This window comes from Leucopleurus acutus (genome assembly GCF_964270905.1).
Source record: "Leucopleurus acutus genome assembly, chromosome: X".
Lineage (NCBI taxonomy): Eukaryota > Metazoa > Chordata > Mammalia > Artiodactyla > Delphinidae > Leucopleurus > Leucopleurus acutus.
In genome coordinates this window covers 111,554,822-111,626,515 of record NC_139148.1, presented here as the reverse complement: position 1 = coordinate 111,626,515, position 71,694 = coordinate 111,554,822, and the positions used below count along the sequence as shown (strand labels likewise).

Genomic DNA, 71,694 nt, shown 5'->3' with positions numbered 1-71,694 from the left:
GATCCATGAATCTCGAGCTCTTCAATCTAGCTGGTGAGAACAGGCAACTTTCCTGGTCTTGTTAGAGTACCAGCCACTGTTACCTCTAATCCTTTTGGATGGTTTTTTCCCCAGCCTTGGGTAGTTTCCTCATACGCATGTGCTGGTCCATCTGGTCAGTACTCAGATGGATCCTTGAGGAGGACCCTCTGAAGATTTCTGAAATTCTCTTTCTATGCAGCTTTCTTCTCTCTGGTCCTCTATTCTGACAACTTTAGCCACCATATTGTCTCTAGACTCTCAGCTCCATCTCAACTTTGGGAGTCTGCTGCCATCAACCTGGCTTCCTCCTTCGTGTGCCACAGCCTAGAATCTCTCTCCAGGCAGTAAGATGGACAAATTGTAAGGCTACCCTCATTTGTTCCCCACCTATCAGAGATCATTGTACTTTGTTATCTGATGTCCAGTGTCTTGACAACCATTTCATATATATTGTCTAGTTTCTTTGGTTGTTTCAGATGGGAGGGTAAATCCGGTATCTGTTAATCTTTCCTGTCTAGAAGCAGAAACAATCATTTGGGGGATTTTCTAGGTATCTTATTGCTGATTTCTAATTTAATTACTTTGTTGTTAGAGAATATACACTCTAAGATTTTAAGTCTTTTAACTTTATTGACATATTTTATGGCCCAGCATATAGTCTATCTTGGTTAATGTTCCATGTATTCTAGAGAAGAGTATGCATTCTGCAGGTGCTGGGTATAGCATTCTAGAAATATAAATCAGTTAGGTCAAATTAGTTGATAATGTTCAAATCTTCCATAGCTTTACTGATTTTTTTGTATACTTGTATCAATACCCATGGAGGGATATTAAAATCTTTGCCTGTGATTATGGATTTGTCTATCTTCATAATTCTGTCCATTTTTGCTCATGTATTTTAAAGCTCTGTTATTAACTTCATTCATATTTTGGATTGTTATGTCTTCTTGATGAGTTGACTCTTCTGTCATTATGAAATGATACTCATTATTTCTGATCTCTGGTAATACTCGTTGTCTCAAAGTGCATTGTGCCTTGCCTTATATTAATGGAGGTGTACCATCTTTGTTTTATTGTTTTTAATAAATTTATTTATTTATTTATTTTTGGCTGCGTTGGGTCTTCGTTGCTGCATTCCAGCTTTCTCTAGTTGTGGTGAGTGAGGGCTACTCTTCGTTGCGGTGCGCAAGCTTCTCATTGCAGTGGCTTCTCTTGTTGCAGAGCATGGGCTCTAGGCACATGGGCTTCAGTAGTTGTGGTGTGTGGGCTCAGTAGCTGTGGCACGCGGGATCTAGAGCTCAGGCTCAGTAGATGTGGCGCACGGGCTTAGTTGCCCCATGGCATGTGGGATCTTCCCGGACCAGGACTCGAACCCGTGTCCCCTGCATTGGCAGGCGGATTCTTAACCACTGCACCACCAGGGAAGTCCCCCATCTTTGTTATACATAGTGTTTGCATGGGGTATTTTTTTCCATCATTTTACTTTCAACCTATCTTCCTTTCTATTTAAAGTATATTTCTTGTAAGCGTCATATAGTTGAGTCATACTTTTTTCAGATACAGTCTGACAATCTTTGCCTTTTAATTGGTATTTATAGTTAATATAATTATTGATACAGTTGACTTTTAGACTAGCATCTTGTTCTTTGTTTTCTATTTATCCCCTCTGTTTTTATTTCTTTTTTCCTCCTTTCTTATCTTCTTTTGGATTGATTAATATATTTTAGTATTCCATTATACTTGGCTTTAGCTATAACTAGTAATATAATATAATACATATAATATAAATATTTGGCTGTAGCTATAAATCTTTGTATAATTTTTTTAGTGGTTCCTGTAGGGATTATAATAGGTATCCTTAATTTATCACAGATTACCTGAATTAAACTTGTACAATTGCACATATTATATAACAATGTTACAACTACATAAGTCTATTTTCACTTCTTCTTGTCCTTTGTGTTACTGTTGTCATATATCTGACTTCTTCCTGTATTATAAACCTCACAATTCATGTTTTTTTTGCTTTAAACAATTAGTTGGCTTTTAAAGAATTAAGGAAAGAAAAATAGATTTTTAAAATATTTACTTTACATATTTTCATTTTCAGTAGTCTTTCTTTCTGAATATCTAAATTTCTATCTGGTATTATTTCTTTTCCACCTGAAGAACTCGCTTTAGCATTTCTCACAGTATGGATCTCTTTCTGATGAATTCTCTCACCTATCTTTAACCTGAAAATGTCTTTAACCTTTCTTTTCCTTCTATTGGACATATCTTGCACCTCTCTTCATATATGTCTGCCCACTTTTTTATTCCAGTTGTCGCTGAGGCATCCAGCTGTGTACAGGTGTAAAATGACAGTAGTTCACCTCATCTGGAGTACTTATTTTTTGCTTTTGGTTCTAGGGTTACTCTGGGGCCACATTTTGGGATGCTTGCTAGAATTCACTTAGCTGTTATGATGCATATGTAATTTGGAAGTGGAAGGGTATTAACTCCCCATAGGACAATTCTCTCCCTTGGAGGTGAGTCTGTGGATAAATTCTTCTCTCTTCTTTTCCTTCCATGGACAATTCTGTTATGTTCCACATGTTTCCTCACAGGTTCCCTGGTGAGATCGAACCCCACTTGGCCATGGTGGTGATCAGATTGGTAACCTCGTACCCTTGGGTTAGCTTTCTCTTCTTCCCTTTTCCACCCATCCAAGTCCCCCACTCCTATTCCTTGATATCACTTTCCAAAATAAACTATCTGCATTCAAAGTCTTAAGTGAGGTTCTTTCATGGGGAACTGTGGCTAAAACACTGCCTTTCTAGTATTTGCCTTTTATGTTTTAAATTTCCTCACTGTTTTAAGAGGATCCCATAAATTTTTGTATGACTTACCTTTTCATTATTGTTTATTTCTCCTTTGATCCCTGAGTTATTTGGAAATGTATTATATAATCTTCAAATAAAGATTTTCCTATATTTTTGTTATTGATTCCTAGCTTAATTCTACTGTGGTCAGACAAAATACTCTATATGATTTCAGTCCTTTGAAATTAAAAAAAAATATTTATTTTCTCTATTATTTTTTGGCTGCATCGGGTCTTAGTTGTGGCACGTGGGGTCTTCATCGAGGCGTGTGGGATCTTCCGTTGTGGTGCAGGCTCTTCATTGTGGCACGCAGGCTCTTCGTTTTGGCGCACAGGCTTCTCTCTAGTTGTGGCGTGCGGGTTTTCTCTCTTTAGTTGTGGTGCGCGGGCTCCAGAGCGCGTGGGCTCTGTAGTTTGCTGCATGCGTGCTCTCTCGTTGAGGCGCTCAAGCTTAGTTGCCCCATGGCATGTGGGATCTTAGTTCCCTGACCAGGGATTGAACCCACGTCCCCTAAATTGGAAGGCGAATTCTTTACCACTGGACCACCAGGGAAGTCCCTGAAATTTGTTAAGACTTGCTTTATGGCCCATAGTATGGTCAATTTTGATGAATGTTTCATTTACACTTGAATAGAATACGTATTCTTTAGTTGTTGGGTATAGTGTTTTGTATTTGTCAGGTCAAGTTGGTTGATCATGTTGTTCAACTCTTCTATATGCTTAATGGTTTTTTATCTGCATTTTCTGCCAATTACTGGGGGAGATGTGTATGAATCTCCTAATTTGATTGTGAATTTTAAAAATTTCTTCTCTTAGTTCTGTCACTTTTTATATATTTTCTGACTGTGTTATTAGGTATATACAAGTTTAAGATTGTTATCATTTCCTGTTGAATCAAATCTTTTGTCATTATGAAAAGACCCTCTGTATCTCTATAATGCCAGTTCCTTTAAAGTCTATTCTGTCTGATTTTCATATAGTTATCCTGATTCACTGCTTGCATGATATGTTGTTTTGCTATTTGTTTATTTTTGACCATTTTGTATCCTGACATTTAAAATGTGTTTCCTGGGACTTCCCTGGTGGTCCAGTGGTTAGACTCCGTGCTTCCAGGGAGATCAGCTCGGTGCTTTGTGACCACCTAGAGGAGTGGGATAGGGAGGGTGGGAGGGAGACGCAAGAGGGAGGGGATATGGGGATATATGTATACATATTGCTGATTCACTTTGTTATACAGCAGCAACTAACACCACAATGTAAAGCAATTATACTCCAGTAAAGATGTTAAAAAAAAAACAACCTGATGCAGCCAAATAAATAAATATTAAAAAAAAAAAAAGAAAAAGACTCCGTGCTTCCACTGCAGGGGACATGGATTCGATCCCTGGTAGAGGAACTAATATCCTGCATGCCACGTGGCCAAAAATACATATATAACTAAAAAATAAAAAGTGTAAACTGTGAACATCCAAACATTAAAAAATGTGTTTCTTGCAAATAAAATAAAATAAAATGTGTTTCTTGCAAGCAGCATGTGGTTGATTTTTTCATAGAATTGGACCGTATCTTTAATTGGAATATTAATCCAATTACTATATTTAATGTAATTTTTGACACATTTAAGTTTATGTCTGCCATCCTTCTGTTTGTTTCCTATCTGTCATATCTGTTGTTTCCTCTTTTCCTTTTCTTGTCTACTTTTGGATTTATGAAGTTTGTTTTAAATAAACTTTAAATTTTGGAATAATTTTAGATTTACAGAAAAGTGGCAAAGATAATACAGAAAGTTCCCATATACTCCTCACTCAGTTTCAGATTCCTCTAATGTTATCATCTGTTGAAATAAAAAATATATATTATTAACTAAACTTCAGATTTTGTTTGAATTTCACTAGTTTTTCTTTTGATGTTCTTCAGGATCCTGCTTCAGGATCCAATCATCACTACCACATTGCATCTAGTTGTCATGTCTTCTTCTTTTTTTTTTTTTTGCGGTACGCGGGCCTCTCACTGCTATGGCCTCTCCCGTTGCGGAGCACAGGCTCCGGACGCGCAGGCTCAGCAGCCATGGCTCACGGGCCCAGCCGCTCCACGGCATGTGGGATCTTCCCAGACCAGGGCACGAACCCGTGTCCCCTGCATCGGCAGGCGGACTCTCAACCACTGCGCCACCAGGGAAGCCCATGTCATGTCTTCTTATTCTCCTCTGATTTGTGACAGTTCCTCAGTCTTTGTGTTTCATGACCTTAACATTTTTGAGCAGAATTTGTCAGGTATTTAGTAGAATATCCTTCAATTTGGGTTTCTTTGATGTTTTCCTCATGATTAGATTGGGATATTGGGTTTGAGAAAGAATACCACAGAGATAAAGTGCCTTTCTCATCACATCATATCAAAGGGTACATGCTATCAACATGACTTATCACTGGTCATATTAACCTTGACCAACGTGGTGCCTTCCAGGTTACTCCACAGTAAAGACACTATTTTTTTGCCTTTCCCATACTCTATTATTTGGAAGTGAGTCACTAAGTATGATGTGTTTTTTATTATTCTATTTTCCATCTTTTAGTTTACTAGTAACACATCCTTTTTCTAACCATTAAATATTTTTCTTCCAGTTTTATTGAGATATAATTGACATATAGCACTGTATAAGTTTAAGGTGTACAGCATAATGGTTTGACTTACATGCATCATGAAAAGATTATCACAATAAATTTAGTGAACATCAATCATCTCATATAGATACAAAATTAAAGAAATAGAAAAAAACACTTTTTTGTGTGTATGATGAGAACTCTTAGGATTTACTGTCTTAACAACTTTCCTATGTAACATACAGCAGTGCTAATTATATTTACCACATTCTACATCACATCCCTAGTACTTATTTATCTTATAACTGCAAGCTTGTACCTTTTGACTGCCTTCATCCAATTCCTTCTCCCCCCCACCCCTCACCTCTGGTAACAACAAATCTGATCTCTTTTTCTATGAGTTTATGTTTGTTTGTTTTTGAAACATAATTGGCCTACTACACTATGTTAGTTCCTATTATACAACATAGTGATTCGCTATTTCTGTGCATTTCAAATGATCACCAAGATAACTCCAGTTATGATATGTCACCAAAGATATTACATAGTTATTGACTATGTTCCCCACACTGTACATTTCATAACCATGACTCATTTATTTTGCAGCTGGAAGATTGTACCTCTTAATTTCCATCACCTATTTCTTTTCTCCTCCCACCCCTCTCCCCTCTGGCAAGTACCTGTTCTCTGTATCTATAACTCTGTTTCTCTTTTGTTATGTTGTTCATGTATTTTGTCTTTTAGATTTAACATATAAGTGAAATCATACAATATTTGTCAGTCTTTCTCTGTCTGACTTATTTCACTTAGCGTAATACCCTTTAGGCCCATCCATATTGTCATAAATGGCAAGATTTCATTCTTTGCTATGGCTGAGTAATATTACATTGTGGGTATATATATACCACATCTTCTTTATCCATTCATCTATTGATGAACAATTAGCTTGCTTCCATATCTTGGCTATTTTAAATAATCCGCAATGAACATAGGGGTGCATATATCTTTTCTAATTGTTTTTGTTTTCATGTGACAAATACCCAGAAGTGGAATTGCTAGGTTGTATGGTAGTTCTGTTTTTAATTTTTTGAGGAATCTCCAAACTGTCTTCTATAGTGGCTTAACCAATTTACGTTCCCATCAACAGTACAGGAGGGTTCCCTTTTCTCCATGGCCTTGCCAACTTTTGTTATTTGTTGTCTTTGTGATAAAAGCCATTCTGAAAGGTATGAGGTGATAACTCATTGTGGCTTCATTTGCATTTCCCTGATGATTAGTGATGTTGAGCATCTTTTCATATATCTGCTGGCCATGTGTATGTCTTCTTTGGAAAAATGTCTATTCAGATCCTCTGCCCATTTTTTAATCAGGTTTCTTTTTTTGATGTTGAGATGTATGAGTTTTTTGTATATTTTGGATATTAACCCCTTTTCGGATATATTGTTTGAAAATATTTTCTCCCATTCAGTAGGTAGCCTTTTCTTCTTGTTGATAGTTTCCTTCACTACGCAAAAGCTTTTTAGTTTGATGTAGTTCCATTTGTTTATTTTTGCTTTTCTTCCCTTGCCTGAGGAGACATATGCAAAAAAATATTGCTAAGACTGATGTCAAAGAGCTTACTGCCTGTTTTTTCCTGCAAGTTTTATGGTTTCAGGTCTTACATTTAAGTCTTTAATCCATTTTGAATTAATTTTTTTCTATGATGTGAGAAAGTAGTCCAGTTTGATTCCTTAGCATGTAGTTGCCCAGTTTTCCCAACCAGCTACTGAAGAGGCTTTTTTCCCCATTGTATATTCTTTTTTTTTTTCTTTGCGGTACGCGGGCCTCTCACTGTTGTGGCCTCTCCCGTTGCGGAGCACAGGCTCCAGGCGCGCAGGCTCAGCGGTCATGGCTCACGGGCCCAGCTGCTCCGCGGCATGGGGGATCCTTCCGGAACGGGGCACGAACCCGTGTCCCCTGCATCGGCAGGCGGACTCCCAACCACTGCGCCACCAGGGGAGCCCCCCCATTGTGTATTCTTGCCTCCTATGTTGTACATTAGTTGCCCATATAAGTGTGGGTTCTTTCTGGGTGCTCTATTCTGTTCCATTGATCTATGTGTCTGTTTTTGTGCCAGCACCAACCACACTGTTTTTTTTTTTTTTCCCTACATGTAGGCCTTTTATTTCTTTTTTTAAAATTTAATTTAATTTATTTTTTTATACAGCAGGTTCTTATTAGTCATCCATTTTATACACATCAGTGTATACATGTCAATCCCAATCTTCCAATTTATCACACACACCTCACCCACCGCTTTCCCCACTTGGTGTCCATACTTTTTTTCTCTACTTCTGTATCTCTATTTCTGCCTTGCACACTGGTTCATCTGTACCGTTTTCTAGGTTCCACATATATGCATTAATATACTATATCTGTTTTTCTCTTTCTGACTTACTTGACTCTGTATGACAGTCTCTAGATGCATCCACATCTCTACAAATGACCCAATTTCATTCCTTTTTATGGCTGAGTAATATTCCATTGTATATATGTGCCACATCTTCTTTATCCATTCGTCTCTCAATAGGCAATCAGGTTGCTTCCATGACCTGGCTATTGTAAATAGAGCTGCAATAAACATTGGGGTGCATGTGTCTTTTTGAATTATGCTTTTCTCTGGGTATATGCCCAGGAGTGGGATTGCTGGGTCATATGGTAATTCTATTTTTAGTTTTTTAAGGAAGTTACTGTTCTCCATAATGGCTGTATCAATTTACATTCCCACCAACAGTGCAAGAAGGTACCCTTTTCTCCACACTCTTTCTAGCATTTGTTGTTGGTAGATTTTCTGATGATGCCCATTCAAACTGGTGTGAGGTGATACCTCATTGTAGTTTTGATTTGCATTTCTGTAATAATTAGTGATGTTGAGCAGATTTTCATGTGCTTCTTGGTCATCTGTATTTCTTTGGAGAAATGTCTATTTAGGTCTTCAGCCCATTTTTGGATTGGGTTGTTTGTTTTTTTAATATTGAGCTGCATGAGCTGTTTATATATTTTGAAGATTAATCCTTTGTCCAATGCTTCGTTTGCAAATATTTCTCCCATTCTGAGGGTTGTCTTTTCGTCTTGTTTATGGTTTCCTTCGCTGTGCAAAAGCTTTTAAGTTTCATTAGGTCCCATTTGTTTATTTTTGTTTTTATTTCCATTACTCTAGGAGGTGGATCAAAAAATATCTTGCTGTGATTTATGTCAAAGAGTGTTCTTCCTATGTTTTCCTCTAAGAGTTTTATAGTGCCTGGTCTTACATTTAGGTTTTTAATCCATTTTGAGTTCATTTTTGTGTATGGTGTTAGGGAGTGTTCTAATTTCATTCTTTTACATGTAGCTGTCCAGTTTTCCCAGTACCACTTATAGAAGAGACTGTCTTTTCTCCATAGTATATCCTTGCCTCCTTTGTCATAGATTAGTTGACCATAGGTGCGTGGGTTTATCTCTGGGCTTTCTGTCCTGTTCCATTGATCTATATTTCTGTTTTTGTGCCAGTACCATATTGTCTTGATTACTGTGGCTTTGTAGTATAGTCTGAAGTCAGAGAGTCTGATTCCTCCAGCTCCGTTTTTTTCCCTCAAGACTGCTTTGGCTATTCAGGGTCTTTTGTGTCTCCATACAAATTTTAAGATTTTTTGTTCTAGTTCTGTAAAAAATGCCATTGGTAATTTGATAGGGATTGCATTGAATCTGTAGATTGCTTTGGGTAGTATAGTCATTTTCACAGTATTGATTCTTCCAATCCAAGAACATGGTATATCTCTCCATCTGTTGGTATCATCTTTAATTTCTTTCATCAGTGTCTTATAGTTTTCTGCATACAGGTCTTTTGTCTCCCTAGGTAGGTTTATTCCTGGGTATTTTATTCTTTTTGTTGCAGTAGTAAATGGGAGGGTTTCCTTAATTTCTCTTTCAGATTTTTCATCATTAGTGTATAGGAATGCAAGTTAGTGTATAGGAATGTGCATTAATTTTGTATCCTGCAACTTTACCAAATTCATTGATTAGCTCTAGTAGTTTTCTGGTGGCATCTTTAGGATTCTCTATGTATAGTATCATGTCATCTGCAAACAGTGACAGTTTTACTTCTTCTTTTCCAATTTGTATTCCTTTTATTTCTTTATCTTCTCTGATTGCCGTGGCTAGGACTTCCAAAACTATGTTGAATAATAGTGGTGAGAGTGGACATCCTTGTCTTGTTCCTGATCTTAGAGGAAATGCTTTCAGTTTTTCACCATTGAGAATAATGTTTGCTGTGGGTTTGTCATATAAGGCTTTTATTATGTTGAAGTAGTTTCCTTCTATGCCCTCTATATGACTATTGAGATAATCATATAGTTTTTATCCTTCAGTTGTTAATATGGTGTATCATATTGATTGATTTGTGTATATTGAAGAATCCTTGCATCTCTGGGATAAATCCCACTTGATCATGGTATATGATCCTTTTAGTGTGTTGTTGGATTCTGTTTGCTAGTATTTTGTTGAGGAGTTTTGCATCTATATTCATCAGTGATATTGGTCTGTAATTTTCTTTTTTTGTAGGATCTTTGTCTGGTTTTGGTATCACGGTGATGGTGGCCTCATAGAATGAGTTTGGGAGTGTTCCTTCCTCTGCAACTTTTTGTAAGAGTTTGAGAAGGATGGGTGTTAGCTCTTCTCTAAATGTTTGATAGAATTCACCTGTGAAGCCATCTGGTCCTGGACTTTTGTTTGCTGGAAGATTTTTAATCACAGTTTCAATTTCGTTACTTGTGATTGGCCTGTTCATATTTTCTATTTCTTCCTGGATCAGTCTTGGAAGGTGATACCTTTCTAAGAATTTGTCCATTTCTTCCAGGTTGTCCATTTTATTGGCATAGAGTTGCTTGTAGTAGTCTCTTAGGATGCTTTGTATTTCTGCAGTGTCTGTTGTAACTTCTCCTTTTTCATTTCTAATTTTATTGATTTGAGTCCTCTCCCTCTTTTTCTTGATGAGTCTGGCTAATGGTTTATCAATTTTGTTTATCTTCTCAAAGAACCAGCTTTTAGTTTATTGATCTTTGCTATTGTTTTCTTTGTTTCTATTTCATTTATTTCTGCTCTGATCTTGATGATTTCTTTCCTTCTGCTAACTTTGTTCTTCTTTCTCTAGTTCCTTTAGGTGTAACATTAGATTGCTTATTTGAGATTTTTCTTGTTTCTTGATGTAGGCTTGTATAGCTATAAACTTCCTTCTTAGAACTGCTTTTGCTGCATCCCATAGGTTTTGGATCATCGTGTTTTCATTGTCATTTGTCTCTAGGTATTTTTTGATTTCCTCTGTGATTTCTTCAACAATCTCTTGGTTATTTAGTAGCGTGTTGTTTAGCCTCCATGTGTTTGTGTTTTTTACGTTTTTTTCCCCTGAAATTGATTTCAAGTCTCATAGCATTGTCATCAGAAAAGATGTTTGATATTATTTCAATTTTCTTAATTTACCGAGGCTTGATTTGTGACCCAAGATATGATCTGTCCTGGAGAATGTTCTGTGCACACTTGAGAAGAAAGTATTATCTGCTGTTTTTGGATGGAATGTCCTATAAATATCAATTAAATCTCTCTGGTCTATTGTGTCATTTAAAGCTTGTGTTTCCTTATTAATTTTCTGTCTGGATGATCTGTCCATTGGTGTAAGTGAGGTATTAAAGTCCCCCGCTATTATTGTGTTACTGTCGATTTCCTCTTTTAGAGCTGTTAGCAGTTGTCTTATGTATTGAGGTGCTCCTATCTTGGGTGTATATGTATTTATAATTGTTATATCTTCTTGGATTGATCCCTTGATCATTATGTAGTGTCCTTCCTTGTCTCTTGTAACATTCTTTATTTTAAAGTCTATTTTATCTGATATGAGTATTGCTACTCCAGCTTTCTTTTGATTTCCATTTGCATGGGATATCTTTTTCCATCCCCTCACTTGCAGTCTGTATGTGTCCCTAGGTATGAAGTGGGTCTCTTGTAGACAGCATATATATGGGTCTTGTTTTTGTATCCATCCAGAAAGCCTGTGTCTTTTGGTTGGAGCATTTCATCCATTCACGTTTAAGATAATTATCAATATGTATGTTCCTATTACCATTTTCTTAATTGTTTTGGGTTTGTTTTTGTAGGTCCTTTTCTTCTCTTGTGTTTCCCACTTAGAGAAGTTCCTTTAGCATTTGTTGTAGAGCTGGTTTGGTGGTGCTGAATTCTCTTAGCTTTTGCTTGTCTGTAAAGCTTTTGATTTCTCCATCGAATTTGAATGAGATCCTTCTGCATTCTTGACTAAAACCTACCTGCAATTAGTACTTGTATTACTGCTTAATGTAAGGACCTTTCAACACTTTAACTCACTTTATTCCCTTTTGAGTTGTTGTCATGTGCTGTTAACGTCATGAATTTTAATTCATCGTGTTTTTTTTAACCCACAAGACATTTTTTTAAAAAAAACTTTGAAACAATCTCAAACCTACAGAAAATTTTAAGTACACTACAAAAAAGGTTTTTCTCCGAACCTTTTATGTGTAAGTCACTGACATGATGCTCTATCACTTCAAAATATTTCCATGTGGGGCTTCCCTGGTGGCGCAGTGGTTGAGAGTCTGGCTGCCGATTCAGGGGACACGGGTTCGTGTCCTGGTCCGGGAAGATCCCACATACCGCGGAGCGGCTGGGCCCGTGAGCCATGGCCGCAGAGCCTGTGCGTCCGGAGCCAGTGCTCCACAACGGGAGAGGCCACAACAGTGAGAGGCCCGCGTACAGCAAAAAGAAAAAAAAAAAAAATTTCCATGTGTATTTCCTAGAAAGCAAAGACCATTCTCTTACAAAACTAAATACAACCATCAAATAAGAAAATTAACACTGATACATCACTATTATCCAGTACTCAAATCCCATTCAAGTTTTGCCAATTTTGCCAATAATATCCTTTATAGCCAAAGAATCCAATTCAGAACCAAGCATTGCATTTGGTTGGCATGTCTATTTAATGTTCTTCAATCTGCAACGGTTCCTCTCTCTTTCCTTGACTTCCATGACCTTGACACTTGAGGATTATTATTTTGTAAATGTCCCAGTTATTTCATAAAATGTCCCACAACTTGGGTTTATCTCATGTTTCCTCATGATCATATTCAGTTTATAATTTTTTGGCAGGAATATCACTGAAGTGATGCTTTGATCTTTTATTACATTAAGGTGGTATCTTCCAGGCTATATACATATATATCTCCCCAGTTCCTAATCAAACTACTTATTCATTCATTCATTCATATCAGTATGGACTCATGACTTCTTACTTTATTCAATGGGTTTTAATCTAATACTATCATTATTTACTGTGATTTTCAGATTAGCCAGTGGGAGCCCTTTTAGGCTGCCTCCTGTGTCCTTTTGACATTTCCCCATCATTCTCTGAGCACTTCTTTACTTTTAGGGACAAAAATAAGCTTCAAGCTGCTCATTCTTTCTGTGCCCCAGTTATAGAATTAGCTTTTTCTCCAAGAAGCCTGGTTCCTTTTTAACGGAGAATGGTATTTAGAAACCAAGATCTAGGAGCTAGGCCTTTTCATTCTTGTTAGGGTTGTTATGGACTGAATGTGTCCCTACAAAATTCATATGTTAAAGCCCTAATCCCCAATGTGATAGTATTTGGAGATGAGGCCTTTGAGAGATAATTAGGTTTAGATGAGGTCATGAGGATGGGGCCCCCATGGTGAGATTGGTCCCCTTACAAGAAGAAGAAGATACCAGAGCTCTCTCCACCATGTGAGGATACAGTGAGAAGGTGGGAACTAGGAAGAGGTCTGCAAACCAGGAAGAGGCCCATCACTAGAACCCAACCCTGCTGGCCCCCTGATCTCAGATTCACAGTCTTCAGACCTATAAGAAATAAATTTCTGTTGCTTAAGCCACTCAGTCTATGGCATTTTGTTATAGCAAGCTGACTAAGATAAGGGTGTTGTTGCTCCCAGGCCCTCTCAGTGGATTAATAGTGAGAAATATGGTACCTATTTTCTTATTATAATCCTCCTACATGTAATCAATCTTCTGCAGCTATAATTCTCCATATGTCATTTAATTTCATGAGTATATTAATTATAATTATTTTCAAGCCTGTGTCTGAGAACTCTAATATCTGGATCTTCTGTGGGTCTGTATCTATTGCCTATTTTCTCTTGATTTTTCAGTCTCTTGATTTTTTAACATGCTTCATTATTAGTGATTAAATGTTGGACACAACATAAAAAGTTGAAGAGATAATTTGAGGTGATGGATGGCTGATGCTATCTTACTCCAGAGGGGATTTATTTAGTTTTATTAAAAAAATTTTGTTGTTGATAAGACTCTATTTTTTAAGGGGACTTTTAGGTTCATAGCGATATTGAGGGGAACATACAGAGATTTCCCATATACTCCTGCTCCCACACATGCACTGCCTCCTGCATTATTAACCTCTCACACCAGAGTGGTCCATTTGTCACAGTTGATGAGCCTACATTGACACATCATAATCACTGTTAGCCCATAGTTTACCCTGGGCTTCACTCTTGATGTTGTACACAGGGGATTTATTTTTTCACTCTGGCAAGCACTCAAGGTAGGGATAGATCATCTTAATCTGATCAGAGATTAAGACTGGGCTTCAGTCTTTATGAGTGCTGATCTGTTTCCCATTCCCTTTTACCCTAGGTAATGGCTGTTTGGTGGATTCAGCTGGAATTCTGTGGTGTTTATCAGGGCTCCTCCTCCTTCATGGGCACTCAACTCCATTTTACCACTTTCAGCTCCATGAGACTTCTGAAATCTCTGCTCAGCTTCTCAGACTCCCAGCCACTATTTTCTGCACTGTTTTCTCCTTGGGTTCTTAGCTTCTCAATTCACAGCTTTCAGACTGGCAAATGCCTTAAAAGCAAAAATGCAGCCAGATGTCTGGCTCATTTCTCTCTCTCTCTTTCTAGATTCTCTAGAATCTTGGCCTCTCAAGTCCTTGCTGCCTTGAGGACCCTTCAATGTGACCAAAATATGTCTTTTCATGTGTTGATCAGCGATTATAGTTGTTCTCAGTGGGATGGTTAGTCTGAAACAAGTTAGTCCACCACTGACAGAAGCAGAAATTGCTTTAGACTCACGAAAGATAACTCTGGCTATTGTGTGGAGAGTTAAGAGGGAGCAAGAATGGAAATAAGGGTACCAGGTAGGAGGCTTGATAAGATGATGGCTTGGACAAGTGTGAAAATAGAGGCGTATGGAAATGGACATAGGTTGAGAGATAGGGGCGAGAAGTAGAGAGAAATATAGGAGACTTATCTCTTCATCTTACAAAGAGGGGGGAAATACCTCTGGTTGGGTTGAACAGGAAACATAAGTTTAAGCATACTATTTAAAGTAAAAAAGATAACCATTAGAGGAAATAATGCTAATGTGAAAATTATATTGGAAGGGATGGATGGGAGGTGCGAGTGCTCGAAGTGAGCTTAATCCTCGTCTCTCATCACATTATTTAATAGGTAATGTCAAAGAAGAAAGAGGAGGGGACAAATTTGAAGAATTTTTAGGAGGTAAAATTTTCAGGGCTTGGTGATTGATTTAATTTAGTGAGTAAGGGAGAGGGGGAAGGCAAAGGTAATTTACAGATTTCTAGCTTGAGTGGTTGGATGCATGTGGCATTACAATGGAGATAAAGAAAATAGAGGAGTATCTAGTTCAAGGGAGAAAATGATAAACTCAGTTTTAGTTGTATGTGGCACATTGTGGTTGAGAATGTATAGTAGGTAAACATACACACATGGGCAAAAGTTCTTACCACAATAAAATTAAAAAAGATAAATTAACAATAAAACCATAGCAAAAAAATATCTGGCCACTTAGAAATTTTAAATGACTTTGTCTAAAAACTCTTGGGTTAAAGTGGAAAAGAAACAAATTACAAATTGTTTATAAATACATGATAAAGCAAAAAAAGAGAAGAACCCATGCTACTGTTGTTATAGACAAATATCTTTGCTTTGTAGACCTCTGCTGTAGACTGAATGTTCGTGTCTGCCAAAAATGCATATGTTGAAACCGAACCCCCAAAGTGATGATATTAGGAGATGGGACCTTTGGGAGGTGCTTAGGTCATCAGGGTGGAGCCCTCATGAATAAGATTAGTGCCCTAGGGAATTCCCTGGCGGTCCAGTGGTTAGGACTTTGTGCTTTCGCTGTCATGGCCTGGGTTCCATCCCTGTTTGACTGCTGGTCAGGGAGCTAAGATCCCGCAAGTCGCACGGTGAGACCAAAAAAACCACAAAAGTATTAGTGCCCTTATGAAAGACACCCCAGAAAGCTCCCTTGCCCCTTCCACCATGTGAGAACACAGTGAAAAGACGTCAGCTGTCTAGGAAGCAGTTTCTCACCAGACACCGGATATGCTGCCTCCCTATCTTGGACTTCCCAGCCTCCAGAACTGTGAGAAATAAGTGTTTGTTGTTTATAAGCCCCTCAGTTTATGGTATTTTGTTATAGCAATACCAATGGACCAACACGACCTCCCTGTTAACTACAGTCAGAATTCTGTACACAGAGTGGGCAGATGAGATGAGCCTCATCCCTTCTGTGATGCTAAGTGAGGCCCATGTTTGCCTGGCAGTGCCATACATTTCATCTTGTCTTGCATTCATTTATAACCCTCAGCAGCAACTCCTCTCCTGAGGATAACCTTGATATAAATTGGCTTCATACTCTAATAGAACTTGGGAATGTTGATATGCTCAAACTATGGTATCCCAATGTTTCCATAGTAACTAATGCACACCCGGGGGAAAAGATGGAAAATAAATGAGAATAGCGTTTTAACAAAATAAGTGAGGGGCGAAGAGGCTTTAGACATGTGATTACTTCTTATTTAGGAATATGAAGATATTCATCTCCTTAATAATGGGGTTATAAAAGTTGTTACAATGAAACATGTCAGTAGCCATTTATATTCCATTTTTCTTATAATCATCACCATTGAAAACATTTAAATGTGTTTTTTTGCCCAATAATACTGTAGAAACTGAGTTAAAAGGACATAGTTGCTGTTCTCCTGTGAGCCTGCAATCAGGATGGGACAGGTTAGGCCAATGTTCATAGTCCAGCCTGCCAGACAGAGCTTTGCCCCAGTGAATATTGGGAGGAGTAAGGAATCAAAGCAGCTTATTCAATCCTGTGGAATTTGTTTGCTTTGATGCAAGACTTTGCTAGCAACTCAACACTCTCCTCGTTAAAGACTGCCAGTATAGGTTGCTGCTGCTCCTCCTTTCTTATTCCACCAGCTGATTTTTCCCATTCCTCCCTAACATCCTTATTCTTCCTTCCCCAAATGCATTCTATGCACCATCTCTACCAATTTCAAAACAATTTGTTCACTTTGCCTCTTGGCTGGTTCTAATGTTCTCTGTTTGTATATATGTAGGTAGCTACATACTCCCTATATATATCTCTGATAAACTGATAATTTACTAAAATATAAAACAATCTGTTTTAGTGTTAAACCAGTTGTTAAGTACTGAATTGTGTCCCTCCCCCTCAATTCACATATTGAAGCCTTAACCCCCAACGTGACTGTATTTGGAGATAGAGCTTATAAGGAAGCAATAAAGGTTAAGTGAGGTCATAAGGGTGGGGCCCTAATCTAATAAGACTGGTGTCCTTATAAGAAGAGGAAGAAAGACCAGATCTCTCTCCCTCACCCCCACCTCCATTTCTTTCTCTTTCTGCATGCCAGAGAGGAAAAGGCCGCGCAAGGACACAGCAAGAAGACAGCCGTCTGCAAGTCAGGAAGAGAGCTCTCACCAGGAACCTAATCAAGCTGGTACCTTGATCTGGGACTTCTAGCCTCTAGAATTGTGAGAAAATAAATTTCTGTGTTTAAACGACCCAGTCTATGTATTTTGTTATGGCAGAGCGAGCAGACGAACATATCAGAGTTACATGCACAACCAATTAAGCTGTTATCAGATAGGAGCAGACTTTGTAAGAGTGAAGAGATACCTTTTTTATTTTAGAATAACAGAGATCAAATTTCTACAGAGAAATATAATAACTAATGGGATATTATTCAACCCGGAACAGAAACACAGAGAGTAGAAGGGCAAAGATATACTGAATAGCTCCAGGTAGTTAGATAGCCTGGTTTAGCTGATTCAGCTTAGCCAGCTTCCTTCCGCATTTAGAAGAGAAGTTAAGAAGCACATTCTTTTTGTTTTAACATATTCATATCACCTTTTGAAAATTAGTCTTCAGCTTACCTTCTATGCAAATGAATTCAGAGATTAGAAGCAAGATGTGATGAGAGGTGCCAGTAGGGTGAGGTTCCTTAATGGGAATTAAAGTCAATTTCGTGGAGTTTCCAGGGAAAGATACATCAGACTAGTGACTGTTTACCTTGGATGGCCAGAGATCTGGTAGACATTCTCAAGTTCATATAAAAAAGGAGTATATCTTCATAAGAGAGGCTCAGTTTGGACAAGGGACATTTCTATGTTGTTTTGTTTGTTTTTAACTTGTGACATTCGGTTTTACAGTCACTGGGTAACGTGGAAATTTTCAGGAAATGAAGGTCTCAATAAAGCATTCTCTCATGCCAAGGGATTTGGTCTCTATCATCATTACATCCAAATTAAAACAAGGCAGAGACTATTTATTCCTGGATAGAATGGTCTTCTTTTGTCACCTATAACACAGAGTGCTAAAAGCTCCTGGTCAATCAATTATATATCATATTAAAACGTAATTAAAATTTTGTCACTGCGTTTTCTCAGACTTCTAAATGTCCTTAAAATTAGTGCTTTAGTGAGGTAGATGGACATTATAGTTTACTATAGACAATTTTCTTCTGTCTATTTCAGCACAATTCAAAGAAAATCACATCAACAAGGAACATATCTTCACAAACATTAATTTCTTTTTAGTTTTTTCTCGGTGTGGGATTCAGTCTAACAGATTGTCTGAATATATATTTAATACTTTAATTCTGAATATAAGAAATGGGATAATTTTGTATTCATTTGTAGCTGGGTAGAGGTTTGGCTTGAGATCCAAATACTGTAGTTTTGTACAGTACATTGATATAGAAATTAATTAAAATTTCTGTATAGCTAATATATGCACATGGAGCAAAATTCCAAAGCTATAAAAGAGTGTACACTGAAAATTAGCTTTCTCTCCCACCCTTATATCCAAGTTCTCCAGTTTCCACCTCTGAAGGCAAGCACTATTACCAGTCTCTTGTGTTTCCTTCTACAGATCTTCCACAGTGCGTTGATGGTGGAACCAGATCTTTCCCTTCCCTTGTTGGCACTCAGTACCTGGCAGCATGAAAATGCTGCTCTTTGAGGTGAAAACTAATGTTATAAGCAGTAGCAAGGAACAGTGACTGCCCTTGCTCGTTCTCACATCCCTCCTTGGAAACCATATACCCAAAGCAGATCACAAGACATTTGTCTAAACCACTTCTAACTGGACATAACACTAACACAGATTCATTTATCAGGAATACACAGCAACAGAAACACCTAACAGATCCATACATTAAATATTTACTTAGTTGTGTATGTGAAAAAGTAGATTCTTTTTCTAGTTGTTGAGCAGGAAGGGGTTCTGTTTTTACGCAGTATGGACTCAGTGAGCAATTGTTCACTCTTTTCCAAGGAGTTGGAGAAGGTTTCATCAGAAAGGTGTTGTGTAAATAACAGAAGGGAGAAACCTTGGCCTCGAAGGTGCGGAAGAGGCATTCCAGCATGCGTTGTGGTCTGGGGGAAATCTTCAATTTGGAGTTTGGGATAAAAGAAAGAAGGGAGTGTTGAATGTTGATTTGTGAAGAGCCAATGGGATGAATTGGACTGGCAGGAAGAGGCAGTGCAGTGAAAGTGAGGTAATATGGGATGAATGGCCATTTGCGTTTGTGTGTAGTGAAGTTTTGTATAAGGATCTATGGACAGAGGTCAGTCAGTCCCTCTATGCCTTCCATGTTCCTAGTACTTCCATCAGTCCAGAATTTTTCTCTAACAGAGGCACCAAAGAATGGATTGTAGGATAGTATGGTACTTCTCCTCCATGATGTTCTTCTCAGAGGTTAATTCTATTTACTCAACAGCCATAACTTTCCTTAGTAGCTTGTTATGGAGCTATCATCCACACATTTATGTAAAACAGTTTCTCAGTCTGACCACTCTTGACATTCTGGGTCGAATAATTCTTTTGTGAGGCACTGTCTTGTGCATTGTAAGATATTTAGCAACGTCCCAGGCCTCGGCCCACTTGATGTCAATAGCACTCCACCCCCAGTTGTGACAACCAAAAAACGTCCAGATGTTGCCAATGTCCTCTGGTGCAAAATCGTCCCCAGGTGAACTTACATAGTTTTTTGTTGTTGTTCTGTAAAACCCCCTTTTAAAAATGAACACTTATAAATGTTTATCAAAGTGATACATTCATGTGGTTAAAAATGAAATAGTGCCAAAGGGCTTCCTTACAATAAAAAGCAACTACCTCCTGCCCCACTCCTCCCCACCTGTGGTCCCATTCCCTGAGGGTTACCACTTTTAACTATTTCTGGTTTGGGTTTTTCTAATGTTCCTGTAGTATCCATCAACCTGTTTATCCATTCACTCAAACTACATATTTATTGAGCACTGTGTTAGTTTGCTAGGGCTGGCATAACAAAATACCACAGGTTGGGAGGCTTAAACAGCAGAAATTTATTCTCTCACAGTTGTGGAGCCTGGAGGTCCAGGATCAAGGTTCCAGAAAGCTTGGTTTCCTCTGAGGGCCATTTGGGAAGGATCCGTTCCAGGCCTCTCTCCTTGGCTTAAAAATGGCCACCCTCTTGCTGCGTCTTCGCGTGATTGTTCCTCTGTGCATGTGCACCCCTGGTGTCTCTTCCTCTTCTTATAAGGATACCAGTCATCCTGGATTATGACCCCTTCCCAACGGCCTCATTTTAATTTAATCACGTCTTTAAAGACCTTATTTCCAAATACCGTTACATTCTGAAGTACTGGAGGTTGAGACTTCAACATATAAATTTTGGGAGCATGCAATTCAGTCCATAACAAGCACCTACTGTGTGCTAGTCACTGTTCTCAGCACTGGGGATAGAGCAGTGAACAAAACACAAAAATCCGTGCTCTTATTGAGTTTACATCCCGGTGGGGGAGAGCAACAATAAGTAAGATAAATAATTAAAATATATAGTATGTTAAAAGACAGTAAGTGCTATGGAGAAAAAGCAGAAGAAGGATATAGGGAGTTCTTGGGGGAGGGGGCCTGCAATTTCAAATAGTGTAGCCAGGGAAAATCTCTCTGAGAAGGGGAGATTCTGAGTAAGGACCTGAAGGAGGTGATAGAGCAATCCATGCAAATACCTGGGGGAAAGAGAATTCTAGGCAGACAGAACAGCTGGTGCAAAATGGTCCTGTGATAGAACATGTCCAGTTTGCTCAAGGAACAGCAAGGAAGCCACTGGGGCTGACGCAGAGTGAGCAAGGGGGAGTAGCAGGAGATGCAGGGCTTGGGAGATGCTGAGCCAGATGACTGGCTGAGGTCTAGTAAGCCATTGTAATGACTTTGGCTTTTGTTCTGAATGAGATGGTGAATTAGAAACATCTTGTTTTTCCTTCCTGTGTTTCTCCTTTACTCTCACACAACTGCCATACTCACAGCACTTCTGACGCCAGTTGTGTATGTGGGTTTCCCTAAAACAGGCAATACTCGGTGCCACCAGCTGGGAGTCCTACACTTGAACTCAATTCTGACACTTTCTACCTGGAGAGAGCATCAGATTGCACAGGTTAAGGGCTCAGTCCCACAAGACTACTGCCTCCCCCCCAACTTCAGATGCCAATGGTGAGTTCAGGTTGTCACCTCTACTTCCAACTGATGGGCTGTAAATCTGAGGTTCCTATGACCCCCTCCTCGGGTTCAATTAATTTGCTGGAGCAGCTCACAGAACTCAGGGAAACACTTACTTATGTTTACCAGTTTATTATAAAAGGATACAGATGAACAGCCAGATGAAGAGATACATAGGACGAGGTCTGGGAGGGTCCTGAGCACAGGAGCTTCTGCCCCCTTGGAGTTGGGGTGCATCACCCTCCCAGTATATGGATGTGTTCACCAGCCTAGAAGCTCTGAACCCAGACTTTTGGGAGCTTTATGGAGGCCTCATCACGTAGGCATGATTGATTATTAACTCCATTTCCAGCCCTTCTCCTTTCTCAAGAGAATGGGGGGTGGGGCCGAAAGCTCCAAGCTACTAATCATGGTTCTGTCTTTCTGGTGACCAGCCTTCATCCAGGAGCCAGCCAGGAGCCCACCCAGCACTGCCTCATTAGAACAAAAGACACTCCTATTACCCAGGAAATGACAAGGGTTTTAGGAGCTCTTTGCCAGGAACTGGGGGGCAGAGACCAATAAAAATTTTTTCTATAATTTCACAGATGGGAAGCCATTGGGTGGCAAGGTCTGAGTTAACTTTTAAAAGAATCTCTCTAGTTGCTGTGTTAATAATAGATCAAAAGGGAGCAAGCGTGGAAGCAGAGAGACCAGTAAGGGGAGTGTTGAAATAATCCATTTTCTCTAAATGATACGTCCTTCCTTGGTTGACCAGGTCTAGACATCGTCCATCTAGTGACTTCCTGCTCTAATAAATGGAGATTTAGCTCACTTACACTGCAGCAACCACTTCTCTCTTCCTCCTAATACATCACTCCTTTTAGTTCCTCTATTTAATTCCCTTCCCAACAGACAACCATTTTAATGTGTATCCTTTTGTTTGCATGTCTTTTTTGGTTATCTTTGTGCCTTTATATAAGACACATAAATCTCTATTTCTTGTTCCATCATCTATAGATCGAATCTCTTGAGTCTATACTTTCTAAAATTAGAATATTAGTGCCTCTACACATCCTTCCACCTCCCCTAACTTCATCTACCTTTCAATTTCTGTACCCTATGCTCCTTCATTGTTTGTTGACATTTACTTTATACTTTGTAATCATAATTAAGTTTCTGGTGATTGTCTCTAGGTTGGATTCCAAAGGTTAAAAACCAAAAAAGATAGTGTTTGTCTTATTACAGTTGTAGAGTTTTCAGTGTAAAGCCAAGAAATGGGCCTTGATTACATTTTCATGTTACAACTTCCATCAATTATTCTATATCACTCCACGTTCTAGTTGTCTTCATTATTGGAAAGTGGCACTTTTGAACAGTTTTGTATTTTCCTTGAATTTTTTTTTAGCTTAGAACAAAACTTTATTTAAAATTTGACTTCCTATGTAGGTCCTTCCTTAACAATTATGATTCGTGATAAGTAGAATTTAATGAGTAAAATTATGGTTTTTAACATGTCAGACTTCAGATTTTTCAAATGCTGAATAGAACTTCCCAAATAAATAGGAGCTGTTTGTTTTCAGTCCCATCGAAAACTACCTTAATGATGAATTGTGTATGAATGTCTTTTTTGAGCTAAAAATGGAAAATAAAGTACCTCCAAATCATTAGGTAAAACTATAGAAGAAAAATGTTGTTGATTTGGGGTAGGAAAGGACTTCTTAAATAAAAATTGCAAATATAAAGTAAGAAATTGCAAATATAAAAAAAACTTTAGCAAACTTGACTAAAACAAAATTTAAAAATTTTACACAAGATATCTTAAAGATAAGTGATAAAATAGGAGAAAAAAATGCAATATGTGTCAAAGAACTGATTCAAAATTTACAGCAAACTCCAATAAATCAGCAAAAATGACACCAAAAGGTAAAAAAATTTAAATGAGAAACAGATATATATAAGAAATTTTTAAAACAGAAAATAAAAATGGTCAAAAGACACATGAAAAGATGCTCTACCTCACCAATACCTGGAGCAATTAAAATGAGATACAATTTCTTAACCGTCAGACTAACAAACAGCAAGTGTACCTGCAGGGAGGAAATGCCTCTTGTGTCCATTGCTGGCAGGTGAATATGCAGCAGGCTTTGTATTTTCCTTGAGTTTTTGATTGCCTTTTTTTCTTTTTTTGCTGTGGGTCGATTAAACATATGCTGTCTTTACCATATCTCTGTTATTTCCCAGCTTTCTCATTTTGTCTAGTGCTCAGAATAAATTCTATTTGTCTAGAAGCCCATTTCCTGTGTTAATTCTATCCAATTCTTTGCATTTTCACATTTGATCCATGGACTTCTTGTACAGATTTTGTTTTTCTTGACGTTTCTTCATTGCCTCTTTTTGGATTATTTCTTGCATTCTGTGCCTTTATTGTATCCTCAGTTTTCCTAGCTCTTAAGCATACCATCTCTTTTGCCAACTTCCCTTTTTCCTGGATGACTCTTTTTATGTTCTGTACGGTGTTTTTCTGGGCTGGTTGTTTCCAGAATCAGCCTTAGTTTTTGTGTGTTCAGTCAATACCGTTTCCTCCAATTTCTGTCTTCCAGACATTTGTGAAATATACTGTCATCTAATGCCCCTCTTCTCTTCTTTGTTATGAGCTTATGCCTTTTTAATCCCTTTACTATAATTCTAATGATGTCTTAGGAGAGAGTGGATATAAATGCATGTGGTCATTCTGCCATATTGAAAGAGAGGTATACAGCCTTATAATAATTTTTTAAATCTTTCTAAGTCCTAAAATTAATAATACTCCTTACAACTAATTCAGACATGAAAGAAGTGTATAAAGTAAAACTTAAAAGTTTGTTCATCACTCTCACTCCTCAGAGGTAACCACTGTTCAGTAAATATCCTTCCAGACTTTTAAAATAAAATATACGTACATAAAATCATACACTTACACACACAAAATGTTTTTTTAAATTTTATAAAGTTTGGATTTTATAAAAGTTTAGTTACTTGGTTTTTAAACTTAGTATATATTGGGCATACTTACATGTCAGCAGATAGATACTTAATTTTTTAATGTAAAATCTTTATTGAAATATATACACATACATACAGGAAGGTGATAGTCTACCCTTTCCTGTGTATACAGTTAAAGAACTTTTTGTTTCCTAACTTTTGCAATGACAAACAATGTTATAGTGAACATCTTTGTACATATATCTTTGAACATATGTGCTAGTGTTTCTCAATAGAAGTAGGATTGTTGGGTCAATGGTTATATAATGTAAAAATATTAAGAGATACTACTGAACAGCCTTACTGAAAGATTTTTCCAATTTCCTCTTCTATCAACAGTATTTGAGAGGGTACACCCTTCTGAGGCAAGCTCTCCTTAAAAGGTTGGAGACTCTGCTGTGTGTGGTTGAGAATTGGACGCAATTGCCCTGTTTCATGTTTATCTTTAATGACTTCACATGAGCTGGTCTTTTTTTGCTTAGAATATTTGAAGTTCCTTAGAGCCTGGGATCATGTCATTTACTTCTTTGGTATTTCCCATAGTGCCTAGTACAGGCTGGGCAAACTGTGGGTGCTTGACACATACTTAACTGACCGATAAACCAGCTTATAGTTTTGGGCTACACAATCCCTTGAGGTCAGCTCCTGGAATGAGAAGACTGGGCAGAGTGGGAGGCTAGGGCTGTGCTGGGTCAGTATCAGATGCTCTTACTTAGACATCAGGTTTAGACCATAATCTAGGAACCTAAGCTGTGAGCACCTAGCACAATCCCTGGCTCGGAGGAGGTCCTTAATAAATGGTCTCTACTGATGTTATTATGACTCCTGTTTAGTGAGAGGGTAGTCTTAGGACTAGTGTTGAGGGGTCTGACACAGCATCTAAAATCATTCCTGGTGGAGTCAGAAATCCACAATCTAGAGATGAAACAAAATTCAGAACCAGCGAGAGCAGACAGGCATCAGAGGCAGAAGCAGAGGCTGGGTTTGAGCAATTTAGTTGCATTGTGATAGCACCTTCCCTGTCATCCCAGGCAGTTTTTATTGGACTTCTTGTATGTTTGGCTTTCACACGGTGGCGTCTTTAAGGTGCTTCTCAGCCTCTGACAGGAGCCAACAATCCCAGCACAGTGATGTGAACACAGAAGTTGTGTAATGAAAGAGATGCCGTTGATCTCTCACCTGTTGAAACAAATAATGTGGAGGCCATATTGAGGATTCACTTGAGGTGATGGTGCTACGTAACCGCCATTCTACTAGACCAAGATTACAGCTCAAGCTTTTCCCAAGCAGCAGTAGTGTTCCCCGGGGATTGAGAAACTAAGTGGCCAGTCAGATAAGGATTAATTTCAGTGACGGATTTAGAGGGTCTGTAAACATGCGGCACATGGATGACAAGGGTTCGACAGAGTGAAGAATGGGTCTCCTTCTTCTTACCTTTCTCCCCCAAGTCAGCAGTGCAGGTCAAGGAGGGAGGTGGGAAACGGCAGTTACCACAGACGTCATTAAAACATACAACATTGATTGTGTTTCTCCTATATGCCAGACATTTAGCACACACACATTACCTCCAATCCCCTTTATCACTCTATGAAGTGGGCATTAGCTGTATTTTACAGATGAGGAAATTGGCTCAGAAAGGAGAAATTACTTGCTGTAGTTTACATAAGCTACTAAGTAGCAGAGCCAGGATTTGAACCTGGGTCCTTCTGGCTGTAAAGCTTTGGAGCTTTCTACTATGCACACCATCCTGTCTCTTCTGCGTCAGTGATAGCAGCCCAGGCCTCAGGGAAACAGCTGTTGCTTAAGAACACTAGTTGGTCATGTGTGGACAGGGTGTCCGTGGTTCTCTCCTTTGCTCATCAATTCATTCTACAAATATATGTTTATTTATAGCCAGAAAGTAAGGAGAGGAGAGCAGGCCAGGTAGGTGAGGTGGGAAGGGACACTTGTGTGGGTAGGAGAGCAAGGGGGCATGGAAGGGTTGAGGCTAAAGTAAACAGAGAGGAAAAAAAAGGCCAACAAGAGTTGACCGCAGGATGCGGACTAAGTTTTGGGGTCTGTTCTTGGATACAGTACTGAAGGGGTCTCTGGGTGTTTACAGAAGAGATGTCTGAAGCAACACTAACAGGCAAGCTGCAACCCAGTGGCGGCACTCAGGATCTGAGGTTGTTCAGACAGCACTTTACACCTACACACCATGAACACACACTCACACAGGAACCATCAATATGGAGACAGGTGCTTTTAAACAAGCACACCAGAATATATGTGACCACACAGTGGAAGCCTGGACCTTTATTCCATGCTGTTTCGAGCACTCACCATGTGACTGTAACTCCCCTTCAAAGAGGTCAAAACCGATTTGGACGCATGAAGTCTAGAGATTTGTGGAAGAGCAAACAGAAAAAAGAAAGAGAAAAGAAAAGAAAAGAAAAAAACGATCTTAGTTTATAGTCACAGTGTAGTTGGGTGTGTGTATTAAGACTTTCGGGATTATATAAAACGATGTAATGACATAGAAGGAATCGGTATGGAATGTTTGTCCATATACATTTTCCTTATTTTTCTTTTAAAGGTGAGCACAAATAATAATAGATTGTAATAAAGCAAACCTGACCTACACAGCCACTTAATCCCAGAGGGAATGTGACCCAGAGGAGGGAGGGGCAGAGCTCAGGAATGTGTTGCCGTGACACATTGATTCCAGGACGCCCCGGGCTTCATCTGCACCTGAGATATGGACAAAGTATGTTTGGATGCTGTGGAGGTTTCTTTTTGTCCGCTCCCCAGTTAGGAGGATGGCAGCTGGGGTGACTGTGCCACTCCCAAGGGCACCTGGTGTACACAGGCTTGGGAATCCAGGGGCCTGATGGGGCTGAGGGACGTTCCTCTCCCTTCCATACCAAGTGTGTGCAATACCAGCAGCCTCCAGGATTTAAAGGGGAGAACTGGAGGCAATGATACTGATCATAAGGTTCATAAAGACTAAACCGATGATTATAATCAGCATGAGTGCTGGGAAACAATAGAACCTTTATAAAGACATACTTTCCCCTACATATTAATTATAACACATCTCTTTCATAAGAGAATTACCTAGTGATTTTTTAATCCTTTAAAATTTTTGATTGAAGGGTGCCATGAAAGTTTCAAATGTAACTATCATTAGGTAGCATTTTGCTTCATATCATGTGGGACCCAAATCCTGTAAAAGGAGAAATAGTTCTTGACCATGCACGTGGTCCTTCAACTAACACAAAAAACTGCTTTGGGAAGAGCGTTGGCAGTCTCTTTTGTATTCATTGCAAATACCTTCACCCTAGAGAAACTTTATTCAAGCTCAGGAAAATAGCTGACAATCTGGGCACTCTCCCTAACCGTGTGACAGGTAAGGAAAGGCCACCTTTAGCCCTCTCTCTTATTTCCCTTTATATTTGGAAGCCAAGAGCCATCCTAGTGGAAACAGACCTAGTGTCTTTTAAAGTCTACTGTATAATATTGATACTCTGGTTCTCAACTGTTTTCCCCACTCCAATCTTACTCTAAAGGATGCCACTCGCTCAGATCAGTAGCAGTGGCTCATCATGGTAATAACTGCCCTGCTGAGGAAGGCGACAGAAGGAAAGAATCAATGTGGTTGGTGGGTGGAGATTCTGCCTTGGATTCCCGCTCCCCGCTCTCCCCGCCCCGCCCGCCGCCTCATTTTCACAAGCTCTTCAAATCTAATACGAATTTACAAGCATTTTGGGGCAATCTTTACTTCATTATCTACCTGAAAGAATTTACGTCCTGTAAGTAGAGTTTCTCTAAACTCATCACTGTCAATTTTTTTGTTTACGATACTGCAAAATTATTCTATTCTTGGGGACAGTTATTCCTTTCAAGTTCCTTTTTACGTTTGTTTGTTTTGTTCTGAAAGCCTTAGAGCTGCAGGCCAGGGTGACTGGGACAGAGGTGGGGTCCCTACCTAGTGAATAGGACTTGGGAGGCAGAGGACTTGTTTTTACGCCGGTAAAGAGTAAAATCCCGAGTCGCAGTTGATTTCATGCAAGCAGGGCTGGAGAGGCCCAGGGAGGACCTAGTCTGGGGTGAGCACCGGGATCTGTGAGCCAGTGTTGCTTCAGCGTCTCACAGTACGTGTGGGGGGAGGCAGGTCCCCTGTCCCTCCTGGTCCCATTGGCACTACCCTTCACCCCAGTCTCTTTGGAACTATATTAATAGAAGGCGACACTTCACATTGGCGCTCAGACCCCAAAGGGAGTCTGGCAATGGCTTGGCAGGTGGGCAAGAAGCCGGGAGATGGGTGGGAGAGTGGGGCGGAGGCATCGTCGAGCGGCGTTTGGCTCAGCCAATGGTAGTTCGGGGCAGGGGTGGCAGAGGCGGAGGCACCGAGGAGGATCAGCCAATGGAGGGCGAGCAACTACTGGAACGACCTGGTGACGTGAGGAGCGTTCCATTCGCCCAGTGGTGGGCGGCTGCCACAGCTGGTTTAGGGCCCCGACCATTGGGGCCCCTTGTCAGGAGGAGGCAGCCTCCGAGCTGGGGAGAAGCCGCTGCCACCTCGGGCGGCCGACGCGGTCCCCTGGGACAGTGCACTTCCTGGCCTCGGTTCCCGGCCGAGTTCTGTCTCGGGGTTCAGGTAACAAGGGGTGGGGGTGGGGGTCTCCGGGGTTCGGCCGCGTGGTCTACCGCTCCCGCGGCTGCTCCGGGACGCGCGGACCCTGGCTCTCCCCTTCTCGGCTAGGCAACTTCCGAGCCCCTGGCCGGGGGTGACTACACGTGGCGGGGCGTGTGTGAGTGTGTACGAGCGTGCGGAGGTGGCGCACGTCCCAACCTGCCCGGGGCGGTGGTCGGCGGCGTGGCCGAGGCAGGGCGGGCCTCCCGAGGCCGCGCCCGCCGCCCGCCTGGGACTCCGGCCTCGGCCCCGTGCCGTTGGGCTGGTCGCTGGTTCTTGACGGATTTTGATCTTTGTTCTCCCAGGCCCGGCTCCCCTTCCTGGTCTCTCTTCTCTCGCTGGGCCGGTTTATCAGGAGAAGATTGTTTTCCAGGTTAGTTTTACACAAAGGAAGTGTTCTCTGTACCTCTGGTGCCCCCTCCCCTTTCCCAAGCCTTCCACCTTCTCCTTTCCCTGCTCAGTTCCTCGTCTCTCTTGGGACCCTTACCCTCTCCAGCCCAGGAATGATTTCGAGTTGGTTGTTTCTCATCAGTCAGTTGGGCTGCAGGCTTCCGCCTCATTCTTGCCAGCGCGGGGCATGTGGTATCAGTAAATAGAGGCCACAGCACCCGACCTGAGAGGAGGAGAAGGGTGGCAGTGGCAGAGAAAGGCTGGGCCTGGGGATTCAGGATGCTAAGTGGAGATGGTACTTCTGAAATGTCCCAGAAAGCACCTTTATGACTTTTCTTGACTGCTGCCGTCCCCCCCTCCCGCCCCTCCTCCCCCCAGCCATATCAGAACCTCTCCTGCTTAAGTCAGCCTTTCACCTACAGGTCTGTGATGTGGTTTCATTAAGATTCCCACCAATGTTAGGCTAGACCAGCAAGGTTGGTTCATTTCCCGGACTCAGGAAGTTAGGAGGGTTTGATTAGGGGAAATCTGTTTTGAGTAAATACAACCTGGGTTTGTGTACAGAGTGTCCACAACCTCCTAGCTCTGCCAGAGGATGACTTGTTCCCTGGTGTGATTCACATTTGAGTGGCTAATTGAAGAAAGAAGGCGAAGAACTGGAGGAGGGGTGGGAATGGCTCCTTAAGGGCAGAAACTCTACTATTATTTTTAGAGTCCTCTTTGTGATGATTATAGAAAAATATGGTATAGTGGAAAGTTCCCTGGACTGAAAGTCAGCAGACCTGTTTTCTTGGCTTCGCTTCATGGCTTTGTGACCCTGGAGAAGTTATCTCCCCTCTTCGGTCTTCACTTTAGTCATTTCCAAAACAAAGTAATTGGGCCTATCAACTACAAAATCCCTTCTAGTTCCAAGGTTCTATGATAATCACATCATCAGTATTATATTGGAAGTAAAGGGGTATATTTAAGAAGATATGCTAGCCCCCTTCTCTTTTTGAGAACCTTTAACCTTTTCTTCTTTTAGGGGACAAAAACAGATTGGAAATAAACTCTCCCATTTCTTCACCCCCATCCCTTCAAGCAGTGCTCATCTTTCTGCCTCTGGGAAAGGAAGATTGAACTGCATTTTCTTGTTCCTGTCTCATTTGTGTGTGTGTGTGTGTGCTTTTTCTTAGGGCTAGAAATTGGACTTCTGATGATGTTTGACCCAGCGGCAGCAATAGCAGGCAACGTGATTTCAAAGCTGGGCTCAGCTTTTGTTTCTTCCCTCTTGTAATCACAAAACCCATTTTGGACCAGGAATTCCAATCATGTCTGTGATGGTGGTGAGAAAGAAGGTGACACGGAAATGGGAGAAACTCCCAGGCAGGAACACCTTCTGTTGTGATGGCCGCGTGATGATGGCCCGGCAAAAGGGCATCTTCTATTTGACCCTCTTCCTCATCCTGGGGACGTGTACACTCTTCTTCGCCTTCGAGTGAGTTTCCATTGAGTACAGTTGCCTGATTATGGTTACCTTGGGTCCAGGGGAAGAACCTTCTTTCTGGGGAGTTTGTGGCTAGTCCTTGGATGGCTGTCATTGTCCTCTTGGGCAATGTCTATAGATCATGCCAACTGAATTCATTGCTTTGAGCTTACAGCAGAGTATGTGCCTCCTAGAAACACCAAGACCCTTGATACCAATTTTATAGCACTGATTTTGGGCCACCCTTGGAACACTTGGGAAATAAAAGAGTTTGTCTTTATTACTCACCTCCCCTTTTCAGTGGTCTCCTTAGGTGCTTAGTGACAGACTGCCTCTTCCCTACCCCTCCTGAGCCTAGGGGCACGCCCCGTGGTCATAACTCCACCCCATAATACTCACTTATTCTGTTATTCTGGGTCCTATTTCCTTAGGGCTCAGCTCTCAGTTAGCTGTTAAATTGAAAAGCCAACTGAATTGGGAACCTGCAGATTGGTTCCAGCCTCAGCTGTGCCACAATCTAGCTGTGTGTGTGGCACATATGTGCTTATTAAATGTGAGTTGCTCTTTCTTTCACTCAAAATCGCTCAACATAAACAACTCTCTATTCTGTGTGTGCCTGATACCAGCCTTGGAGTTATTTTTTCTGTGATGTAATAGCTAGTACTAGAGCCACTGTTTGAAGTCCGTGTAGGTCACTGCTCAAGGGAAGTGGCCAGTTGGATTCTAGGGTACTGTGGCATGACTCCTGGGTATTCTGAGAATGCTGTACACTCTAGGGCTGGGAGTAATGCTGATCGGTTTGGGATTACAGTATTATGAGGAAGGCCTTGAGGAGCCAAGAGGTGTGTTTGTGGACTGTGAACCACACCTAATAGGAGCCTGCTACAGTTCCTGTGCCCCGGTGACCTGGAAATGGAGCTCCCATGAGGGGGTGTGGCCATGGGACGGAGGACAGGGCTTCTTGGCCAGACTTCGTGGGTAATTAAAATGAGCTCTGGTCTCTTGGGGCTCATTTTTGTCTTTCTTCTATAAGGGCTTCAGGCTTACCCAGTGCATCAAGAGTGATTTTTTTGGGGGTTGCTTTACCGGACTTTTTTTTTTTTTTTTTTTTTTTTTTTTGCGGTACGCGGGCCTCTCACTGCTGTGGCCTCTCCCGTTGCGGAGCACAGGCTCCAGACGCGCAGGCTCAGTGGCCATGGCTCACGGGCCCAGCTGCTCCGCGGCACGTGGGATCTTCCCGGACCGGGGCACGAACCCGTGTCCCCTGCGTCGGCAGGCGGACTCTCAACCACTGCGTCACCAGGGAAGCCCTTTACCGGACTTTTTGATGTTTGCAGCTGGCTTGAGTAACAGCTGAGGAAGGAGGGGGACGTAGTTTATAACAGGGCGAGGAAAGTAAGGTCAGAGGACCTCTTTGTCAAAGGCACTTCTGTTGCTGCTATTGCTGCTGACTTTGTAAAGTATTTGGCAAAGTCAGACAGTTTGATGTTGGCTTCTTAGCTGCTTTCCAGTCTGAGTTTCATGGCTGAGTGTGTGTGTGTGTGTGTGTGTACCTATGTATGGTACAAGTGGGTGTGTGCAGGTGGGCAGGCATATGCATAACATTAAAAAAAATGTTTCCCCACTCCTCACCCTTCTCCAAGTTTTCTTTGCTTTATTCCTGCCTTGCTTCTTTTTGGAAGTGCAGAGATGAACTCTGCTTTCTATCATTCTCACTCCTTCCTCTGCTGAATCACTAACTCTTTTGCCACCCTCCCTGCCCCGCCCAGGGTTAAAGTTTTGTGGTTGGAACCATTCAAAACAGAGATGAGATTTGTTTCTAGACCCTGAGTGAGCTGGTAATTCTGGGCCCAGGAAACCTCTGGTTTGACTGGCCAAGGGAACTTGAAATTTGGAGCTACTGGCATTTGACCCTTTTTGTATCTGGGATCTGTTCCACTTCGGCCCTGAAGGCCTCTGAAGAAAACTGCCTGTGGGATGAAGCTTGTAATTAGCCAAGTTACTGTTTGACAGAGGCAGGTTGGGTTTTCTACCAAGATGACTTTTCCCCCAAGTTATTTCTTGCGCTTTGCCCTCAGATATGAAGGGCGAGGTTGTTTGTAAACTGCCCTGGGTTCCAGCTGTCTGTGGGGTAAATATTTTTGAGGGTAGGGCTTGGGGGAGGGAGTAAGGAGGCCGGAGGGGAGAAGGAAGTAAACGTGTTAGCTGAGCAGTGGAGTGGGGAAGGCTACATCTGACCAAAGGGGAGAGGACCCTGGCAATGAATGCTTTTTTTACTGAGAATGGTAGAATCTGTGTTTGTGAGTGTGCATGCATCTGTCTGTCATATGCAGACACACAGGCACTCTAGGTGGCAGCTGCCTTGAGCCTAACCAATGACAGGCTGTACAGAGGATACCAGCATGCCTCTGAGGAATGACATTTCTTTCTGGTTGACCTTTTTCTTTGGGGTCTGTAATTTACTACCCACCACATGGTGGTGGATAGGGTTTGGGGGCAGAATATGGGCTCCTTCGCTAGTATGAGAACTTAGGGAGACCTCAAGAAATCAGCTGGGGGCTTCCCTGGTGGCGCAGTGGTTGAGAGTCCGCCTGCTGATGCAGGGGACACGGGTTCGTGCCCCGGTCCGGGAAGATCTCACATGCCGCGGAGCGGCTGGGCCCGTGAGCCGTGGCTGCTGAGCCTGCGCGTCCGGAGCCTGTGCTCCGCAAGGGGAGAGGCCACAACAGTGAGAGGCCCCCGTACCGCGCATAAAAAAAAAAATCAGCTGATCTAGCCCCCTGCCTTCAGGCAGTTGAGGGTGTCTGAACCACCAGTGACAAAGGGCTGTCTCTTTTCATCTTTAAACTGTCTAGGAGCGTAGACTGTATATCCCCTGGCTGCTGCATTTTGGCCTTGAGGAAGAAAGTTCAGATCTTGAGGCACATCTGGACCTGCATTTAGTAACAGCGTCCTGCTTGCAGCAGGTGCATAGGAACGAGTGCGAGGTGATTTATAACCACCCATGGCACAGCCCTGGGTCAGCCAGATGGCTTGAGAAATCTGGTCAGGCGTGTGGGCGCCCCTTGATGAAGAATATGCAGTGTTAGTAGTGCCAGTGGACATCTTTTTATTTTTGGATTTTGCCTTTACACGTTTAGATTTCTCAAAGGAGGGACCTGTAATTTTCAGTGGACAGACAGTAGGTTGAATACGTAAAATGAACAAAGGTGGTCCATCCAGGAGCGAGTTAGCTCTGTATTGTTAGAAGTGTTTCCAAAGAAGCTGGGTAGCCATCTCTCAGGGCTGCTGTCACAGAGTGGATTCCTGCCCAGGATGGGAAATTGGGCTAGATTATCACTAGGCCTCTTGCAACTCTGAGAGTCTGAAATTCTATATAACTCTTGTGTCTGTCTGGAAAATTCAAATACACACACAGAAAAGGAGGGGATAGAAGATTACCAGTAGGTAGCTGTATTTTAAATGTAATTGTATCTGTAGTAAAAATGTCTTTGAATTTTGAAGCAGAGTGTAAATTGTACAGTACTTAAAAAAAAAGAATTTCCTTGCAAGTAGAGATTATCATACTAAGTGAAGTAAGTCAGAAAGAGAAAGATGAATACCATATGATATCACTTATATATGGACTCTAAAATGTGACACAAATGAACCTATCTATGAAACAGAAACAGACTCAGGGACGTAGAGAACAGACTTGTGGTTGCCGGCGGGGGTGGGGTGGGGTGGGGAAGGGATGGAGTGGGAGGTTTGGGTGAGCAGATGTAAGCTTTTATATATAGAATGGATAAACAACAAGGTCCTACTGTACAGCACAGAACTATATTCAGTATCTTATGATAAACCATAATGGAAAAGAATATAAAAAAAAGAATGTATATATAACTGAACCAGTTTGCTGTACACCAGAAATTAACACAACATTGTAAATCAACTATACTTCAAAAAAATACTTTAGTTAAAAAAAAAAAAACTTCCTAATGTATTCTTAGGATGAGGTATTTAGGAAGTGTGAGCTTTGAGCACATGAACCATTCTCAGTCCTTTTTGCCCAAACCCTGTCCAGCTTGTGTGATGAACACATAGCAAACAGCTTGGCCGGGAATGTTAGGACACTATAGCAGAATGACACTGACAACCTGTGAGCTGTCCAGCTACTGAAAGGCTATTGTGGTATTTAGTCAAATTCAACTTCCTCATAAAGCTTGGGGAAAGGACCAAGTGCACTGTGTTCTGGAAGTGGCTTCCTAGCTGTCTCTTTTAACGTTGTGACCGGATCACTAGTGGGGTCAAGGTCCTGAGACTTCTGTTGTGGCAAGAATGATTGTGTGACTCTTGACCCCTGAAGTAGAAGTAGTTTGCTGCTATGATCAGTGCTTATGCCTCACTGTGCTATATCTAGAGGAAACCGTATCAAGGCACTATCAAACCCTGTTGGACTGACCCTCCTGGGTGCTCCTGATGTACAGAGGAGTCGTTGAATTGGATGAACTGAAAGAAGTTTTGTAGCACTGCTTAGTAATTGTCCCACTTCTAGCCTATTCATATTCTACCTCTTTTTCAAGTCCCTTCTTGAGTCTTCCTTCCTTCATGAAATTTTTCTAGTAATTTCTGCATTCTCAGGACTAATTGTACATACCAGTCATTTAATATGTAATTATATGACATTTTTTATATTTCTGAATTCTGTGGTGATTACACTTCAAGCTCTTTCAATGTCAGGGACCATCTTCTGTGTCTATGTGGCCCCCACAGTGCCCTCTGCCAGGCCTTTCATAGAGTAGGTGATCAATAAATGTTGCTGAATTGATACATTCTGGATGCACTTAAAATGTAACAGTCTTGACTCACAGAATCATAGAGTGATAGAGCCGGAGGGGGCATTGGAGACTATCCCTATCCTTTTGCAGGTGACAAAACCAAGTCTACAGAAATGGGGTTATTTCATCAAGATCGATCGGCCAGCCAGTGCCTTTATATGACACTACTTTTTTTTTTTTTTTTTTTTTTTTGCGGTACGCGGGCCTCTCACTGTCGTGGCCTCTCCCGTCGCGGAGCACACGCAGGCTCAGCGGCCATGGTTCATGGGCCCAGCCGCTCCACGGCATGTGGGATCCTCCCGGACCGGGGCACGAACCTGTGTCCCCTGCATCGGCAGGCGGACTCTCAACCACTGTGCCACCAGGGAAGCCCTATATGACACTACTTTTCATCTCATTGTTACCGTTTGAATACGGAATCGTGAAGACGTGCAGATTACTGAAGATGTGCATAGTGCTGAGTGCTGGACACGCATATTCTGGGGTCTTGCTAGCTAGTGTTTGTGTTACCTTAGTGGACTCCAGGTTATTTTGGCCTCCCTAGCCCATGCTCCTAGAAAACGAAGGCGTCTTTGTGGAAAACTGACAGTGTTCCAGCATGGCATTCTGGTAGCCTTGCAGGGACAAGGGAGCCCATGTCTAAGTGTGAACTTAGCAAGTAAGCTTTGTGTGTTACAAGAGGTTATCACTGCTGTCGCTGCCCCTAGTCCCTGCTGCCGGGATGAGGACAGCTCAGAGAAAAATTAAGCAGTGTGTGCTCCCTACCATGTTACCCTGTGGGTGATGGTGATGAAAGGGACACCGTGTCCCCATGGACAGGAGGAAGAGAAGAGGCAATCTGATAACAAACTTAGCAGATTTGAGGAGACACAGGGCTGGGTAGACCAAAGCCGGACTCTGACATGGCAGAATATCTGTGCCTACAGTGACAAGGTCCAGGTTCCTGAATTCCTTAGGTGAGATTAGGAAGAGGAAAAAGTGACTTTATCATGATCTCTAACCAAGAGAGTATTCTCTGCAGAGCTGCTCTATGGAGATTCAGTCTTGTGCTTATCCTGCCCAAGATTCTGTCTGTGACTTGGTCAACCAAAGACAGTTTTAGAAAGGCATAGTTGCCTCTTTGATATCAATCTGTTAACAGTACTTAGCTAAACTCAACTTCCTGATAAAGCATGTCCCCTGAAGAAGGATTGGGTCATGTCTCCTGACCAGTGTGCTTTCCGTTAACAATTCTTTACGGTTCTGTCATTCAGAATTCATCTGTATATTTTCAGCCTCTACTACCTTTTGTGGTAATGAGTTTCACACTGTCAGTCTCCACTGAATGAGTCTCCCATCTTTTGAGAATGAGTCTTAATTGAGTATAGTGATCGTCTATTTTAAGAAAAGTGAGCACAAAGAACAGGGATGTCCCTAGCATGCCTACATCAGTTGAGATGTTTATTGAGGGAGAGGAGTCCTAAATCTTCCTCCTCAGAGATGCCAGAGGTGGTATTGTGTTTAAGAACAAAAAAAGGCATCTTATGCCTCTTGCAATAACAAGAGGCTAGTGAATTCAGGGTAATGAGGGAGATGTGTCTGGAATGGAGCAAGGAGGAGGCAAGAACCTTATGATAATGATTAGATAAGGCCAGTTCAAGGAGGGCCTCGGAATACTGGCCTGAGGAGTGGGGGGCTTAATATAATAGGCAGCAGGGAATTGTTCTAAGTTCTTGATCAGGAGGATATTATAATTGAAATTTTTTATATTTGTTATAATTGAAATGTGAAATTTATTATTATAACTGAAACTTGGCAACTACTTAGCAGGTTTGCCTGGATAGAGATTTTGGCCTTCCTCAGTGAGAGGATGGCTCATTTGCCTCACAATTGAAAAGGTCCCTGTTTGGTTAATTTTCCCCACTGCTCCTGGAGCAAAACAGCGTTATGCATTTTCCTTTGACCTTCACATAGCAGTAAATCTGGAGGGTGATATTAAATTATGTTTTTAGTGTCCAAGGAAACTTTTTCCCTCGTAGCAGACTCTGAGTGTCATCAGAAGAATGTTGAACCAGTCTTATGGGTGGTTGTACGTGTTTACTGTGCTCTAGAGGTAGGTCATATGTAAAAGGACAGACAGCCATCCATATCAGGGAGGACTTATAGCAAAGGCTTATTTCTATTATCTGGGATCAAGGGCCATTATGGGGCTCTAACCCTTGGGCCATTCCTGCCGTTCCAAGCACAGCTCTTCCTTAAAGCCAACTTTAATGGCTGCTATGGGAGCAGTTTCAAGCAGCCATCAGCTTCCCAAGAGAGCTCTTCTCTGACCACTTACAGTCCTTAGAGTCTGACTCACCATGTGAACACTTGATTATTGGTCTTATCTTATTTAGCTGTTTCATATGTTAGTTATGTTTTCCTCAACAAAATTAACTCCCATTTCTCTTGCTCTTCATTTGTTAGACCCATAAATACTTGTTGGCTGATTGATTGCGTTGATAAAAGGACAACAACAAAAAGCATAGCAAGAAAGCTATTAGGGAGACTTTGAAGCAGAGTATAGAACACTAGTCCACCCTGCCAGTCTGTGAGGCAGCCCTGCCATGGAATCTGTCTGGTTTCTTACCAGCTCCCCTCATGAATCTCTTTTGAGTTTTTTGTGTGAATTGAAGTCTGTGTCATTATCATTGTCCCTCCAATGAACGCTAGTGTGCTAGGGATGGGGGATGGGACATGACACACCAGCTCAGCCTGGCACTGCTGGTTACTGCTGGTCAGTACCACCATGTGGGAGTCCTGTCGTCTAGTCCAGCTATGGAAGCCTGAGGCCAATCGAGAGGTTGGTAGAGGATGGCTTAAAATGATGATGTCTCTTCAGGTGGCAGAAATGAAGACTTAGTGGGCACATGGTTGCATTTATAAGATTCACAAGGGAGAAAAGCAACTTCTAACCCCCTGGTACTCTGAAGACAAAGGAGAGTTCTGTGTCAAGAAGTGTATGGATATCATTATTCATATCGATATAGATGGAAACTACTACGGGGTTTCAAAAACAGCTTATATTTGTGGATGACAGATCCGTGTTTCACTAGGACAAATTAGTGATGTTTGAGGGTACTCCTGACTTTTGAGGTCGATACTGGGAATTACCCCCAAATCTTCACATAGCTTATTCCTATACAAGACAGATCTCTAGCTTACTGCAATTATGGGACTGACCTAGGTGGGTATTAAAGACAGACAGATGGGTTGTAGTTCACAGTGGTCTTAGCCGCTGGCTCTCTTATTTCTTCTTATTCGGGGTAGAAAGGCCTGCTGGTCCCACATCTGCCTTGCCAGCCACACCCACTCACTAGTGACAACTGGCTGCCAGTATCCTTGTCTCTGGAGAACAATACAATGGGCCTGTTGTGTACTTGTTGACATACAGAGTGGATTGTTTTAGCAGGTGCAGATGATAGTCTGTGTGGAGATTACAGAGACCTTTATCCTTAATGGCATAGTGTAATTGAAATCTAAGTTGTTCTTTGTCTGGTCAACAAGCAGGTGTTGAAATGGGACTTAGTTAAGCTTGGGTCTTCTGTGCATGGGGGCGACATTAGTATGTGTGTGTGTTCTACCTTCTCTGTATCTTTTCCCTCTAATAAAACAGTTTAAACTCCCTTAGGTGGCCAATCAGATGGCTCTGATTTTTCTAAGGGTTTTCGTTGGAGACTATATACCCAGGGCAGTTTGAATCCTGGAGACGTCACTTCTTTGTTTTCAAGAGTGATTTTAGAGATGGGCAGTGATGAGGAAGATGGCTGTTTTCTGTCAGCATGGTAATTTCATTTGGCTTGTTTGTGAAACGGAGCCTCGTGATTCTCCTGTGTCCTTTTGGGTCCCTGATAAGTGGAGGTGACTTTTCTGAATTCACTTCTTAATTATCTGTACCAGTGAAGGGGAATAGTGGAAAAGAGGGTAATCCACAAGCTAGTGATATGGAAGGACCTTCATTACCCTGAACTCAGTTAGCCAGATCCTACCCTTGGCTTTTAGGAGAAGGAAAAAAATCTTACAAAAGCAAGCTAAGACCAAGGATTTTATTAAAAAACAAACGAGCAGGCAAGCAAACAAAAAGCCACAGAAATCATTTTGCAAGTTCATTCTGTATGTTCACCTTCATGGCAAACTGCTCAGTACAGTTGGTTTGAACTCCCCATGCAGTCGTGTGTGTGGCACGGAGGCAGGGGGAGGATCTCATGGGGATTGTTCCAAACCTGCAGCGAAGGTACAACCCAGGGTTAAACGTTTACTCTGAGTGGACAGCAGCTTGCTTAATCCCTGTGCAGATGAGATAAGCCTTTTCCTTAGCTTACTTTCTTCACTCTGCCTCTGGTCCTTGCTCATCCACTTATAGTCTGCCTCCAAGAGAAGATGTCTATGTTGAAGGAGAAAATATGCCTCAGGAGGAGGAGAGTAAAAATAGGTCAGTGGTAACTCTAATTACGTATTCCCATTTATTTGGTTTGATACTCAGTTCAACTCGACAAGTATTTGTTGATAGCCTCTTTGTTCTCATACTTGTATTAGGCTCTGGGAGATAGAGAACCGTGATGATAATGTTAATAACTGACGTTTACTTAGCGTTTACTATGTGTCAAGGGCAGTTCTAAGCACTTTATTTCTATTCATGCATTTGAACCACACAACCACCCTATGAAATACTGTCATTATCATCCTCATTTCACAGATAAGGAGACTGAAGTTAACTCAGTTACCCAACTAGGAGCTGGTAGAGCCAGAACTCAAACCCAGGCATTCCCACTCCTAAAAGACAAGGTTCTTGCTCTTATGAAGTTCAGTTGGGGGAGATGAGGTCAACATAGTGAAAAACAGTGCAGTTTAGGATAGGCCTTTGGAAGAGCCAAGACCTCGCTAAATCCCAGATTCTTCAGCTATTATAGATGTAGTGTGAGAAGTGGATGCTGTAATGTGCCTAAAGAGCTTAGTGCATATGGTGTGTTCTCAATAAATTGTGGCTGTGATGATGACAGTGACGGCATTGATGGCTTTGGATCTGAAATAAGAGTAGAGCTGGGATATCCAGAGAGAAAGAGGAATGGCCTTCCAGGTGAATTATGGAAAGAGGGGAACAAACATGATGTTGAGAAGGGGTGCTAAGGAGATACAATTTTCTTATTCCCTTGCTTATGGTCACTAGTCACCTATTGGCTCAGCTCTTTGAGGAAGGAAGACGAGTGAGTGGATGTTGCAGAGTCAGTCAGCAGCCCTGAAGCTTTTCACTGGCCTTCAAGCACGCTGGACATACCGTCTGTCTGACACTGGGACTCTGCTTCATGACTGATCCTCATCTTTTCTTCCCCCTCCTTGAGCTCAGGCCTAACGCCAGATGAGTGGATATGAAAAGCTCTAGACATTCCCAGAGTGAGAGCAACCTATGGTGCTTACAATCCAGGTTCAGTTGGGTCCCTGACCTGAACAGGTATGAGCCTTTGCTGATGTACAGAGGAAATGTGACCCCCAGCAGGCTGATGGGAGGGACTGGGCTTGAGGGTAACGGAGGTTCCTTAGGCTATCTTCTGTATGTTATAGGTGGCATCGATCAGTGAAGTATTTGTTGAGCGCCTAGTATGTGCAGAACCAAATGTTAGGACTTTTCAGTAATTCGAGAGAAGTAAAATATACGGTCCCTGCCCTTGAGGTACTGTAATTTTGTTGTGGAGATCAGATTGACATACTGGTAACAATTCCAGGTCAGTACAGGGTAGGAATAACTAGATGTTCAATTGCTTGCTTTCTTCAGATGCCGCTACCTGGCTGTCCAGCTGTCTCCTGCCATCCCTGTGTTTGCTGCCATGCTCTTCCTTTTCTCCATGGCTACACTGTTGAGGACCAGCTTCAGTGATCCTGGAGTGATCCCTCGGGCCCTACCAGATGAAGCAGCTTTCATAGAAATGGAGATAGGTGAGTTTTCTAACCAGCTGGCAAGATATTGTACAGTGGGTGGCTTTGATTAGTAAGGGAATGGAATCATAATTGTAGTTGCAGACTAATAATCACTTCTAGCCTTTTCCCTCTGAGATCCTGAATCTGAGATCATTACTACCCTGTGAAGAATATGAACTTCATTCTTCCCTGTTCTGTGTTGCATTTTAGGAGGGATATCTTGCCAAGGTCCTGCTGCACTGTTCCCAAGAGGATTTTTTAAAAAACTTTTTGGGGGTCGTCAACTCATTTGATTTTTTTTTGTATTTATTTAATTAATGTATTAATTTGGCTGTGTTGGGTGTTCGTTGCTGCTCTCAGGCTTTTCTCTAGTTGTGGTGAGCGGGGGCTACACTTCGTTGTGGTGCATAGGCTTCTCATTGCGGTGGCTTCTCTTGTTGCGGAGCACAGGCTCTAGGCGTGTGGGCTTCAGTAGTGTGGCACATGGGCTCAGTAGTTGTGGCTCACGGGCTCTAGAGTGCATGCTCAGTAGTTGTGGCACGCAGACTTAGTTGCTCTGCGGCATGTAGGATCTTCCCGGACCAGGACTTGAACCCGTGTTCCCTGCATTGGCAGGCAGATTCTTAACCACTGTACCACCAGGGAAGCCCAATTCATTTGATTTTTTTCAAATTTATTTATTTATTTATTTATATTTTTGGCTGTGTCGGGTCTTAGTTGCAGCACGCGGGATCTTTCGTTGCAGTGTGTGGGCTTCTTTCTAGTTGTGGCTCGTAGGTTTCTCTCTGGTTGTGGCACGCGGGCTTCTCTCTAGTTGTGGCATGTGGGCTCCAGAGCGTGTGGGCTCTGTAGTGTGGCACACAGGCTCCAGAGTGCACGGGCTCAGTAGTTGCAGCATGCGGGCTTAGTTGCCCCGCAGATGTGGGATCTTAGTTCCCCGACCAGGGATCAAACTTGCGTCCCCTTCATTGGACGGTGGATTCTTGACCGCTGGACCACCAGGGAAGTCCCTCATTTGATTTTCTTGATGAAAACTATAAACCTCTTCATAAAAATATTCTTATATGCATCACATACATACAATTTTGGATATAATTTCAGGGATTCATAGATGTTTTGAAGCACATGAGTGGGTTTCTAACCAAGGATTCCTGCTTTAGGGGAACACACAAGATGAGAGGGGACAGGAACCATTGGGAATTATAGGAATGGTAAAGGAAGTAGTTACAGGCTAATCACAGTACAGTCTGCAGCTCAGGGTAGGGCTCTTTGGGACAGAAATGAAGAGCTACACTAACCAGGAGCCAGGGTGCCTTCATGAGTTGAAGCAGAACATCCCAGGACTCGAGGAGGGGAGCTCCTGGGAGACTCCTGGGAGCTCACACTCCTGGGAGACTCCTGGAGCTCACACTGGGAAAGAAGGCTCTGATGCCAGTACTAGGAGGGACTGGAGCCCACCAGATCCAACAGTGGTGCCTACCTAAATTGTTCTCAAATCTGGTACCCAAGTAGCTAGAGTCAGCATCCAAGCCACGTAGAGTAGAAGAAAGGGACCCAGGACTTGTAAGACTAAAAGCTGTACCATTGGTGTACCAATCTGTGGTTAGCCTTTAGTTCTTTCAGGTGCTTTGTTATTGTTGTTTGTTTGTTGGGATTTTAATATTTTATTGAATTAAAAAGACAGACACATTTGGGTTCTAATAGGTATTATATTTATATATTATTTTTGAGAGAATTTACACTTATATAATTATTATGTATAATTATCCCCAAGAAGATAGTACATCTTTCTGTATTTTTAGACTGAATGTTGTGCCCTTTAATAGAATTTTTATAGTTTTTTTTAATATAGTTTCTATACTTCTCATATTGAGTTTATTCCTGTTTATATGCATGCTATTGTCAAGGAAATATTTTCTCCCAGTTCTAGTTGGTTTCTTTTTTTTCCCCCACAGTTTTATTGAGATATAATTGGGATATGACTTTGTGTAAGTTTAAGGTGTACAACGTTTTGATTTGATACTTTTTTAGGTTGCTTTGAAGGCTTCCAGCTTTTGTATTTCTTTTGTTTATTTAGCTGTGTTTATTTAGCTTCTTAGTGGATTTCTTTTTGAAAAATTTCAGCCTATTTTAGTTGCGGTAAGGGGACATAGATTTGTGCACATCTGAGCTCAAACTACTTAGGGGTGGGGAGAAGGTGGGAATTGTGGGAAGGAAACAGAGGCGAGGTGTGTTGGCGCAGCTGGAGTTGGGGGAGACCTGGACTAGTTAGGAGCAAGATAGGAAGGGACAGTTGTGAGTAGTCTTTTCTCTCTCTGGGTTAGTCTTTTGTCCTCCTCTTTCCATCACGTATAGAGAAACTGAAGGTCAAGGCAGTGCCTTGGCTTGATCTTGCTTCTCACAGCAGGCTGTTAGCAAGGTTAGCTCTGTTTTGCCAGATTGCTGGGCCCGGGGCCCAGGCTTAAGCTGTCAGGTTGTTACCTCTGCATTTAGCATGTTTCTCTCAATAGTAGAGTGCGTTCTTGAGTTCATACGTATGTTTATGTTAGCAAGTTTTTGTCAACTTACATTCAGCCCTGTACTGGGTATGCTGTGGGTAGGGTCTGGGTGGGGGAGAGAAGAAGACATGTGGTTGGTTCCCTTGCATCATAGCGCACCTCATGGGATGGGAGAGCCTTGAACTCTCTCCCAGGTGCCCTCATGTAAAGTACATGCAGAGGAATGTTAGGGTGGCATGCTGGTACTTATATCATCCTCTAATGAATAGCTATCCCCATTCTTTAAGACTTGTGTCACACTGTTATTGTTTGATTTCACAGCATCCACCCCACTCCGCTAAAAAAGGAAAAAAGTTCCATATGGCAGATATTTTTAAAATCAAAGTGAATTGAAAAAATATTCTGTTTTTAGAATTATCCTGCACAGCAAGGGTGCAATGAGACAGGCACTCTCATATGCTGCAGACGGGCGGGCATGCAAATTGATACAATCTGTCTGGGAAGCAGTTTCCCAATAAGTGATATGGGCTTTAAGGGTTCATACCCTTTGAGCCAGTAATTTCACTTCTCTCAGGATTAGCTAAAGGAAATAATCAGAGATTTACACAAATACTTGTAGAAGGATTTTTAATGCATCATTTTTTCTTTTTCCTAGCTATTTTAATGCCAGCAACTTCATATATTACTGCTCAGACTTCAACATGCTTTTCTTTTTTTCTTTATGTTTTAGAAATTAATTTTAACACATGAACATATTCTTGAGGAAGGGAGGAGGGGGTTGGGATTAGGGTGGAGATCAAAGGGGACTTAAGCTTTGTCTGTAATGTTTTAAGTTTTTGCATGCAGCATCATTTAAATAGCAAAATACCAGAGGCAACTTAAATGCCCAATAACATGAATTGGTTAAATAAATTACAGTACATGCATATGATAGAAAATTGTATTGCCAGTAATGATGTTTTCAGAAAAAAATTAACAACCATGGAAAAATGCTTACTGTATAACGTTAAGTGAAAAATACAGGGTATAAAATTGTATCTAAAATATAATCTCAAATTTAAAAAATCATGAATGTTTATTTATTTGTTAAGAGTAGAAGGAAAGGGACTTCTCTGGTGGCACAGTGGTTAAGAATCCGCCTGCCAATGCAGGGGACACGGGTTCGAGCCCTGGTCCGGGAAGATCCCGCATGCCGTGGAGCAACAAAGCCCGTGCGCCACAACTACTGAGCCTGCGCTCTAGAGCCCGTGAGCCACAACTACTGAAGCCCACCCGACTAGAGCCTGTGCTCTGCAACAAGAGAGGCCACTGCAATGAGAAGCCCACACGCTGCAACGAAGAGTAGCCCCTGCTCGCCGCAACTAGAGAAAGCCTGTGTGTAGCAACGAAGACCCAATGCAGCCAAAAATAAATAAATAAATAAGTTAAAATTTATTTAAAATAAAAAAGAGTAGAAGGAAATATACCAAAATGCATAAATATCCCTGAGTTGAGAGACCATCAGTGATTTTTTTTGTCTTCTATTCATATTTTCTGTTTTTTCCAAATTTTTTACAATAAGCATGTATTACTCTTATTTTTAAATAATTGTTTTTCTGATTCTAAATATTACCAGTCTTTTTTCATGCATATATTTTACTTTTGCAAGGTAAAATGCTTCTTTTTAGTGTACAGTTTCATTTTTCAGTATGTTGTGAATATTTAAAATGTGTACATCATTTGAAATGGCTGCATAATATTCCATCCCATGCACGTATCATAATGTACTTAACCAACCTTCTATTATAATATTAAGGTTATTTTCAGTCTTTCACTATTAAAAGGGACTTCTGTGACAAATATCCTGTGTTACCATCTTTTGTACATCTCTTTGTAATTTTGATAAGTTCCTAGAAGTAGAATGGCTGGGTCAAAAGTATACACATTTAGGAGCCTCCCTGGTGGCGCAGTGGTTAAGGATCTGCCTGCCAATGCAGGGGACACGGGCTCGAGCCCTGGTCTGGGAAGATCCCACATGCTGCGGAGCAACTAAGCCCATGCGCCACAACTACTGAGCCTGTGCTCTAGAACCCGCGAGCCACAACTACTGAGCCCATGTGCCACAACTACTGAAACCTGCGCACCTAGCCCATGTTCCGCAACAAGAGAGGCCATCGCAATGAGAAGCCCACACACTGCAATGAAGAGTGGCCTCCGCTTGCCGCCACTAGAGAAAGCCCGTGCGCAGCAACGAAGACCCAATTCAGCCAAAAATAAATTAATTAATTAATTTTTTTAAAAAGTAAGCACATTTAAAATTTTGGTAGTCACTGCCATATTGCTTACTGGTAATGTATAAAAATACCTTCTCCCTATCCTTGCCAACACTGGGTATTTTTATTCTTTTTTTTTTAACATCTTTATTGGAGTATAATTGCTTTACAATGGTGTGTTAGTTTCTGCTTTATAACAAAGTGAATCAGCTATACATATACATCTATCCCCATATCTCCTCCCTCTTGCGTCTCCCTCCCTCCCACCCTCCCTATCCCACCCCTCTGGGTGGTCACTAAGCACCGAGCTGATCTCCCCGTGTTATGCGGCTGCTTCCCACTAGCTATCTATTTTACATTTGGTAGTGTATATATGTCCATGCCACTGTCTCACTTCGTCCCAGCTTACCCTTCCCCCTCCCCATGTCCTCAAGTCCATTCTCTATGTCTGCGTCTTTATTCCTGTCCTGCCCCTAGGTTCTTCTTTTTAACACTTGTTAATATAGAAGGTAGAAATGGTATCTTTATGTTAATTTCTTTGATTATCAGTAAAGTTATATGTTTTCATTTCATATGTTTTTTAGCCATTTTTATTTCTTCTATTATGAATGTTTTTCTTTGTAATCAGCCAAAAAGCTTGAAGAAACACTTTTTTACATGTACACAAAATAATTGCATGGCACTCAGTGGAATTTGGGGAGGATACTCTGTGATGTTGAGAGTCTAGTCTGGAAATGCCAGCCTGGCGGGGACAGTGGGCCTAGGGAACATTTGATTACTCCCATTGCTCTTGGAGAGGTGGTAAGGCTTTTGGTCTCAAATAATGGCTAGCAGTGGTGTTAACTGTCTTTACTGATCTACAGAAGCTACCAATGGTGCAGTACCCCAAGGCCAGCGACCACCCCCTCGTATCAAGAATTTCCAGATAAACAACCAGATTGTGAAGCTGAAATACTGTTATACATGCAAGATCTTCCGGCCTCCCCGGGCCTCTCATTGCAGCATCTGTGACAACTGTGTGGGTGAGTAAAACCAAAGAGATGTTGCCTGGGGAAAGGCTGAGTTGAAGAAGAGGGTCAGGGTGATTTTTCTCAGGAAAAATCAGTGGGGGTGGGAAGATAGATTTAGATAGGAAACAAGCTAGATTTTTAGTTAAGAAACTTAAGATGGGAAACAAGCTTCCGAACAATTGCAAATCAGCTGTACTTCTGTAGATCAAATCATAATTTAAATATCCTCTAGTTTAAAAAAAAAAACCTCTTTGGTAAATAAAGAAATAAACTTTACCTGTTTTTCAAATCTAGATTTTCTTCTACTGGATCTGTTTCAAGTGGAACCCACCTTACGTAGGGGGAGGAGAATCCTAGTCCACTGGAGGGCAGCATCGGGGAAGGAAGGGCTAAATAAGAAGTGGTGTTCCCAGGAAGAAAAAAATTGCTAGCATTTATTGAATTCCTAATATATACTAGGCACTTGCTAAGTGCTTTCCCTTTCTCTCATTTAAGACTCATAAGAACCCCATAAGATAGGTATTATCCTCATTTTACAGATGAAGAAATAGATGAAGCACCTTTGTGTAGGTTCATATAATTAAATTAGTATGAGATGAAGCTGGAACAGCTCTGATTCCAAAACCTCATTTGTTCTTTCTCTGCTTCTGCTGCAAGGGTGGGGGGTGTATGTGTGCATAATACAGAGATCTGTGCTTCTAGCTGCATATATGTGACTTAGTTGTAATCACTGCCTAGTGTATGCTGAGCCCTGGGAAAGATCAAAAACAGTCAGTAAATATGTCTGTTGATAGGCAGATATGTGCAATTCCTTATATTATCAATAGGCATACTTCCAGCATTCTTTATATATGCCATGGAGCATGCCTGAGTACATTGCTTTCCTCTCATTAGCCAATTCTTTTTAGGTTAAGGTTGGGAAGATATATCTTACTTTATATGGTAAAAGCTATATGTAGATAGGATTTTTATAAATTGAAACTCATTTTAAATGAGCCAGGAAACTTGATATTTCAAGGAAGTGTGATGTGAAGGTTTTCAAAAAGTATTCCCTCTCCTTATTAATATTCTTAAACATTTAGAACTCATGCAAATTGATTTTTTAAAAAAGAAGCAATAACATTTCAGTAGAAATATGGACAGCAGATAAAACAGGAAATGCAATTACTTAGTTCACATGAAAAAAAGGTTCATCTCTACTAAAAAGCAAAGAAATAAAAATTAAAACAAGATCTTAAACCTAGAAATTTAGCAAGGAAAACCTGATAACGCTTAGCCCTACACTGGTAGGAGTGTAAATTGGAACAAACTTTTTGGAAGGCAACCTAATAAAATTCATGAGAAACTTAAAACATGTATACCCTTTGGTGCCAGTGACTTGCCTTCTAGGGATCTAACCCAAGAAAATAATTAGAGATGTGGTAAAGATTTAGGTATGGACATATTTACCTCCAGATTATTATAGTAATGAAAAATTGAAAAGAAACTAATTGTCCATCAGTAGATAAATGGTCAAATAAATTGTGGGACATAACATACAGTGGACTTTTATGGGTAAAGCTCATACCAGAAAGCTAAATGAAATAAAATAGAAGATAGGCTACATTTATAGTGTGATCTCAGTTACACATTTAAAAAAATATAAGTATGTATAAAGAATTATGCAAGGAAGTACTCTAGAACGCTTATTGTCTATTATCTATAGGTTGTGGGGTAATAAGGGATTTTGTTTCCTTCATTAGAAAAAAATTATTTTCAAGTTTTCTACAATGAGCATGTATTACTTGTATCAATATTATCAGAAAAAAGTGTGATTTATAATATATTGATGGTAAAAATATTGAATATATCTGTATAAATCTGCATTCTTCAGTGTTTTTTATGTGGCAGGTTTGCTTAAAGTAAGGCTATATCTTCCTTTCCTTTTCTGAAAAGATATAGCCCTTTAACTAGGAGATGCACCTGTTTTTACAGCCTTATTTTTTGACTGGTACACAGCTCACTGCGCTTTAAAAATGATATATTTTATTCTTTGTGCTTTTTTCATTCATTAAAATAATACATGTTGGGCTTCCCTGGTGGCGCAGTGGTTCAGAGTCCGCCTGCCGATGCAGGGGGCACGGGTTTGTGCCCCGGTTCGGGAGGATCCCACATGCCGCGGAGCGGCTGGGCCCGTGAGCCATGGCCGCTGAGCCTGTGCGTCTGGAGCCTGTGCTCCGCAACGGGAGAGGCCACAGCAGTGAGAGGCCCGCGTACCGCAAAAAAATAAAATAATAAAATAATAATAATACATGTTCATTGTAGAAAATATGGGAAGTACAGGTATTAATAAAACTTAATCCCAAACTCACTCTCCATTTTGCTGTATTTCCTTCTAGTCTTTCTCTTGTTTGTGAAATTGGATCATACTAGAGTTTTTAGTCCTGCCTTTGTCACTTACCATTATATCCTGAGCATTTTTCTACACCTTTAATAAATGTTTTTTGAATATATTATTTTAATGACTGCATAATCCATCATATGGCTATATTCTACTTTATTTAGGTGGTCTCCTATCAGTAGATATTATTCACGATCCTGTTTTATTCATTATTATAAAACTGCAATCAAAATTATTAAATTTAAAAAAATTATTAAATTTAAGGATGTGGTGAAATTGGAACCTTCATACATTGCTGGTGGGAATGTAAAATGGTGCAGCTGCTGTGGAGAACATTTTGGCAGTTCTTCAGAAAGTTAACATAGAATTATATGACCCAGCAATTCCACTCTTGGGTATATACCTATATTACCCAGTGTGCTCGGGCTGCCAACAAAATACCACAGACTGAGTAGCTTAAATAACAGAAATTTAATTTCTCATAGTGCTGGAGGTTAGAAGTCCAAAATCACAGTGCCGACTGGGTTGATTTCTGGTGAGGCTTGCAGGTGGCCACCTTCTTGCCGTGTCCTCACATGGCCTTTTCTCTGTGCTCGTGCGCTTCTGGTATCTCTTCCTTTTCTTCTTATAAGGATACCAGTTGTATTGGATTAGGGCCCCACCCTTATGACCTTATTTAACTTTAGTTACCTCCTTAGAGGCCCTGTCTACAAATGCAGTCACACTGGGGTTAGGGCTTCAATGTATGAATTTTAGGGGGACACAGTTCTGTCCATAACAATACCAAAAAAGAACTGAAAACAGGAACTCAAACGTACTTGTACATCAGTGTTCACATCAGCACTGTTCATGAAAGCCAAAAGATGGAGACAATCCAAGCGGTGGTTTGGGGGTGATGAAAATTTTGGGAAATAGGTAGTTGTGATGGTTGTACAACATTGTGAATGTAATTAATGCCAGTGAATTTTACACTTAAAATTGGTTAAAATGGCAAATTGTATGTTTTATATATTTTACCACAATAAAAAAATTAATAAAAAAGTATTGAACTTAAATTTCTGTGCACATCTCTATTTCCTTATGAGAAATTATTAAAAATGGATTTATTCTGCCGAAGGGGTGTGAGCATTATTAAGGCTCTTGATACATACGGGCAAATTGCTTTCCAGAAAGGTTCTCTCAATTTGTACTTCCACAAACAGTATATTAGAGTGTACGTTTTACCGTGTTCTCACTAACACTGAATATTATTTTTTATATTCTTATTTTGATAGGCAGAAAAGTATCTTATTGTTGTATTAGTATTGCGATGAGTTAGTGAATCTGAAAACGTTTAAATATATGTTTATATGGTATTTATTAACTGTTTTGCTTTTTGACTATTTTTGAAGTATTTGTATTTTGTTATTGATTTGTAAGGACTTTTCATAGACTAAGTTACAAAATTCACATACTTTCTAGGGGTTTTTTTTCCTCTTTAATTTTCTTTATAGTATTTTTAACATCTATGAAATATTGTTTAAAGTGTATGGAGTCAAATCTATTTTTCTTTGTCATCTGTGGTTTTTTTCCATTACTTTTATGCTTAGAAAGTCCTTCTCCATACAGGAGACAAATGTTCACCTATTCTTTATGGTTATTTTAAGGTTTCACTTTGTTTTTACATTTAACTCTTTAATTCATCTGGAATTAATTTTGGTAAATAGTGTGAGGGAAAAAGATCTAACCTTATTTTCAACCAAGTAACCAATTGTCTCTGAGTTGTTGATGGAATGATACTTCCTTTCTCTACTGGTTTTGAAGCACTACCATTCTCAGAGAGTAAATTTTTATATATTCTGTTTCTGGGTGATTTCCATTCCATTGAGCTATGCCACACCATTCCAGGTATGTAGGTTTATAATTTTTTACTAACTGGAGTTTAAGAAAAACCACGCTACTCATTTTTCAAAAGTCCCTTGGCTATTTACACCTATTTATTCTTCCTGTGCTTAGTAGACACACTTACTAAGACTTTTCTTTGGAAAAGCAAGGTCTCTGCTGTTAACTGACAGTGAGACAGATCACTTAACCCCTCAGTGTCTCAGTTTTCTCATCTGTAAAATGGAGAAAAGAATATCTTCTTTTGCCCAACTTCCAGGACGATTGTGGGGATCAAATGAGATGGCTGTGAAAACATTGTGAAAAATAAAAACCAGTGTTTTTTTTAATTTATTTTGGAAGGAAATAGGTGTTTTTGGTTTTATTTATTTATTTGAATTTTATTTTATTTATTTTTTTATACAGCAGGTTCTTATTAGTCATCCATTTTATACACATCAGTGTATACAAAACCAGTGTTTTTTACAGTTGAAATAGGCAGCGATCCTAGGGGTCTTGGACTTAGGTATTAAGTGGATGGCAGGGTTGTGCTTAGTCTTGGAGGTTTTGGCACTGGACTCTCTCTTTCTCCCACAGAGCGCTTCGACCATCACTGCCCCTGGGTGGGGAATTGTGTTGGAAAGAGGAACTACCGCTACTTCTACCTCTTCATCCTTTCTCTGTCCCTCCTCACGATCTATGTCTTTGCCTTCAACATCGTCTACGTGGCCCTCAGTGAGTATACAGGGCAGTGTATGTTGCTGGAGGGGTGGGTGGTGGGAGAAGACTTGAGGACAGCTTAGGGGAGTGGTTCCGTATCCTGGCGGGACTTTACCATTGCGAAGGCACCTTAAGACCAGTTAGAAGTGTGCACTACTATCTGCTCCTGAACAGAGCTCCAAACCTCAGCTCACATCAATTAGGATTTACCGAGTGTGTTGGTCTTCTCAGTGGCCCTCTGCTGGAGACCAGCACCATAATTACTGGTCTGTACCTAGAGTACTGGGCATTTCTGAGGTGATCCCAAAGGTTGGGGATGTATTTTTGCCTGTATGTGTCACCTCTTTTGCCTCATAAGACCTGCCCTTGTGTCAGGTGGTAGAAGGGGTTACACCAGAGAAATGTCTTTTAGTGGCTCATGGTCTACTTTGGGAGATAGAAAATATACACCTGTGTGTGTGTGTGTGTGTGCGCGCGCGCGTGTGCACATGCACACATACACACACATAAAACAGCCCAAGGGCAGATGGGATGAGGAGTTAAAGGAGTGGTCTTAATCAAGGCAGCTTCCTGGGGAGAGATGAGTCCTGAGCTGGATTTTGAGCAGTGAAGAGATATGGATTGATGAAGAGAGAGGATTTTTCTTGGATATTTCTGATTTCTTTCATCTATGAATGAATTTCCCGCTCCATGGCCATAGCTGGAGGCTAGGGAAAAGGGAGGGGAGCCAGATGCTTGGCTTGTGGCCGACTCCCTAGTCCAGTGTTGGGTCCTGTATTGAGAAGGTGGACCCTTTAGTCAAGAGAGTACCAGCTTGGAGGTGTGAGTCCCTTGCCTCAATGAGGGCTTATCTCTTGCCGGCTTGTAACAAGGGATAGGGAGGGAAGAAAGTGAGTAGGCACTAGGGTATGTGTGTATTTTTTACTAAAGTTACTAATCTTTCTCTCTACTCCTCCTCCCAATTTCACAGAATCCTTGAAAATTGGCTTCCTGGAGACATTGAAAGAAACTCCTGGAACATATCCTCCCCTGGCAGGATGTCCCCGTGAAGCCCTCTTAAACTACTTTTCAGCATGCTTTCTGTCTGCAGTTCTCCACCATCTCATTTTTCAGACATCAGAGAGTGCCAACGTCTAAAATTTTTAAATGTAGCCTTAGTGGTAGCAACTAGAATGGAGGCTGGCCAGGGCTTAAAGGGAGGTCTTTCCTTCAACTTTGTCTCCACTGCCTCCCTCCCAAGTCCTTCTGATCCCAGGCTCAGCCCTGCATTCTCTAGTGGGCTATACTTTGCTCTCAGTAGACCTCTTGCATCACTTACTAGAAGTCCCACCTTCCTGTTACAGCTAAGCTTATTTTGTACAGAAGTTACATTTCTGAAAAGGAGATTCAGATGGGATTTGTAGAAATCACATTCTGGTTTCTTTCCCACCAGTTTTTTCATCTATAAAGTTTATTTTTTGATGTGTTTTCCATTGGCAGTGATGGCCAACATTGTTTAGCTTTGGACCCCTCCTAAATGTCCCCTTCAAAGAGCCAATGATGAATAAACAGACAAACACCTAAATAGACTAGATCTGTTAGAGAGCTACTTGTAGTGGATAAACAGGCATCCTTTACCTTTCATGAGGGATATAGCCAGCAAGTTTAGAATTCACCCGTTGTTATGTATGGATATATATTTGTGGTATATGTTCCAAGGGGTAAGGATGGTGTGACTGGTGTCATGAGTATGGGCTGCGGCATCAAGTCCCGTGGTGTGGCTTCTTCAATATTCCTTAACCAACACCTCACTGTTCTAGAAGTACTCATTTGCTTCTTCACACTCTGGTCCGTCGTGGGACTGACTGGATTCCACACTTTCCTTGTGGCTCTCAACCAGACAACCAATGAAGATGTGAGTCAACTTTTCCTCTCCTCATTACATATTCTTCTACCAAAAGCCTATTCTCTAATTACCTGCTGGAGAACTGAGTCTCCAGGGCCTGGGAGGTTGAGGCAGGCAGAAAGCCAGGTGTGGGAGATTGTTAAACCAGGTGTGTAGAAGAAAAAGCAGACTGCTTTGTTTGGAGCTGAATGCCTGTAGGGAATTAGGAAGAAGAGATTGAATATGGTTGGGTGAGCACAAGGTCTTTAGCTGTTCATAGGTCCTTAAAAGCTAACTGGTGCCTCTGGGTTTGGAATGGAGAGGGACAGTTGCATTGAATAAGTCCTTGCTTTTAAAAAGTTACCGATTGGGACTTCCCTGGTGGCGCAGTGGTTAAGAATCCACCTGCCAATGCAGGGGACACTGGTTCGAGCCCTGGTCTGGGAAGATCCCACATGCTGCGGAGCAACGAAGCCCGTGCGCCACAACAACTGAGCCTGCGCTCTAGAGGCCATGAGCCACAACTACTGAGCCTGCGTGCCGCAGCTACTGAAGCCTGCACGCCTAGAGCCCGTGCTCCGCAACAAGAGAAGCCACTGCAATGAGAAGCCCGCGCACCGCAACAGAGTGGCCCCCGCTCGCCGCAACTAGAGAAAGCCCGCGTGCAGCAACGAAGACCCAGTGTAGCCTAAAATAAATAAATTAATGAATTAAAAACAAAAATTTACCGATTAATCCATATTCATTGTAGAAAATCAGGAAGTACAGATGAGTAAAAAATAGCAAATAAGTCCCTGTAATTTTACCTCCTAGGCATCACCATTGTTAATGGTATGATCTATAGTCTTCTAGACTTGTCTAGACTTGTTCTCATGTTTGTTTATGTGAATATATTATGTATTTTTAAATGGAAATAATACATAACGCTCAGGTATCTGCTTTTTTACTCTATTGTGAATATTTTTCCGTGGCTATGCATGTATTTCTCTTTTTTTTTTCTGTTGTGGTAAAAGACACATAAAATGCACCATCTTTTTTTTTTTTTTGGCTGCGCTGAATCTTCGTTGCTGCGCACAGGTTTTCTCTAGTTGCGGTGAGCAGGGGCTGCTCTTCGTTGCAGTGCGTGGGCTTCTCATTGCGGTGGCTTCTCTTATTGCGGAGCACGGGCACTAGGCGCGCGGGCTCAGTAGCTGTGGCACAGGGGCTTAGTTGCTTCGTGGCATGTGGGATCTTCCTGGACCAGGGATCAAACCCGTGTCCCCTGCAGTGGCAGGCAGATTCTTAACCACTGGACCACCAGGGAAGTCCTTAAAATGTACCATCTTAAACCATTTTTTAAGTTTACAATTCAGTGGTATTAGTACATTCACATTGTTGTGCAACCATCACTACCATCCATCTCCAGAACTTTTTCATCTTCCTGTGCTGCATGTATTTCTTCAACATAATGTTTAAGCCTTGGCTTTTATCTTGCAGATCAAAGGCTCATGGACAGGGAAGAATCGTGTCCAGAATCCCTATAGCCATGGCAATATTGTGAAGAACTGCTGTGAAGTGCTGTGTGGCCCCTTGCCCCCCAGGTACTCAGAGGACTAGAAGATCCTGGAACTCTTGGGACAAGCAGTTTGACCTGATCCTGTCACCTGGTGTGATGCATTCTTCTGAACATGGCCTCTTCGTGTCAAAAGAGGTCTTCCCAGGGATTGTCCCTTGGTGCCATATCTACATGGACCATAGGCCGTGGGCTGGTTGTTTTGAAGGGATGACCTTTCGTTCTTATTTTATCTGTTTGTTCCCTTGTTAATGTGGTATTCCCTGGTTTGTGGAAGAAAAAGTGAATGGAAGGTAGGAGATGTGTGCTAGGATCAGACTAGACTGCCAAAGGGCAGGTTTATATTTTCCAGCACACTCAGGAAGATTCAGTGGGGTGGGTGGGTGGAGAGGTGGATGCAAAGTGCTTTGTTAACTCTCCTGTCTCCTTCAGTGTGCTGGATCGAAGGGGTATTTTGCCACTGGAGGAAAGTGGAAGTCGACCTCCCAGTACTCAAGAGGCCAGTACCAGCCTCTTGCCTCAGAGCCCAGTAAGTGTTCCTGACTTTTTAAGGCTTTTAGACTTTAAGACTGAGTTGGGGGTAGAGGGTGTAGACTAAATTTACACCTTAGAGATATAATTAGGCAATTTTGTGTGCAGTCACTTCAGCTTCCCTGTCTCTGCTTCTGCCCTGACATTGCCTTAAGATCTTTGTGCCCTTGACATAGATTGAGATCTAGTCATTTCTTCAACATTCTGTGCCAGCCAATGTGCTAGGTGCTAGGGATACACCAGTGAACAAGTCACATAATGCGTCTGCTCATATGGAGCTCATTGTCTAGTGGGGACGAGAGAAAACAGGTTATTAGTCCATGTAGTGAAAAGTGCCTTGATGAGGGAAGCATAAAATGCTATAGGAGCAATGACAGGGGTCAGGAGGGTGGGTTGGAGTTAGTGGTGTGGTTACCTTGGTAGAAGGAGGCTTCCTCACTGGAATATGCAGATGTGGAAACTCTCCGAGCTATACTGATCACATATGCTTTAATAAAGTATGTTCCTAAAATTATTAATTGAACTTTCTTTTTTTTGTAATAGCTCTGTTGAGATATAATTCAGATACCATAAAATACCTGTTTAAAATGTAGGATTCACTGGTTTGTAATATGTTCACAGAACTGTGCTATCATCACAACAATCCATTTTAAAACATTTTCATTGCCCCCCCAAAAAAAACCCTGTACCCATTAGCAGTCACTCTCCCTTTCCCCCCAGTTCCCTCAGCCCCATCCCTAGGGAACTATTAATCTACTTTCTTTTGCTGTAGGCTTCTTCTGTACATTTCATAAAAATAGAATCATATTATATGTGGTCTTTTGTGACTGGCTTCTTTGATTTAGCCTTGTATTTTCAAGGTTCATCTATGTTGTAGCATGCAGCAGTACTTCTTTCCTTTATACGGCTGAATAATATTCTGTTATATAGATAGACTACATTTTATTTATCCATTCATCAATTGGTAGACATTTAGGTTGTTTCCACCTTTTGGTTATTATGAATAATGCTGTAATAAACATGTATATGCAAGGTTTTTTTTTGACACAACTCAATTCAGATTTTTTTTAGCAGATATTCATTTTTAATTATTTATTTTTGGCTGTGTTGGGTCTTCGTTTCTGTGCGAGGGCTTTCTCCAGTTGTGGCAAGCGGGGGCCACTCTTCATCGCGGTGCGCGGGCCTCTCACTATCGTGGCCACTCTTGTTGCGGAGCACAGGCTCCAGACGCACAGGCTCAGCGGCCATGGCTCACAGGCCCAGCCGCTCCGCGGCATGTGGGATCTTCCCAGACCGGGGCACGAACCCGTGTCCCCTGCATCGGCAGGCGGACTCTCAACCATTGCGCCACCAGGGAAGCCCAATTGGTTTTTTTGTATATTGATTCTGTATCCTGAAACCTTGCTAAACTTCTTTTATTAGTTCTAATAGATTTTTAGTAGACTTGAACTTTCTTTTAAAATCAAATTCTCCTGGAATTCCCTGGCGGTCCAGTGGTGAGGACTTAGCACTTTCACTGCCATGGGCCGGGGTTCAATCCCTGGTTGGGGAACTAAGATCCCACAAGCCACGCAGCGCGGCCAAGAAAAAGAAATCGAATCCTACTCTTAGATGAATGCTATTTGTAAGTTAGATAATTGTTCTCTACTTTGCCTTTCTTAAATTTTTAATTTTCTTTTTTGAAGTATAGCAAACTCATGTTTATATCATTATCATCATTTTGAATATTGTTTTTCTGATGAGTCTGATCTTAAATCATTACAGTATAGGTTAGTGATTCTCAGTTGAATGTGGGGAAGGGTGGTATTTTAGGATCGCTCAGGAGGCATTTTCAAACCAGATGCACCATCTGAAGATTTTGCCACCCCACCCTCTTTGGTTTAGAAGCACTGTTCTAGGGAGGCATGTGTTAGGGCCGAAAGAAGATTGAGAACCACCATGTCAGGCCTTGTTAGACAAGTTGTTATAACATTGCGTTGTGAAGGAGGGAAGGTGGTCTGTGTAATTATTTGTGATCCCTTTTATTATTATCATGCCTAGTAATAGAAATATCTGTCCACAACAGACAGTTAAGAATAGAACTCAAATAAACTTCAATTGCCTTCTGCTGAGAAGACGACAGTCTAGTCTTGGTTCTGAGTTTGGTGTTGGTGGCGGCATATCTGTAGCGTCAGTGTGGTTGATGGGTTCAGAGGAAGAGTTCAGTGTCTATGGGTTATCTCCATTTGTATTTTGAGGGAGAGCTTTGTATTGAATTTGATATCTTTTCCTTCTCAGGCTCCAACAGACCATCTAAGCTCCGATGAGATGCCGGAGGACACCAGCACTCCTGAAGAGATGCCACCCCCAGAGCCCCCAGAGCCCTCACAGGAGGCCACTGAAGCTGAGAAGTAGCCTATCTATGGAAGAGACTTTTGTTGTGTCTGATTAGGGCTGTGAGAGATTTAATGGGAGAAGATAACCTGAGACAGAGAGCAAGTAAGCTGTTCCTATTACTGTTTTTCTTTGGTCTTTATTCACCCAGTTGTAAACTGGCATTTTCTTGCTGCAAGCTTTTTTAAATTTCTGGACTCCAAGCAGTTGCAGAAGATGTCAGTCACCTCTGGTAACTGGACAAATGGGTCCCTTGGGCCCTGGCACTGGTTTTCCATGGCCTCAGCCACAGAGGCCCCTTGGACTCCCCTCTCTTCCCAGATCCCAGCTCTCCTGCTTGGGGTCACTGGCCCAATTCTGGGGTAAAGGTTCCTGAGACTGACTCAGATCCTCTCAAGCTGCTGTGCATCATGAGTCCAGGGGCAGTCACAGAGAACTCTGGCCAGGGAATTCTAACTGGATTCTTGAGGCCTTCAGAATGGAGGGGGATGGAGAGTGGGCTTGGAAGATTCTCCTGGCTACAAAGTGCCAACATTGCCAGCAAATCCTTTCAGGAATGGGGTAGGCAGTTTCCACTTGTTGTATTTATTCGTGCAGCTTCTCCTTTGTCCCCTGTCCACTCTCTAACACCCAAGCCCCACGCTTTTCCAGTGAGATATATGTAAGTAATTGCAGTATAGATAACAATTCACATTTCTCGTAGACTACCCAGAAACTTTTTAATACCTGTGCTGTTCTCAATAAGAACTTATGAGATGCCAACGGCACGGCCCCTCGCACTCTCTGTCTCATGTCTCTTCCTCTCTCATTAGCCCCTTTTAATTTGTTTTCGTTTTGACTCTTGTTCCCGTTGGGAGCAGGAACGGCAGTAATAAAAGTCTGCACTTTGGTGGTTCCTTTTCCTCAGAGGAAGCCCGAGTGCTCACTTAAACACTACCCCCTCAGACTCCCTGTGTGAGGCCTGCAGAGGCTCTGTATGCACAAATGGGGAAACTAAGGCACAGAGAGGCTCTCCTCTCCTCTCCCCCTATGTCCCCTCAAAAAAGAAAAAAAAAAGAAAAAAAAGGATAACCAGTACTTCCATTAGGCCTCGGCTGAGTGAGGAGGGAAAGCCCCGCACTGCTGCCCTCCTGGGGGACCCACTCCAAGGCCTTGGCCCACCACGGGCTTGGTAACCACACCGGGGGCTTCCTCCAGGCCCCGCTCTTCCAGCACTTCCACCGGCAGAGTCCCAGAGCCGCTTCACCCTGGGGGTGGGCTGTGGCCCCCAGTCAGCTCTACTCAGGACCTGCTCTATTTCAGGGAAGAAGATTTATGTATTATATGTGGCTATATTTCCTAGAGCACCTGTGTTTTTCTAAGCCAGGGTCCTGTCTGGATGACTTCCGGGGAGGGGGGGAGTGTAAAGCAGAACTTTTAATCTATTTGAAGGCGATTAAACTGTGTCTAATGCAAACTGCCTGCCTCCTCCTTCCCCCTTCCATTTCAAGAACCACCATGGGGGTGTGAATATCTTTGGGGGGTGGGGTGGGGGTGGGGGTTGAAGGGGGTGCTTGTTACTACACATACTTCCATTTTCCAGGGGGCCCTTGGGTTGGAGAGGTAGCTCCCAAACTCTCCATTGACCTATACTACATTCTGGGTTGAAGTTTACCGTATTCTTGACTATGAAAAGAGGCCTTTCAAGGCCATGAACAGTGTTAGAAAGATTGGGAGGGTCAGGGGTTATATTAAATTAAGAGAACAAGTTCTTTAATAGGATATTGTTTTTATGCAGATGGATGCTGTTAATTGCAAATGAGTCTTGGTTATTAAAGCAGGCTCCTCAGGGCCTCCCCTTGGAAATATTTTGTTAGTGATCTTTTACAAGTGATGGTATATATTTCTTTTTAAATGGTCTGTAATCAAGATTCCTTACCAGTTCTTGTCTCGCTCTTCCCAGTTAATCAGAAGTAATGAAATTCGGCCGCTCCTAGCTTTTTCTCTATGTCTTCCTATTTTCTTGTAGCAGGATTTGAGTTTAGCAATCCTTAGAGAGACAGAGAGACAGACTGGGACTCTGACTGACTCAGATTCCGGTCCTATCTGCCTCTACTTTCTCATTCTTTTTCTGGCTCTCTCAGTTTTGTCCTTGTAGTTAGATTTTAGTTAGTTCAAAATAAGGCCAAGCCTGGAGAGTTGGGAAGATACTAGGTTTTTCCAGTTAACCTGCCACTCAGATGAACCCATTTTTAGTCAGTTCTCAACCCATCCTGTCTTAGCCCATCTCCTCTCTCCTCCCTCAACTTACCTCAGCCACTCTTCTGTTGACCCTTGTGTGAGTTAGAGAAGCTTTCTTTTTCTGAGGTCAAGGGTCAGAATGGAAACCCCTTATCATTAGTGTGAAATGATCTTTTTTTTAAAAGCTTCTGCTTTTCCCTACTCCCTACCCTTGTTCTTTTCCTATATAAATCTTCTGCATTTAAGACCTTGGCCTGAAGATCTGTCCTGTTCATACCATGCACCAGCTGGGACTGTTCCTAGTCTGAGTTCTGATCAGAGGGGAGATTGAAGAATTGGTCCCTCCCAGGGGAATAGGCTTTAAATTGTTTGCTCTTTTCAATGGCTGACATTCTTTCCACCTCTCCCCTTCCTCCCCATTCCTTAAGTTTCCTATGCACCCCACTTCCCCAGACCAGGATGGTTGGCACGGATCCAAAACCTCTGGGGGTTGGTGGAATTTGGCTCTTTGAGGCCTCTTTTTTTTCTTTCATGTCCCTTTGGCCCTGGGGCCCTGCTTGCCACAGTGGAGAACACCATCTCCCCCTTTGCTTTTTTCACCAGTGGCGGCAGTGGGTTCTAATTCTATAGCAGCTAAACTCCATTCTTCCTGCCCTGCCCTTCCTGCGTTTACCCTTAAGGCCCCTTTTCCTACTGACCAAATCTCTTTACCTTGTTGGGGGAAAAAGAAGTATTTTGTTTTTAAATCTATTTTCTAACTTAAATGCAATTTAATATGTAAATCTCTGCACTTTTGTGTGAGCCTACAAATGTGTATGTGTGCTGGGTTTTTCACTCTGGTGTTTCGTAATAAAGAAATCCTTTTCGGGGGGAAGCCAATTAATGAAGGAGACTTGAATGGTCTTAGAAATACAGGGATGTCTGTTTCTTTGTGCTTCTGCCTCATTTCTTTACTTGTGCCTAGCGTGCGTGACCGGACCCCTCCCCCACCTTTTGACCCCCTTCTTTTGAGAGGGCCTTCAGCCTAGTGGGGCAGAGAGAGGGACCTGAACTGTGTGTCTGGTACCCCTCTGAGACCACTTGGATTGGCTCAAGTGGTAACCTAGCAACCTAGCCCTCCTCCCTCTCCCCATAGCCTAGCCCCGTTAGTCCTTTTCTTCTAGCTCAGTTCATTTTGTACCCCTTGAGGCTTGGGGCCAGGCTAGGGAAAATCACCAAGGGATCACAGTAAATTTTTTTTTTTAATGATAATTTGCTCTTGTGCCTTGGTGATACTAAAGAAGACCAGTACTTCCAGTAATTCAAAGAGCATTTGTGTCAGTTTTGAGAATACATTCTAGGAATTGCTTGCTGTTCTTGAGCAGTGCATTTTAGAAACTGTATCAAAGGCTAGAACTGCAAATATCGTTAGTTTTAAAGGATGCAAGCCCAACTCACAAAAAAGGGAGTCATTGTGGATTTCATGTTTTGGATAAATATGAAAGGGGAATGGGAACTAACATATTTTTATAGTTTTAATATCATACACTGAATTTCCAGTAATGCAACAATTGTGTAAATTGAGTGAAGATGGTACTTTATTTTATTCAGAAGTTTACCAAGAGTTGTGATCTTTGAAAATCATGTTGCCAGTAGCAATGCCATTCATGGATTTTTAAGTTGCCAATACTTAGTCTTCCTCTGTAGCAGCTGCATTCGCAGTGAATCTACATATATAAGTGGAAGCATCTGACTGTTAATCTTTTAGTATAGTCTTGTGCAGGCATTTGTGTACTGAAATATCTATTATCTGATTATAAATGACTTTCCTTTTATTTCTCCTTTATACTATAGTTAGTGTATTATATTGCTATTCTGGAAATTACGTGTATAAGCAGTTTATATTAACTATGAGATTCATTTCAGGGTGGCAAAGGGTACGCTGCAAAATATTGTATATACCAATGGAGGGCTGGGGCTGATAGGGTTGAGAACTGTTGGACTAGATTATCTCAAAGGTCCCTTTCTACCTCTAAATATTTGGAAAATTTAGAAAATCAACAAACACCGCCCCATCCTCTTATACCTTTAACGTGCTTTTTAAATTTTAAAAGTAACACATGTTCATCAAATTTAAAAGTAGCACATGTTGAAAATTTTGAAAGTACAGGAAAGTAAGAAGATTGAAAAATCACTCATAAACACATCACCAAATATAATAATCACTGTTAATGTTTTGGTGTATTTCTTTCTGGTCTTTTTTCTGTACATATATATTTTTGAACATAACTGGAATTCAACTATAAATATAGTTTTGTAATCTTGCTTTTTTTACTTAACGTTTTCCATATCATTAGAAATTATTTGAAAATACTTCTTAATGACTCCATAATACGTGCATAACCTTTTCCCTATTGTCAGACATTTAGGTGTCTCCAATTTTTCATTATTATGAATATTGCTCTGATGAACTTCCTGATATATGGGCATATCTTATTTCCTTAGGATAGATTCCTAGAGGTGGAATTACTGAGTCAAAGGGAGCGCTCTTTTAAAGGCTCTTGATAAATATGGCCAAATTGCTTTACAGAAAGGCTGTCCCAGTTTGTCCTACCAGCTTTGTATCAGGGAGCCTCCTTCAACACACCTCAGTTAAACATTTGGTAATTTAGTAGCTAGCTGTAAACTGGTATCTTGACGCCTTCATTTCTTAATTTCTATTTCTTCCGTTAATAATGAGGTTAAACATTTTCCACACCTCCCCCTGCTTTATGTTTCTTTCTTTTTGTATTCTGCGAATTGGCCTTCCAAGTCCTTTATCTTTCTTCTGGTATTAGGGGGTTTTCTACTCAATTAATAAATGAAAGCTTGGAGCTCACCCTCCACCATGGGCCAGGAAGTGAAGGGGCCTTGATTTAGAAGTTGTTTTACAACTCTGGAGCATGGCATAGAATTACCTCCCTAAAGTTCCATGTCCCTTCGCTCTCTTCAAGCTCCCCTCCCACTGCCTTTTCTGCCAGCCACTGCCCATCTTCAGCTTCTGACTGTTCCAACTTGGCCAAGTGGGTGATAGTTTTGTGCCCCAAATTAGAGACATGATTGTCATAAAACCTGGCCTCTGTCCATGACACCCCTGAAAGGAAAACACTGATCATGTAGAGTCCATGTTGCTTGTGCTCACTCTTGCTGCCTCTCTCTCTCATCAGAAAATTAAGTACTGTGACTTATCTAAGGTCACATGGACAGTTACTGGTAAAGCAGAGACCAGAATCCAGATGTCCTCACTCCCAGTCCAGAGAGTTTTCTGGCATAACCCCCTGCCCCTCAGTCGAGCAGGTGTAGACAGAGAAAGGAGTTTGAATAATTCCAAGTGTCACTTGAATGAAATGAGCCTTTCCTTCATTTAACATTCAATAAATACTTGTTGAAAACTGACCATGTGCTAGGGTTAACTTTAGGAGAAATGGCATTGCTGACCCCATTCTCTTGTGAGTTGAGAAACAGCAATAATTTTAGGATTTTTTTTGCCATTTTGGATGAATTTTACCAATGATCTTTCCCTTTTGGGCATGCAGAGGGCTGACTATATATAGTCAGACTGATATGGGGGTAGTTGTTGGGTTTTTGTTTTAGACTTAAATCTCTTAAATCTCTCTGCAGACCCCTGCACTTAGGTTGAACTGGTGGTGGGGTTTCTTTAGCACAGAAAGTCAGGAAGTTGCCTTGCCGAGTTCCCACAGTCAAATCGCCTGTCCCTTTGTGAGGGCCATTGCCCTGGGCTCTCTCTGACGCTATCCCTGGCAGGTCCCAGAGGCAATGGTATACAAATGCTGTATTGGTAACTGTGAAGTTCTAGGAAAAGGAGAAGCCTACATATCAAGTGCTATAGAATTCCGTTTATTTAGGACCTTCCTGGAGGAGGAATGTTGGCTGGGTCTAGAGGAGAGGCAGTTCCTTCCCACTTGATTGTGTTGTTGGCTGAATAATATAGAATGTGGCCCACGTTGTATGAGAAGCCAAGGTAGCCTCTATTGTGAAGGAGAGGTGGGAGAACCACTTCTTTTCCCCAGCTGGGAAACCTCATACCTCATCCTGAATTTCCTGACTTGGGAGGGGGGAAGGTGTTGAACCTCACTGAGACTACCGTGATCAGTGCCCATTTTCCCCTTACAAACCTCTTTTAGCTTTTGTTTTAATGCCCTTGGTCTCTAGTGGCCTCGCTGAGGCCTCCACTTCTGTGAGAAGCCTGGGTGGGGTTTCTATGAGTGAGAGGCAGACCATGCTGCTTGAGAGTCTGGGCGGGAGCAGGAGAGGGAATGTGTGGAGGCGATAGCCATTTTTGTTGGGGGGAGGGGGGAGCTGATCAGGACCTACCTGGGGAAATAAAGGCAAGGAGTGACAGGCAGGGGCGATGGTTTAGCTAGAATGTGCTGATACCCCCAGCTGCTTCCCCTGCTGGGCTGGGGCGGTATCTCTAATCCTGAACTGGAGAGGAGCTGGCTGGACTCTATCTACACTTTTTCTTTTTGAATCTGGCCTTTATCCTCTTCTTTCTAGCAGCCCATGGATGTCCAGCGGAATTGCCTAAAATAAGTCTGATACCCAGGGCTGATCATCGTACTGTAGGCTGGGCAGAGCTAGGGCTGTCTCAGGCTCTCAGGTGGGCTTTCTCCCCATCACCGGCCTCTCGGGACACCAGAGCTGGCACCCTCTACCCTGAATCCTAGCACCCTCTGGGAGCTTTGATATAGCATGTCTCTGAGCTACAGCAGTTAGTCTGCAGACAAGCACATGTCAGAGTGGCCTTTGTGCCCATTCTTGAGCTCAGTACCTTGGAGGTTACAAAAAAGTTCAAAAATCCCCAGCATTTATTGTCACTATGTGCCAGAAACTTTATACGCTATCTCATTTATTTCTCTGATAACCCCAAGAGGTAGGTATTATTAGCTCATTATTCTTTTTTGTTTAATTTAATTTTTATTTATTTTAAATTATTTTTAAATTGAGATATAATTAACATATAACATTGTGTAAGTTTAAGGTGTGCAATGTGTTCACTTGATATATTTATATATCGCAATATAGATCATTGTTCTTATTTTACAGAAAAGAAATATATGTGTATGTAATTACCTCAAATTCTGTAACTAACTAGTAAGCGGTGGAGCCAGGATTTGAAGACACTTTAGAATGCCAAAGCCTTTGCTCTGGGTCACTACACTAGCTAGGGGTCCAAGGTGAGACTAGCCTTGAAGGGAATGAAATGGAGGTTGCAGGGTGGTGACTTGTTATCATTCATTGAGCGTGAATTTTGTGCTTGACACTGTGCTAAGTATTCTACATACACTAGTTCATTCAATCTGTGTAACAACCCCATGAGGCTAGTACTATTATCCCCACTGTACTGATGTGGAAAGTGAGGCTCAGGGAGGTTAAGCGGCTTGTCCGAAGTGACCCAGCTAGTGAGTGACAGGGCCAAGACTTGAACTCAGGTTGGCCAGAGCTCCTAACTGCTAGTCTTCACCTTCCCGCTCTAGAGGAGCCTCCACTTGCTGGAGGGCCCCAAGGGCACAGGAAGAGCCCCATTGCCCTCTTGGACCAGCCCTCCCCCACCTTCCAAGGGGCGCTAGAGGCTACGGCTCCCTGGGCCCTCTGACATCCGAGGCTGGGGTGGGGGTATAGGGTCTCCAGCTGTGAAGACTCAGCCTCATGGACACCAGCCCTTGGTTTGCTGGGCTCAGGGTGCCACTTGGCATCTTCTAGATGTCCGTGGGGCTGGATAGGAGCTTCCAGCAGCCCTGCCTGGATAAGGGGCTGCAGGCTTTGCGCTGCAGACCTACAGAGGCACTGCTTTCCTCGCCCTCAGGCCCTGGCCTGTAGTCTACATTTCCTCATTGCCCCTCTTCACTGGCCCCTCCCTAAGTCTGGTGATCATTGGAGCCCTTGCACAGCTACCTACTTTCAGCCTGTATTCAGCCTACAGACCAAACTGAAGCCCCGTAGCTCTGAGACACCCCCCCACACACACACCCAGGGCAGGGGAGGATTTTAAAACATCATTTTCTCAGTCATTCCTCTTTTTCTGAAATTTTCCTTTCCCCAGCTTGGAGCTAATAGATAGGTATTACCCAGGGGGTTCAAAAGATTTAGGAATCTCCTCTGATAGGCTCCCCTTGGTGTATGTGGATTTTAAGCACTTTGGGTCTTATTCACCCCCACTCCCCATCTTTCCAAAAGCCTCCATCAAAAGGCAGCAGGATCATGACTTTGCTGCTACCGTAAATTGGAGGCTTAGGCCTATTTATTTATTTCGTTTCATTGTTTTCAAATTTTAAAATATTGTTCCTTTTTATAGATATAAAAATAATACTTTTGAAATTCAAATAAGACAAGAATGTATTAAGTGAACACTTCCCTTCCTCGCTCCCCTAATCCCACCCACCCCCTCACAAGATCACTGGTAACCATTTGGTGCAGATTTTTCTGGTCTTTATTCTTGTGTATGTTTCCTTTTCTTAAATAAAAATGGAATCACCCTATAAATAAAGTTTATTACTCACTTTTCCCCCATGATATTGCACAGACTTCTTTTACAAGAACGTTTGTACGTTATTTGTATAATTTTAAAATTTCAATTTAAACAATAAAAAAATCACAAAGATTTTCCCCGTGTCGTTAAATATTTTTCTACAACGTCATGTTTAATGGTACTGTATGAATGAACCATAAGGTATCTAACTAATTCCCCATTTGCGTTGTTTCCAATTTCTTACACAAAGCTGTCGTGAATATCTTTGTCCATATATTTGTGGCCACTCGTGTGGCTCTTTGTAGGGATGGAATCCTGGGAAGGGAATGGCTGGGTCAGAGGGTGTCAGAGGCACATCACAGGAGTGATAGTTTGCCCTCCGGAAGGCTGGCGGGGCTCTGAAAGCTCGTTGGGCTTCCCACTCAACATCTTCAACCTGTCTGAGCTTGTTTCCTCCTCTGTAAATTGGGAAGATGATGGTACTACCTCAGTGGGAGGGGGATAGCATGAGGATCACAGGAGAGATACATGCAAAGCGCGTGGAGCCCAGCACACATGTCGCTGCTTACGAAATGACAGCAACTATTCAGTACCACTACGGCGGTGAGGCCATTTGGGCTGCCCGAAGCCACTAAGGGTGGTGGGACGAGTGCAGCTGAGAACAAAGCTCACACTCCAGTTTGCCCTCCCTAGTGCAGTTAATGCCGGAGAACCAAAGGAAGCCAGGAGTCTCCAGCCCACCTCCCAGGAGATGGTGTAGCTTCAGTGGGCACGCGGTGGGACCCAGGAAGAGGTGACCTCAGAGGGAAGGTCCTGCTCACTGCAGATCTCCCTCTCTTGGACAGCCCTCGGAGCAGGCCCTTTGTCGCGGGGTGCGGGGGGCAGGGTGGGCAATGAATAGTTCTAGGAAGAGGGGAATAGCTACCCCCCACCCTCAGACCCCAGCAAGCTGGTGGCCACGGGAGCCAGTGCTCTGAGGAGGGCTGGTTAGTGGTCAGCAGGGTCAAGGGCACTGAGCATCTTTGGGGAAGGGACAGACGGCCCTGACAGTGGAGAACATTTTGCTGAGTCCAGCTTTGAAGGAGACTGGTCTGTTCCACCCGCCCGCCCGCCCGCCCAACGCTCTCTCCATAGGAAAGATAACCGGAGACGGTAATTTAGTTCTACCTGTTTATTGCTACCAACCCATCTCCCTTCACCCCCCTCATATTTACACCCAAACCGCTCCCCCAAGATGGCTTCTACCAGAGCTCCTGGGACTAGGTCCAAAAGTGTCCACTAAACAGGCAGTCCAAGACATGGCGGGCACTGTTTGCCCTCAGGCCAGTTGGGCCCCAGGAAAGGGTTACTCTGGGAATTCTGGGCATAGACTTGGCACTGGGGTCAAGTACCAGGATCCTTGACTCTCCCTCCCCTTCTGGAGCTCAAGGTCCATCAAAACCTTTAGCAGAGTAAAGGTGGGACAGTGGACTCCCCAGTATCAAGCTTTGTGCTTTCTTTGCTTGTAAGGACCCACATGAGAGGCCAAGTCTTGCTTCTGAGGGGCCGGTCTGCCCTTGGAAGTCAGGTCGGGCCATCTGCCATTGGCCTTGGGGGAAGTGTCATTTAAGGGGCTGGGAGTGGAAGGGGAGGGCGCTTGTTGTCTGAGGTGTGGGCATTGTTTTAAGCTGGGGGAGTTGCAGCTTGGCTTGAGTTACGTGGGGAAGTATGGAACGGATGAGCAGGAGATGTCTCATTTGGGAGCCCAAGGCCCCTCCAGCCCCCTTAGTAAGCCCCACTGGTGTCCTGGGCCACAGGTAACGGGACAGCAGACGTTTAATATCACAGAATGTCAGAGTTGGCCCTCAGCAACTATCCATTCTTATCCTGACCCGTCCTAGACCCAGATTGAGGAAGGCACTCAGTTCAAGTGGCACAGTGATTTAGTGGCTAAACCTGTAAGAGAATTAAGGTGAAGGAAAGTAGGAAAGATACATGTACATGTGGCTTCAAACCTTATTTAGAGAATCTGGATTCACCTGTGATCAATTAGAGTCCTCTTCGATGACCAGGTTCCCTAGGGTATTGAGATTGACCTGAACCACCGACTCGGCCCCCTTTTCAGGAGCAGCGCGACAGGGGAAGGTGGTGTGGAGGCAAGGAGGGTTTGGAGGCCTTGGTGGTGAGGGGCATGGGCCCGGTGCCCCCTCAGTGCCCCCCCTGCTCTGGCCGCAGCTGGAAGGGTTGTGCTGTCAGGTAGCTGGTGGAGGGAGGCGGCCTGGCTTCGGCGGCTCAGCTTGTCGTGCACTCCAGCCGCGCCTGTAGGGCTCGGCCGGCCTCTGCTGACCTAGGCACCCCTGGGGGAGCGGGGCCAGGCTCGGTGCCAGTCCTCTGGCCCGGGGCCACCGCGGAAGGCTGGGTCCAGCCCCGCGGCCTGGGCTGCTCAGGCCCAGCCTCGGCCCACACTGCTGCCTCAAGGTGCCCCGGCCAGGGAGAGGCCGTGTAGCTGCTCCTCGGCACCCACCAGCTCTGCTTCGTCGCGCCCGCTCTCTGAGCCCTCGAAGCAGCCCGAGTCACGCGGGATGTCCACCTTGGGCTCTGCCACCGTGTGCGCCACTGGATCCTGGCCGCTCTCGGCGCCCTCTTCCGCCTCCTCGCTGCCGGCTGCCAGGGGCCAGGGAGGGAGAGGAATGTGGGGGGCTTGGCCCTTAGCTGGGAGGGGCTTCAGAAACCCTGGGGGCCCCATGTGGGTGGAGGGACCCTGAGAAGCCCGCTGGAGGCCGTCTCTTCTTCTGGTCACCCACCAAGCACCCCTGCCCTTTCTCGGCCCTTCTGGTGGGAGTGGTTTCCAGGCCAGCTCTCCCGCCCAGGAGCTCAAACTTCTTCAGCACTGAGCTAGTAGCCAGGACACCTGCTCTCGAATCGTGGCTCTGTCATTACCCAACGTGAAGGCCTCGAGTCCATGCCGTATCTTCTCCGGCCCTAAGTCTCCCGTTTGAATCCAAAGGGGGTTGAGCCCGATCGTTCCTAAAACCCCTTCTCATCACAAGCTCTGCCTGAGACTGGAATTCAAGTGTGGAAAGTGCCTGCGCACTGCAGAGGGCTGCTGGGGCAGGACCCGGGCAGGCCTCCCCGCCTAACACGCCCAACTCCAGCGCTCACGCCCCCTCCCCCGCTCCTAAGGCCACTCACTGTCGTAGTCTAGCAGCAGCTCAGCAGCCGTGAGCAGCTTGGCCCGATGCTGTGGGTCCATGATATTCAGCTCATTGAGGTGTGTTTCCCGCAGCTCTTTGAAGTCCTCCAGCGTCTGGTAGCCATTGAGCAGCAGGGTGGACGTGTGCTCCTGTGGGCAGAAGCAGGCCACCAGCGCGGCCGCTTACAAGCTGCCCCCACCTACGACCTGTCTCTCCCCGCAGAGCTGACCTGCCCTGGCCCCCATCCCTTGCTCCTAGACACTAGACTAGGTCCCAGCTCAAACCTCAAGGCCGATGCGCTCCAGCAGCTCATGCAGAGTCTTGGGCTTGGGCCTCTTGCCCTTGCTCTGTCGGCGGCTGGGGCGGGCAGGTCCCACAGCCTCCTCGGGCAGCACGTCCACGTAGATGAACTTGAAAGAGCCCAGCCTGCCATTGAGCAGGCCCAGCCACGTGCCCACAGGCGGCTTTTCGATGATCTGGATCACATCTCCCTTCTGTGGGAGGAGAGCAGAGCAGAACAGAGCGGGGGCGAGGTGGCCCCTTGGCCTCCTGTACCCTCTACCTGTATGGGGTACAGCCTGCCAGGCTCAGCAGGGGCCTGGATGCCAACCTTACCTGCAGTTTCAGTGAATCATGGTCATACGGGCTGGGAGTGAAGTCGGTGTGGACTCGTGCCCGGCCACAGAAGGGCCCTGTGTACTGGGGGGCAGGTGGTTCCTCCCCGAAGCTGCCAGAGCCTGGGCTGGGGCTGCAGAGCTCACTGCCTGCAGGAAATGGGGCAGGGAGGAAGGTCACCTTTGTCCCCGGACAGCTGCGGCAGTGCCCAGCAGGTACCTTCCACGGGGTCTGGCTAGAAATCCCAAGGATACATGCTGGGGAAGAAAACTGAGCTCTAGTAAGTCTCACACTGCAGAAGGGATTCTGACCCAACCCCTCTGCCACCCCGGAGGAGCATAGCTTCCCTCCTGGCATCCCAGGCATGAAAATAGTTGACCATAGAAGGAGGAATGGCTCACAGATCAAAGACTGGGCAAATTGGGAGGGTCTCTAGAGAACAACTGGGCCAACACCCCAATGAACAGATG

The 71,694-nt window shown here is 42.6% G+C and overlaps 2 protein-coding genes across 2 annotated transcripts in view; one reads left to right on the top strand and one right to left on the bottom strand.

Moving 5' to 3' along the window:
• The first annotated feature begins 29,369 nt into the window (after positions 1–29,369).
• On the top strand, positions 29,370–60,091 carry ZDHHC9 (zDHHC palmitoyltransferase 9). The gene is made up of 10 exons (XM_082864098.1): positions 29,370–29,438; positions 30,631–30,932; positions 41,526–41,686; positions 47,282–47,440; positions 52,266–52,403; positions 53,359–53,433; positions 54,188–54,282; positions 55,729–55,832; positions 56,237–56,333; positions 58,613–60,091. Exons 2-10 carry the CDS (start codon positions 30,766–30,768, stop codon positions 58,727–58,729), a joined length of 1,113 nt encoding a protein of 370 aa, XP_082720224.1. The 5' UTR covers positions 29,370–29,438; positions 30,631–30,765; the 3' UTR covers positions 58,730–60,091.
• Positions 60,092–68,686: 8,595 nt separating this feature from the next.
• The window catches only part of SASH3 (SAM and SH3 domain containing 3), a 13,609-nt gene continuing 10,601 nt past the window's right edge, over positions 68,687–71,694 (bottom strand). The window contains exons 5-8 of the mRNA XM_082864687.1: positions 71,225–71,373; positions 70,894–71,103; positions 70,608–70,758; positions 68,687–70,079 (exon numbers count right to left, since the gene is read on the bottom strand). Of these exons, the coding sequence (XP_082720813.1) occupies positions 69,889–70,079; positions 70,608–70,758; positions 70,894–71,103; positions 71,225–71,373 (701 nt within the window). The 3' untranslated portion in view covers positions 68,687–69,888. The remainder of the gene's footprint in view (positions 70,080–70,607; positions 70,759–70,893; positions 71,104–71,224; positions 71,374–71,694) is intronic.

Bases quoted from the DNA above. Each gene is read 5' to 3' on its own strand.
- ZDHHC9 (XM_082864098.1), top strand. From the start codon at position 30,766: ATGTCTGTGATGGTGGTGAGAAAGAAGGTGACACGGAAATGGGAGAAA. The intron at 30,933-41,525 runs GTGAGTTTCCAT...TGCTTTCTTCAG, and splicing joins ACACTCTTCTTCGCCTTCGA to ATGCCGCTACCTGGCTGTCC. The intron at 47,441-52,265 runs GTGAGTAAAACC...TTTCTCCCACAG, and splicing joins CATCTGTGACAACTGTGTGG to AGCGCTTCGACCATCACTGC.